The sequence below is a fragment of the Miniopterus schreibersii genome, assembly GCF_964146895.1.
Source record: "Miniopterus schreibersii genome assembly, chromosome: 7".
In the NCBI taxonomy this organism is placed as follows: domain Eukaryota; kingdom Metazoa; phylum Chordata; class Mammalia; order Chiroptera; family Miniopteridae; genus Miniopterus; species Miniopterus schreibersii.
In genome coordinates this window covers 76,030,948-76,102,080 of record NC_138108.1, presented here as the reverse complement: position 1 = coordinate 76,102,080, position 71,133 = coordinate 76,030,948, and the positions used below count along the sequence as shown (strand labels likewise).

The 71,133-nt window shown below is 41.8% G+C and overlaps 2 protein-coding genes across 23 annotated transcripts; one reads left to right on the top strand and one right to left on the bottom strand.

Moving 5' to 3' along the window:
• Positions 1-11,774: 11,774 nt before the first annotated feature.
• DBI (diazepam binding inhibitor, acyl-CoA binding protein) lies at positions 11,775-16,886 on the bottom strand. The gene is made up of 4 exons (XM_081143518.1): positions 16,723-16,886; positions 15,616-15,733; positions 13,492-13,554; positions 11,775-12,061 (listed from the first exon to the last, which is right to left on the bottom strand). Exons 1-4 carry the CDS (start codon positions 16,729-16,731, stop codon positions 11,988-11,990), a joined length of 264 nt encoding a protein of 87 aa, XP_080999644.1. The 5' UTR covers positions 16,732-16,886; the 3' UTR covers positions 11,775-11,987.
• Positions 16,887-16,934: 48 nt separating this feature from the next.
• On the top strand, positions 16,935-67,986 carry LOC308560027 (UPF0538 protein C2orf76 homolog). Of its 22 annotated transcripts, none has more exons than XM_081143515.1 (9): positions 16,935-16,996; positions 19,429-19,515; positions 23,308-23,386; positions 34,398-34,466; positions 35,565-35,709; positions 55,003-55,053; positions 58,680-58,717; positions 60,140-60,221; positions 67,723-67,986. In XM_081143515.1, exons 5-9 carry the CDS (start codon positions 35,577-35,579, stop codon positions 67,797-67,799), a joined length of 381 nt encoding a protein of 126 aa, XP_080999641.1. In that variant the 5' UTR covers positions 16,935-16,996; positions 19,429-19,515; positions 23,308-23,386; positions 34,398-34,466; positions 35,565-35,576; the 3' UTR covers positions 67,800-67,986. The 22 variants fall into 22 exon arrangements, with proteins under 22 accessions (XP_080999641.1, XP_080999633.1, XP_080999630.1 ...); XM_081143497.1 differs by lacking the exon at positions 23,308-23,386 and adding an exon at positions 28,961-29,009 and having other exon boundaries at positions 16,956-16,996; XM_081143496.1 differs by lacking the exon at positions 23,308-23,386 and adding an exon at positions 17,855-17,992 and having other exon boundaries at positions 16,982-17,191.
• The last annotated feature ends 3,147 nt before the right edge of the window (positions 67,987-71,133 follow it).

Sequence of the window (71,133 nt, the reverse complement as noted above, 5' to 3'; positions counted from 1 at the left end):
AATGTGGGATATGATGTATTTAAAGAAACTATCATAAAAGGCTTGTGTGTGGGTTCAGAAAAAGCCACCCCAAGATATGCCTCTGTGATATGCAAATTATTCTGAGCTAGAGGCAACTTAGACCCAGTGGACTCTGCCCCACTTACCTCCCTATAGAATTTATGTGCTCGTAAGAGATTATCAGGGATAACTTTACCTCTGCCTTGCTTATTGACAGGGCTGGACAAATTTCTAATTACTAAACACCTGCTCTTATGATCCTGCAATAACCCTTTGAATCCCCCAGGGCACCTTACTCCACCCCTAGCTCAGGATGTTAAATGTACCACACTTTACCTTTTGGTCTTGGAACCTCACATATATGTAGGGTCTCTAACTCTTGCATGTATGTGGGGTTTCCATACATACATATGTATTAAATTTGGTTGTTTTCTCTTCTTTGTCTGTCTCACGTCTATTTGATTATTAGAGCAGCCGAAAGAACTTGAGGGTAGAGGAAAGTTTCCCCCTCGCCAACACTTGTTTAAACTCTTAAAAATCAGTTTGAGAATTCCTTTCCTTATAATATGAAGACAGTGAGGTCCCAGTTTAGGATCTTATTGATGAAAATGTTAAGTCAATGGGTAGAAGGAACAAAGACCACAGCTAAAGAGTGGGGTTCTGTCTGCATTGGGCTGGAACCAATGTATTGCAAAATTCCCGAGAGCATAATTGCAAGCCAGGAGTATAACTGCAAGTCTGTAGGGGTAAAGGTTGCTGCTATTGCCATCTTGCAACATCGGTGGCACTCGCTACAAATTCCCACCATCCACAGGGGAAGGGAAGGGTCACTGGAAGGGAGGGAACAAGGGAAGGGGGTTTCTACTTAGTGGAGCTCCTACAGTTTGCATTGCGATGTGAATTTTGCAACACTGTCGCCCATCTAATCCTTACAGCAGGCCAGTGAGATGTGCATTATAATGCTGTTGTAGCCAGGAAGTGACAGGAACCTATGACAAACTGGGTTAATCAAAAGAGGATGTCATGGTTCAGTTATCCAGAAAGGACAGCTTGGTAGAGATCTCACGTGATAAGATGTGAACCTCTGGCAAGTTATCTTTCCCCAAAGTGTCTCATATCTCATAGGTTTTTCTTACCATGTGACTTTGATATCCGTCCCATCAACAAATGGGGCCTGTGTTCTCTCTCCTTGAATTTGAGTGGGCTTATGACTATGGCAGAAGTGATGCTATGTGAGTTGCAAAGCTAGTTATGAAAGGTGATGCAGAGCTCAGTCAGTGTGGCCCAGTGGTTGAGCGTCCACCAGGAACCAAGAGGTCACAGTTTGATTCCTGGTCAGGGCACATGCCTGGGTTGTGGGCTCGATTCCCGGAAGGGGGCCTGTAGGAGGCAGCCGATCGATGAAGTTTCTCTCTCATCGATGTTTCTGTCTATCCCTCTCTCTTCCTTTCTCTCTAGAAAAATACACACACACACACACACACACACACACACACACGTATATTTTAAAAGGTAATGCAGATTCTGCCTGGGTCTCTTGAGACACTTCGGGAACTCAACCACCGTGCTGTGTGGAAATCCAAAGCACAGGAAGAGCCAAGTGTAGGTGTTCTGGCCGACAGCCAGCATTAACCGCCAGGCAGGTGGCTAAGGAAGGTCTGAGATGACTCCATCCCGCCATCATCCAGCTGCAGCCACATGAGCCATCCTAAACAAGAGCCACCCAGCTGAGCCCAGTCAAGCTCAGACCATGAAAATGATAATGAAATTATTGTTACTTGAGGTCGCTGAAAGAAATCACCTAGCTTTGTATCATTTTCTTTTTCTATTTCTGGGACATAAAACTTTTGAGGCCCTCAGATAACTAAAATGCAGTAGTTTCTGTTCCAGAATTTGGATCTCATACAATAGAATTTTACCATATTTACTTTATATGGACACAGTCCTGACTAATCACAGGATCTGTATCACTTAAGAACTGCAATTAGGTGTGAGTGACAGTGTCCAGAAAAAGGTGGTTTAAACACAGGGGAATATTCTCTTATAGAAAGAAGTCTTCAGGTAAGCAGCCCAGGGATGACTAAATACTTCTTCAGAGTAATCAGCAATCAGGATCCTTCTATCTTTAGGTTTTCATCCTCAAGTTCTCCTCATGATTCAGAGCTCCCTTGATCATGTCTACTTCGATGTCTTTTTTCTCTCATCATTCCATGTGTATTCTTCTGAAACAAGTGACTTGGTTGGAAAGGATGACTTTCACAGACCAAGGAGAATGTCCTTTGGTCAAGGGCGTGAGTGGTGGAGCTACATTGGTGACTTAGGGCTTTCCAGCTTCCAAGCCTATTCTCTATTCTAGATTATTATTCTGTTTTTCTCTTCCTCCCTATAACAGAATTATATATTTATGTCCTTTGTCATGAAACTCTGTAATGTCTTCATTGGAGTAAGCAGAGTGAATATCTACAACCTTGTTGACTTTGGGCTTGGCCTTGAGACTTGTTTTAATTTTTAAAGTGTGAGCAGATATGGCCCAAGCAGAGTCTGTACACATCTGGGTTCAACCTCTTGAAATTTCTGCAACCTTCAAGGAGAAGAACATGCCTAGATAGTTGCTAGTTCAAGAATGAGGAGGTATGTGAAAAAGATACAGACCCAAATCTCAAGTTGGAGTCAAGCTCAGCTAATCTCAAGAAAGTCCATAAGGGTCATAGCTGAACTGCTGCAGACTCATGAGTGAGAAACACATGCTTATTTTTATATGGCAGAAATGTGGGGATTATTTGTTACAGAGCATTGTAATAGCAAGGCTCTGACTAATACACCCACAGGCTGGTCAACTCAGGACAATTAAGAATACTGTTTGTTACTTTTTTTGTTGAAAATAACAAAAAAACAAGTTTTATCACTATGAAAAGCCCAGGGTAAATCTGGCATTTTATACAGCTGAATTCAGAAGCCAGATTACATTGCAGAGCTTTGTGTTTCTACCTACCCCTTGCCTCTGCTTCTCTTTGCATATTAACATCTTTTTTTTTTTTTTTTTTGCTATGGCAGTAGCTTCTTTCATGCCACTGGGAAAATGACAACAAGCAAATCTAATTGATAATGTCCCTACAACTAGAGACTCTGGAGGATGGGTTTGGTTCAGAGATGGTCAGATAACCCAAGAAATCATTCTTCCTAGGATTTTCTTTCTTTTTAAAAAATAATTTATTTTTCAATTATAGTTGATATACAATATTATATTAGTTTCAGGTGTACACCCCAGGGATTAGACATTATATAACATACTAAATGGTCATCCCAATAAATCTCGTACCCATCTGACACCATGCTTAGTTATTAGAATATTACTGACTATATTCCCTATGCTATAGTTTAAATTCCCATGACTATCCTGTTACTACCAATTTGTACTTCTTAATCCCTTCACATTTTTCACCCAATACTTCAACCCCCGTCCCATCTGGCACCATCAAAATGTTCTCTATGAGTCTGTTTCTGTTCTGCTTCTTCATTTATTTGTTTTTTAGATTCAATTGTTGATATTTTATTATTAATATTTTTTAACCTATTTGTTCCTTCCTCGTCTTAAAGAAGACCCTTTAACATTTAATGTAATATTGGCTTGGTGTTGATGAACTCCTTTAACTTTTTCTTGTCTGGGAAGCTCTTGATCTGTCCTTTGATTCTAAATGACAGTTTTGCTGGGTAGAGTAATCTTGGTTATAGGTCCTTGCTTTTCATCACTTTGAATATTTCTTGCCACTCCCTTCTGGTCTGCAAAGTTTCTGTTGAGAAAGCAGGTGACAGTCTCATGGGAGCTTCCTTGTAGGTATCTCTCTTGCTGCTTTTAAGATTCTCTCTTTGTCTTTAACCTTTTGCATTTTAATTATGATGTGTCTTGGTATCTTGGTGTGGGCCTCTTTGGGTTCATCTTGTTTGGGACTCTGCACTTCCTGGACTTGTACATCTTTTTCTTTTACCAGGTTAGGGAAGTTTTCCATTATTACTTTTTAAAACAGGTTTTCAATTTCTTGCACTCTCTTTTCTCTTTCTGATACCTCCATGATATGAATGTTGGTACACTTAAAGTTGTCCCAGAGACTCCTTACATGATCCTTATTTTTTTGGATTCTTTATTCTTTTTGCTGTTCTGATTGGGTATTGTTGGTTTTTTGTTTTGTTTTTTGCTTCCTTGTATTACAAACCTCTGTTTTTATTCTCAGTTTCATCTACTCTACTGTTTATTCCTTGTAAATTATTCTTCATTTCAGTTAGTATATCCTTCATTTCTGACTGGTTCTTTTTTATGGTTTCCATGTAGATTTTTATGCTGTTGACATTTTCACTAAATTCGTCTACTGGTCCCCTAAGTTCATCAAGCATCCTTATAACCAATGCTTTGAACTCTGCATCTAGTAGATTGCTTTTCTCCACTTTGTTTAGCTCTCTTTCTGGAGTTTTGTTCTATTCTTTCATTTGGGACCTGTTTCTTTGTCTCTCTATTTGGCTGCCTCCCTATGTTTGTTTCTATGTATTAAGTAGAGCTGCTAAGTCTCCCGAGCTTGGCAGAGTGGCCTTATATAGTAGGTGTCCTGTAGGGTACAGTGGCACAGCCTTCCTGATCACCAGAGCTGGGCACTTCGGTAGGCCATGTGGGCTGTGTACACCCTCCTGTTGTAGTTGAGCCTTGATTGCTGTTGGCATCTCAATGGGAGGGATTTACCCCCAGGCAGATTGGCTGCAAGGGCTGGCTGAAGCCACCTTGGAGCGTCAGCTGTTTAGCCCCTCCCCCCAACAGAGCAGGACTTACTTCATTGGGGCTCTGGTGTCTGCTGAGTCTGCCCCTTGAGGATGTTGCTTGTGGAGATGGTTGGGTGGTGCTTCAACATGGTCTGAAGCTATCTACCGGGTGCACTGGCTCTGGGGCCTCCCAGGAGGTGCAGGCCAAAGTTAGCTACTACCTGTGTTCTGCCCTGGCGTGAGCTGCAGAGCAATCTGCAGGTGGCTGCTAATTGTGCTGGGCATGGAGGTGCCCAGGAGAGTCCAAGCTGTGAACCAAGACCAGCTGCCACTAGTGCTGGGCCTGGGGCCACTTAGCGAGAAGTACATGGCATGCTGAGGCCAGAATCTATATGTTTGAGAGATCTTAGGAAAGTCTCAAACATGAGCCAAGGCAGGCCATTCATATGGAAAAGGCACTGGAAACAGCTTGGGTGGTCCCACAAGTTGGTGGTGCAGAGTCTCAGGATCACCAGGGCAGGGTGAACAGTGACAGCCAGGTCAATGGAGACTCAGATATGGCACCTGCCTGTCAGGGCTCAGAAAATGAACAATGGCCTCTGCTATCACTTCTATCTGAGAGGAAGCTGCCCCTCCAGGTCTCACCCTGATGCCAGACACTTCAATTCCTCCCTGTGTGTCTCTGGTGACTTTCCAGCTGCCACCCCAGCACTGGAACTCAGAGGGAGTGAATCCTAGTAAGTCTGTGCATGGGCCCTTTAAGAGTAACTGCCTGGGACTCCAGCAGCCCTCAGTCTCCCTCAGCCCAAATCCCTGCTGGTTTTTACAGCCAGAAGTAATGGGGACTTCTCTCCCTGGCACTGGAATCCTAGGTTGGGGGGCCTGTTGTGAGGCTGGGACCCCTCGCTTTTCAGGGAGGATCTCCAAAGCCGAGATATCTATCTCGATTTTTAACAGCCACACATGGGTTTGGGAGCAGCCCATTCTGCATCTCTGCCCCTCCTGCCAGTCTCTATGTGGCTTCTTCTTTATATTCTTAATTGTAGGACTTCCATTCAGCTAGATTTCCAACAATTCTGAATGATGGTTGTTCTGTAGTTTAGTTGTCTTTTTTGTTTGTTTTTTTTAGTTGTATTTTTGATGTGGCTGTGGGTCGAGTACCAAATTTACCTATGCTGCTATCTTGACCAGAAGGCTTCCCTAGGATATTCATGCTGGAACCCTCAGTAAAAATCATCTCTACTATACAATAGGGCTGTGATGGGCTAACCCCCAAGAATAGGAGAGGGAAAATTATTCTTCAGAAGAAGGGGTGCTAGTCCAAGCATACAGTAATGAAAGTATACAATTTAAGCTTGGGGAAGTCTGGGCTACCTAACCAGCACCTTTTCAGCCTTAAAGTCCTAAAAAAATCAATTCATTCTTTATTCATTCAGACTATTTTTTTGATTAATAAGAGCCATTATGCATTCATTTTTCTTTTGTGTGTATTAGACATTCATTAAATCCTCACTCAGTTGTGCAATGTAGAGATTACCCCTACTTTATAGACAAAATATTTGATACTCAGAGAGAATAAGAAACTTGCTCAAGGTCACAAAGAACAAAAGTGGCCATGCTGTGATTCAAATTCAAATCTGTCTGCAAAGCCCAACATATCATGCTGAGGGATGAACTGATAGCATCCTCAGGCCATGCTTAGGCAAAACTGTGTTAAGGGCCCAGGTCATCTGCCCCTCCAGACCCCTTCTATTTTGCAGTCCCCTCTTTCCCTTCCTCCCTTCCTTCCTTCCTTCCTTCCTTCCTTCCTTCCTTCCTTCCTTCCTTCCTTCCTTCCTTCCTTCCTTCCTTCCTTCCTTTTTCTTTCTTTCTCTCTTTCTTTCTTCTTTCTCTCACTCAAGGATATGTTTATTGATTTTAGGGAGAGAGGAAGGCAGAGAGAGAGAGAGAGAGAGTGATTGTTTGCCTCCCATCCATGCCCCAACCGGGGATTGAACTGGCAACCGTGGTATGTGCCCTGACTAGGAATCAAACCCCAAAACTTTTTGGTGCCCAGGATGATGCTCCAACCAACTGAGCCCCCTGGCTGGGGCTGGTTCTCTCCCTCTCTCTCTCTCTCTCTCTCTCTCTCTCTCTCTCTCTCTCTTCCTTTCTCTTTCTTTCTTTAAAATTTTTTTAAAATTTTAATCTTCACCTGAGGACATGCTTTCATTGATTTTAGAGAGAGAGGAAGGGAGAGGGAGAGAGAGAGAGAAAAACATCAATGTGAGAGTGAAACATCGATTGGCTGCCACCCTCACGTGCCCAGACTAGGAATCCAACCCCGAGTCTAGGCGTATGACCTGACCAGGAATGGAACCCACGACTTTTCAGTGTACTGGATGACATTCCAATCAATTGAGCCACACCGGCCAGGGCTGCTCACCCTCTCCCTCCCTCTCCCCCCCCCCCCCCCAGCTCTACTCCAACTGGATGCTGATGCCCTGGAGCTGCTGGTTGATTTCTGAGTGTGGACACATGGGCAGCAACCCGAGCTCTAGCTTATTTATGATTTCAACCAAAGCTGTGCTAATTCCTGTACCTTTAAGGCCCCTGGTGTCCAACAGGCATGAACCTAATCAATTATGCACAACAAAGCCCTCCAGGCAATGGTGTTACATATGTAACAGGGGGCAGCAGGCATATTCCTTTCCTAGTGCTGCCACAGCAAATCACATCAACTGCGTAACTTAAAGCAACAGACATTTATTCTCCCACAATTGTGGGTGCCAGGAGTCCAGCTTCAGGGTGTCAGCAGGGTTGGTTCCTTCTGGGGACTGAGGGAGAATCCATTCTATGCCTCTCTCGTAGCTTCTGCTGTTGCCAGGAGCCCTTGGCCTTCCTTGGCCTGTTGCTGTTCAAGTCTGATCTCTGCCCCCACCTTCACCTGGCCTTTTTCTCTGTGTGTCTCTGTGTCTCAAGTCTACCCCTCCTTTCTCTGATAAGGACATACAGATTAGGGTCCATCTTAAATTCAGAATGATTTTATTTTGAGATATTTTATGTTAATTACATCAGCAAAGATCCTATTTCCAATTAAGATCACATCCACAGGCATGGTGTGTGTGGGGCCTTTGGACTCAGACATATCTTTTTGGGGGACACAACTCAACCCACTATAGCAGGGTATTTGGGGGCCTCACAAGTCACACCCTTAGGTTACTTGAGATCACTGACCCCCTCCCTTCAAGTGCAGAGTCCTGTGTTATGTTTGACATCTCACCAATTTCCCTGGAAAGGCTTTATGGGGCTATCTTTACAGCTACAGAAAAAGGAAAATATTTGCAGCGGAGACTCATGTTTATTCATTGCTTAGCAAAGATACTTACCAAAAATCAAATCACAAGAAAAAACTGTGGGTCTACCAATTCCTGGTCTTGCAAAAACTGAGCTGTATCCAAGGCAGGGAGGTGTTGCAAAGCAGGGGGTAGTGCCCAGAGGGCTCTCCAGGCACTTCCTTGCGATTTGTACCTCAGGACAAGGATAGCCCCTGAGTTATCTATCCTGAAGCGGCTTTGCTTACTTATTGGTCTGTTCTTAGTTACCCCAAGTCCTTTTGAAAGAGAGAAAGTTCTAAGCTTCTCTTCCCTGGGAGTGGCCAAGGGCAGAGGTGTTGTCTTACCCTGACCCAGGTCCCAGAGGCACAGCTTCACTACTGCCTGCCTCCCTGGACACTTCTCTTGACTCATCTCCAACTTCAAACACCTGTAACTGAATTCTAAATATCTTTAATCATCTGGCTGCTTAAACCACCCCCACATAACTTCCCAGCCTGACTTCCGCCAAGCCAGCCACCCCCAGGGCCTCCTCCCCCCATCCTGTGGCTTTCCTTATCTACACTGGACACATGACCTTCTTGTTCAGCTTTTTACACGAAGAAAGCAAGGCTTTCAGAGGTGACATAACTCGTTCCACGTCTCTGTACCCTGGGCAGTGGGCAGGGCCTCTGGCCTGCAATCAGTGGTTGTTCCATATCCCACAAGCTGACTGGTCCCTAATCTATGGAGCTGATTCCCAGGCTTTGGGACCTAGGAACTACTTTGGTGTGGGAACATCCTGGGAAAATCTCTTACTTGCACGGTTGACCCTGGAATTATTGGAGCACTGCCAAGGTGGGGAGCAGCATTTCATGCTTCAGGGCAGGACTTGTACCCACGGTGGGGAGGGAAGCAGAGCATGAGGATGCTGGGAAAGCCCCCCAGGCTGCTGGCCAGCTGCTGTTTGCTAGGTATTGTGCTAAGCACTTTACCCAACTTACCAGCCCATTGTCCACATGAAGTGTGGCTCCAAGATAGTGATTTAGCACCTGAGAGGCTGAAGTGGGCTTCACAGGTAAGTCTGTCACCAGAGCCAGACTGGCTTAAACAGTACCACGGGGATGTTGTGGGTGTCTCATACAGGAGAGGGTGAAAACTGTGCCCTACTCTGCCCCCATTGCTTCATTTGTTCCCAAATAACACCGTGTGACACACCCCTGGGCTGTGCATGGACATCTGCAGAAGCCCTGAGAGCAGGCCCAGCCCCGAGGCTGCTGGGAGTGTATTCTCAGAACACCACGCAGCATTACTTTTTGAGGAACTGGTACCACAGCTTTACAGTGAGTAGGGAGGGCCCCTCCCACGGCTTTACAGTGAGTAGGGAGGGCCCCTCCCAAAGCTGGCCAAGCCTCAGAAGCACCGTTGGTACTCAGTACAGCTTTTCTGGCCCCGCTCCAGGAAAGCAGACATGGCTTGCTTTTCCAAGTCACTCTTCACATCAGGCGAGGACTTTGCTGCATCTTACGCTAGCCCAGTGGGACGGGGTCACCCTTGTCATCTGATTGGCAGTGGTGGAACAGAATTGAGTGGCAGCCAGTGATCACTAGAGGGAACGTGATGGAAGGGGGCGAGCAAGGTCTTTCTGACCAGAAAACTCTTGAGTTTGGATCCACTCATATTACTAGACCTAGTGCCACCCCCAGGCCTCGCAGGATTAAATCGAGAACCAAATCAAAGAAACTGAGTGGGAGCCTGGCCCTTCAGATTCTCAGCAAATGATGGCCTTTAATTAGAGGCCATGTCAGAGGTGGGCAGATGGGCCCGGGATCTAAGCCCTTCCACTCCCACAGTGGTTCTCAAGTCCACAGAACTACTGAGTGGTCATGATAAGATCTTAGTAGTGTTGCTGCCAAGTACCAGACAGCACTGTCCTTACCAGGGCTTCCTTAGGCAGAAGGAAGTGTTCTTCCTGATTCTGTCCTGAAGCGAGGCAGTGACATGGTCCCTGAGCACATGTCTGCCAGGCCCCAGCTGCCTTCCACAGGCCAGAAACAGGGCAGGATGCTGGGCAGGTGCTTCTCTGTCCACACCCTCTCCAGTGTTACCAAAGGAATGATAATTTGCTCCTGGACTCGATCCTTGACTCTGATGTTGTCAGGAAAGAGTTGATTTGAAAGCTAGTGGGAGAAAAATTCCTGCTCAAGTGCCATGCACAGAACATTGGCCCTGTGCCAGGAGCTTCTCACATAACCTCATATAATGCTCATAATCTCATTTTATGCTCTACCCTCTGGGGAGGTGTGCCAGGTACCTGGAGCCAGGTCTGTTAGGACAAGAAACCTTGACTTCGACTTTATTTTAGGCTGTTTTTCCTTTGGTTCACTCCTGAAACAGCCAGTAACTGAAGAAAGATGATCCAGGTATGGTTACAGGTGAGTAGCCATGGCTCCCTTCTGCCTCTTGTGGTGCTCATAGATGCCTGTGAGGTGGAAGAAGAGGACTGTAGGCTTCCTGCCAGCCCTGAGTCACATCAGCGCCAGGAAAGACTATCTCCCTCATAAATGAAACTGCTATTTGGGAAGTCACCTCACTTGGGCCACATGTTGGGGTTTTGGATCTTGACCCTGTTGTTTTATTGGAGCAACCTTCCCGTCACCCTGGGCCAGGCTGGAAGAACCGCTGTTCTCAACAGCTGTTGACCCATACTCCCCAGTGGCGCCCCACCACCTCGGGTCAAATTCTGTGCTTTACATTTGACATGGAAGGTACACCCACTACAGCCACACGGGTTGCCTTCCTTGCCGTTTCTCCCACTACAGCCACTGGTCATGCCTGAGAGCACCTGGGGGTGCAGGCCTCCGAACCAGAGAGATCTGCACTTGAATGCTGGGTCTTAGTTTATTCACCAGCTCAGTGACCTTGAGCAAGTCACTCTAACACTCAGACCTCACTGTTCTTCTGGGATGAGGCTGAACTATGTCTAAGACAGGGCATGGGCGTTAGAGAGAACTGACTCCTGCCTGGCCACAGACAGCTTCCCCTTAATTCCTTTCATCCTCAATATCCTCACCTGCAAAATGGGAAAATTCTTATCTCCCTGCAGGACTGTGCAAGTGACTGAAGGGGAACATCTAGAAAGGAGGGTCTGACAGCTGAGCTGTCTCTTCTTCCTCCTTTTTACTTTTCCACAACCTACATCTTCCAGGGTTCAACTCTAGTCTCTCTCTGCAGCCTAACCCTTCGCCCTCCCCTCCCCCAGTCCTGATCTCCCTTCCCCTGCTCATTTCTGCCTGCCCAGCTGCCTGTGGCCAAGCTTCCATGGCCTCTGGGATGCCCACAACAGGCGCACATTTCATCCCTTGCTCATTTGCTCTGAAACTGTGGGCTGGATGGACCTGAGACAAACCTCAAACACCTGTCAACCCTGCCTTCCTCGGAGCAGGAGGCAGCGATGCTCCTGAGAGGGAGCTTAAGTACCTGCAGACTGAAGTCTCTGCCAGCCTGTCTGATGTGAGTGGCTGGAATCAGGAGGGAGAAGTGGGAAAGGCCACTCCTATAGCCCTTCCCCTCTCCACTGGAGGTGAGCGCACTCCAGGCCTGTCCACCTGCCTCACAGTCCCAGCAGAGGACAGGGGTCAGAGCTCAAACACTTCCAGATGAGGTCTTTAGAAAAAGGAAGTGAGATTGATTGGAACACAGTAAATTATTTCAAGAAACCAGATTACGAAAGACTTAAAGTACCAAATGCAGTTTTAATTGATCTATAGATAAAAACTACTCAGCAAGGTGAGTAACCATTTCCACTCCTTAATCTGTTAGAGTGGTATCCTGGACAGTGTTCAGGAAGGGGTTAACGTCATTATTTCACTTCATCTGTGGAATTAGAAAAACAAGGCATGATTATCAGCTTAGATAACATGCATGGCTGGCAGCCAAACCCAGTCCCTATATGCCATATTTTTTCTTCAGTTCTTCTACTTTGTTGATGTAAGCTTTCATGGCGTCTTCCTTGGACGTTCCTGTAAGGAATCAACAGATTGTTTGTCAGAGAGGCAGCTTGGTAGGTGAGCAGCAGCCTCAGAGCCCCAGACAGCCTTGGTTTAATGTTCTGAGGCTCAGTTTCTCACCTACACCTCGGACACCTGGTAGGGATCTGACTTGAAGAACTCGAGAAGCCTGGCCCACAGCGCTGCTCCATAAAGCGCTGAACCAACGTGTGTGTGGCTGTCCTGAGGCCTGCCAATGGCCTGCTGGTATTGAGTCCCCACTATTGTGAATGAGTGATTAGCCTCAGCCTCGGGAGAAAGGTAGGGCCCTCTAGACAGGCAGGAGAGCCCAACATGGGGAGCCACGGTGGCTTTACTGGTCCTGCTGACTTGCGACTGGCTTTGACCTATCAAGTATTCCTCTGTTGGGCTCTTAACTCCCAGAGCTGTTAAGGTGGCAGTGAAACAGCAAAGCCAGGCACCCCTTTCTCCCCAGAGAGAAGCTACGAAAAAAGTTTTGAGAACTCTGAGCAAAAGCAACTGGCTCTTGGAGGGAATGAGACCAATTTTTGCTTTCTTGCTGCTGTGTAAGAGACACTGACTTATATCCCTCAGAGACAGTAACATCTAGTTTCCTGAATTCCACAGTAAGGGAGAGATACCTGCTGGGAATCAGAGCACGTATGAAGCACTAGAGAGCGCCTGGGGCCCAACGATGGTATGGAAATGCCCAATGAAAATGGACAGTTGGATAGGCATTCCTGTTCCAGTTACTTGCAAATCCTAGGAGTGTTTTTATTGTATTCTGGCCCTTTTTGAATTCAAGTGTTTCTCTTTTGCAGGAAGACAGAGAGCTTATTCAGAAGCTAGCTGCAAGAACAAAAAAGCTGGCAGGCACTTTAGTGCCAACTTTTAGGTCTTGCTGCTGCAGGTGGCACGTGATTAAGTCGGAGCTGGGACACTTCTTGGCTGCTGTTGCTTAGCATATAATAGCTCCATTCACTGAGCTTATGAGTGCCAGAAGCTTGCCATGCATTAGCTCATTCCTTTATTTTTTGTGCCTTTCTGGCTGGAAGGAAATTGGGGAGGGCTGCTTGGGCTATGGGGTCACTGCCTGGCCTTGTGGGGGAGAGGAGGTGTGGGCAGGAAACCAGCCCTTATTCTGAATATACATAAAGTTCTCGCCAACTATATCAACTTCCAATCTGTTTCTCAGTAGCCTGGTCCCTGTCCCTCCTCTCCAGATGATACCACTGCTTGGAGATGGTGCTTTTGGAAAAGACATTAATCGCATTAGGAGAAAAAGTAGGTGGCCCAGTTTTTTTCCATTCTGACACAGGTCAAGCTGGTTTCCAGCCTGTGCCTCACCCATTTTGTTTTCTCTCCTCTCCCCCTGCACTCCATAATCAAGAGTATTTCATTACTGGGTGGCACAAATGAGGGAAAGGGATGAGAACAGTTACCTTTCAGCTCATTCCAGGCATCCCACTTGGCCTTGCCTTTGAGGTCCAACATCCCAGGCCGTTCTTCAACGAGAGAAGGAAAGACATTAGATCTGCTTCAAGTTCTAATGGAAAACTTCATCAATCTTCTTACCAAGAAAGCCAACTTTTATTACACCTATCCCTCTACACTCTGCTATGAAGTTAAACGGACCAAGAACAGTATACAGAAATCCAAACTTAAAATTTAGAGAAAATAAGAGGAAAACTGTTCTCATTAGTTGAACAGTTGTCTTCTAAGTTAAATAACTCCCAAACTTCTCCTTCTAAAATCTACTCTTAAAAACACACAACAAAAACAAAAAACAAGCACTACTATATCCCATGCACATGGCTTAAAATCCAAATGCTCTAAAGGGGAATACTATAAAGTTCCCCTCCCACACCATTTCTCTGTCTCATGCATTATTGTTTTCAGTTTTCTGTGTCCTTTTTTGTGAACTGTATGTTCATATCCTTGCCCCATTTTTCTACCAAATTGTTAGTCTATTTCTTGTTGATTTGTGGGAGATTTTCCTGAGGGCAAGATTTCTTTAAGCTGTACTATGATTTTATGCTTACAGACTTGTTATCAGTTGCACTTGGGAAACACACTCACTACTTCCCTGCTGACCTGTTCCCCTGCCATGCTGAGAACAAAGCCAAGGGGAGCAAACACAGTGCCCACAGCCTGGACCACTGTGCCAGAGGAACACATGTCTTCCTAAGTGCTTTCAGGGAAGCACTCCCAGGGATACCTGGGAGAAACTGCACTTGCAGTCATCAAACAAATCCTAGAATGGCACACCCCAACAGCCCTTTTGTGATGATGGAAATGCTGTACATTTGCACTGTCCAATTCAGGGGCTACTTGTTACTTGTGGAAACTGAGCTCCTGAATAGGGGCTTGTGCAACTGAAGACCAAAGTTTTGATTTTAGTTAATTTGAACTATTTTCGGTTTAAATTTAGATAACCACATGTGGCTAGTGGCTACTGTATTGGACGTGAATCCCTAGAGTGTGCTGATACCTTCCTGATAGGAAAGTGATTGATTCCCAAGCCAGTCTACCTATTCTCATATGAACATGGGGCAGGGCCAGTCCCTGTGAAAATACTGCTTGGCAGAGGAGTAGCTCAGCCCCTCTGGTCACCCCCACTTCATCTCTCCTTCCCCTTCCCAGGAGGATACAGAGTTTATAAACCCAGCATAAAACACATCTTCTCCACAAGACCTTTCTCAACTCAGCCCTCTGGGTGGACCCAAGTTTGATTTGGTATTGCACCACATCCTTACCTCTGGGCACTTCTGAATCCAGCTGGCTAGCAGCCAGCCCACCTGCTCTACCCATCAACTCAACTGCAGTGGAATTGGGGGCCATGCTCACCCTCCTGAACAGGGAGGGGAGGTGGTGACCTCCTTGTGTGGTGCCTGCCATGGCCACCACCTCTGAGTTCTTGCATGGACTAAATAGTGCTGTTGCGTCAGTATACACCTGAGTTTCAGGGACTTTGGGGGCAGAATGAAAACTGGTCAAGGCGGGAAAGGCAGTATTATAGAATGTGGTAGTTCAAACTATGGCCTCAAAATCTGCACCAAGATTTTTCAACAGGGTATGGTCACCAGGAAATGTTTTAGCAGCAATGTTTCTGACCTGCCCCTGGAAGCCAACTGCCTCTCTGCTCCTGATTTAGGCTTGGCCCACTGCCAAATGCTCTGAGCTTTGATCTTGCCCATCTAGGGTGGAAGCAGTGTGTTTCAACAAAGCTACTACTCAGCTGAGAGTTTGGAGCAAGTCCCTTCTAAGCTGGGGGCCTCCACTTCCTCCCAAGTGAATGGGAAATGCTCTTGATAATCAGTAAAGTCTAAGATTTGAATTCTGCTACCTGAGCTACCAAGAACAGTGCAGGGTCTGTAAACCTGATTCAGGAACAGGATCGCTGGGGAACCTCTTCCAGCTTAAACCCCAGGAACATCATGAAAAATTACCATGCCCCACCCAAAGAGTAGGACCTCGGGCGTTTTTTAGTGAGGTTCCCACAGAGTAAGAGTTCTGCTGAGTCAGCCTCGATGAACAGGGACCTGCCCAACCTCACCTCAGCATACCTGTATTTACATCACCCACAGTTGCTTGTTTGTAGCGGCTGTAGATGAACAGCATCTCATCGTCTGCTGGCTTGGTCTTGAGGTGCTTAACCTCCTCAGCAGCTTTGTCAAACTCAGCCTAAATGCCAGGGAGAGGAGAGGGCTGAATATAGCTCAGTAATGGGAAGGGAGGAGTTGCAAAGGCAGCACTCCCTCAAGTCTCCCCTCTTCTCCACAACGGGGCAGCTAGAAAGATTCAGCAAAACAAAGAAGGGATGCGCACAGGTTCACTTATTCGATCAACAACTATGTTAAGGGAGCTCTCTCTATGCCAGATGCCAGGTACTGGAAATACAGTGAGGGAGACAGGCTGCGCCAGCCTGCAGTGGGAGCGCACTCGGCAGGAAAAGCACCGTGGCCAACGGCCTGGCCACTACCGAGTCGCACTGGGGAACGGCTGGGGTCCCGGGGAAGCCCTGACCTGCGACAGGGGTAGCACAGGTGCCCGACGCAGCTGAGAAGGGGACAGGATATGAGTACGGCAGGGTCAGGGGCCTGAGTCCCTTGGCGCCCTTCCCTTGGGGTCGGGAACCTCTGTCCCAGTGCCGGACAGGAGAGCGAAGGGAGGAGCCAAAGGTCGCCCAGCACAGCTCGGCCTCGGAAGAGCGGCCACATTCAAGGGAGGGAAAGGCCTCCGGGTCACCTCTCCCCGGCGCACGCCGGACACGCGGCCCCTACTTCTCCTGACCTCCAGGCTCCCAGCCACCGCCCCCGGCTTCCCCATTCCGCACGGCGCCCTTACTCTCCCGGGCCTTCCGGGCAGGGGACTCGGTCCCCGCGCTCCTTCAATCCGTGCACCGTTCTACCTCGGACCCTGGCCTCCGACCCCTATCCCTGCTTTGCCGCCAAGTCCACTCGGGCAGCTCCCCAGCGGTGGCGGGTGGACAGCGGCGCCGGGCGCCCCAAGTCGGGAAGTTGCGCTCACGAGGCGCTCGGTCCAGAGTCAGGGCTGGGCAGGGTCCAGGAGGAGGAGCGGGCCGGGGAGAGCGCCCTTTCAGGGTTCTGCCTGCGGGATGGTGCCCCCGCTCCCCGCCCCGCGGCACTTTCGCTGCCGGGCTCGCGTCCTACCTGAGACATGCCGGCGGGGTGAGCTGCAGCGACGGCGGGGACCTGGCGGAGGCGGCGGAGCGGGGAGAAGCGGCGCCCGACTCGTCCGGCCGCGGCTTTAGGAGCTCAGTCGCGGGCGTCCCCAACTTGGCTCGTGCGAGCGAACGGCAGCCAATCGGAAGCCAGCTCTGCGCTAGGGCGTGGCCGTCCTCTGCGGCGCGGCCAGCCCCGCCCGGACGCACGCGGGTCGGCGCGCGCACGCGCAGGCGGGCGCCGAAGGGAACTCCGGGAGCAGGTGGGGACCGCGGAAGTGGGGCGCTGGCGGTGGAGAGGCGCTTCGCTTCCCGCGGGCTCGTTCCCGGCCCGCTGCAGGGAGTGGCCCGCAGGACAGAGGAGAGGGGTGGAGGTTGAAGAGCAGACGCTTAAATTTGTTTCATTAAATCCTGTGTCTGGCGGGATGGAGGAGGCCGGAAGCTGCTCCTCAGGATGGGTAGCCTCTCAGGCTTGGGGGGGCGAGTGGGCCCCGCCCGTCGCAGGAATGGGGAGGAGGTGCCCGGGGAATTCGCGCCGGTGGGCCCCTGAACTGGCCCCAGAAGGGCGAGGCCGGGGCCCTCATTCCCGCGGCTTTGCAGCCCTGCGTTGCACATTTTTGCTTGTGCTGCGGTTCTCCATCTCGTGCATTGAAGGCAGGGACAGCGTCTTATTTATTTTGACTTTAACAGACTCGACCCGGGCCTGGTGTCCAGCAAATACCTTTTAAGTGAAGGACACTTTGATTCATTTACAAATACATACTCGACTCTTGTCAGATAGCTCGCACCTTGTTGGCCTTGGGGATACAGCAGTGAACAAAAAAATTCTTGCATTCGTAGAACTTACCTTGGGAATATTAGTTAATAAAATGAGTTAAAAAGAAAGTGTGCTAGAGGATGGGGAGTTGGAAGTTTACAGTTTTACTTGGGAGGGGCGGGTGGGGGGTTAACGGAAGGTGACATTGAGAAAGACCCTCGAGGAGAGGAGAGAGAATTCCAGACAGAAAACTCCGGCAAAGGTGTGAGCAGGACGGAGGAGGAGGAGGGATTTGAACGAGCTGAGGCTGGAGAGTTAGGGAGGTGGCAGGCTGGCTAGATGATGCAGAGCTTGACCTTTATAGGAACTCGACTTTTATTCTGAGTGAGATGGAAAGTCAGAGTCTTTTGAGCAGAGGATCGATCATGAGACTGAGGGAGGCAGGTCTTTGCAGGCTTGCTGCAGAGGCTGATGTTCTCCATGGGAACTGAAAGCGGCACAGGTGAATGGGAGAGTTTGAGGGTGATGTCTAAGAGACAAAGGGAGAATTTCCTGGTGGTTACAAAGGAGTGGGTGAAGGGAGGGAATTGATGGAAAATTCTCTGGAGATCATTAAAAAGGGAGATCATTCCTTTCCCATTCCTAATACGTGACAAGAGGACTGGACTACAAATTTTCTCCCATTTACAACTGTAGTTGTTTAGAAAGAAAAGCCAGGTGGAAGCTTTCAGAAGTAACTTTCTAACTTAATGTAGGTCAGGCTTTATAAAATGGGAAGTGGAGGCCCAATAGCAAGGAACAAATCTAGAGTCTGTATGAATAATTTTGTTTGAGAAAGCAAAGTCAAGCAAATCAACAAAAGTCTCAGACTTAAATTTGAAGAAATTACATTTGAATTGCAAGAAATGTGGGTTTCTTCGAAAATGACAATTCAGAGCTGTTTTTCCCCCTCTGAGGCCCAGATAAAGCCTGGATTCATTTTTGCCCCATCATTTGGTGCTTGTAGCTTCCTTGATGGAAATTCAGATTATTGTCTGTATGGTTCAGATTTGCAGTTAACTATATCTGCTAGTCAGTAGGTTTTAACATTAGGTTATTATGTTTGGCATATTTGAAAAGATTAGGTACCTCGAATAATGTAATTTTTAAAATGTACCTCAAAAATTGGTTGGAGTTAAAAATTGTGGAAAGCAAGATTAGGGTTTTATCTTGGCAGTCTCCAATTCAAGTGGGGTTGATTGATTTAGTGGTTGCTTGTTTGAAATCTATTTCACTTTCCTAAAAGAAAAACATGTTCCACAAGGTAGTTTTGTGCCCAAGTGAGTCTACAAAAGTTGCTTAAAGCAACTGAAGTATGGAACTAGTAAGGATTGTGGAGCCCAGGGAATAGGGTGCTAAGTGATCTGGACAGGGAGGAGAAGGAGGGAGTGTCTTTCTTTACTACAGGGCCCACCCTAGGCCAAGTTTTGAAATACCTGAAGGCACACTTTTTTTTTTTTACGTAATTTCTTTTTTTTAATATGAGAGGAAAGGAGAGGGAGAGAGAGAGATAGAAACATCAATGATGAGAGAGTCATTGATTGAGCTTGCAACCCGGGCATGTGCCCTGACCAGGACTCGAACCCCGATCGCCTGGATCCCAGGTCGCCATGCTCAACCGCTGAGCCACGCCTGGCTGGGCTGAAGGCACGCTTTTTATCCTACTTCCTGCTTCCTTCCCTCACTTCTCAGTGACCCAATTTTTGTAATCTCTACCTATGGAAATGCTTCCCTAAGCCCTCCACATACCACTTCTACTCTAGGGATTTGGAATGTTATACAGTTTTTAACATAGAGATGGTAACAATCCAGCTTCTGGGATTTAATTTTTAAGAATAAATTTTAGAGTATATTTGGGGCCATTAAATTATATGAATTTTTAATTCTATATTTTGACAGTGTTGGAAAGGAAATTGCTCTACATATCTGAAGAAAGTGCAAGTTCCTCAGCTCTGTTTATATACTTGTTAGCAACTGTCACACTTTGTAAGTATTTTATTGACAATTATTTTTTATTTTAATTTGTTATTCTTTTTGAACCCCCTCTACATAAGCCAGGGAGGATAGGAGTCATTATATATTGGTCAATGCCTATCTTCAAGTGCCTGGCACTTCTTAGATACTCAACTAATGGTAATTGAATGAATGGCATGCTTTTCTGTCTATGAAATGTATTCCTTCTGATTAGCCATGAACTGGAAACCAGTAGTTTATTAGAACTGAATGTGAAGCTATGGGCTAGATTACTGTGGATGAACTCTGGTGCAAGGACCGTGTAATCCCTTTGTGGAGACTTCCCAGGCTTGGAAACAGACCGCCTGAAATGTTGAGGGAGGTTGGGGAACCGGATGAGCCAGTCAGCCTCATATACCCTTGCAGTTAGTAGAGAGGCTGTGTCATTGCAAGCTTGCCCTCGCTGTCTTGGGATACCAGCTTGGACCATGCAGAGGCTTCGCTTGCTGGGTCTCCGTGTGAAAGCTGAGGGAGGTAAGAGCTGAAGGGAATGGGTAAGAATGCAGCAAACTTTTTCCCGTCTCTCTCCCCCCTTTCTCTTTTGTGTCTTTTCCTTCCCTGATGGCTTAACTGTAGTGAGAGGAATGGTAGCTGGAGTCTTACCTACTCCTTAGGACCCCTTTGCCGTTCTCCTCGGGTGTGCACATTCAGAGGGATTGCAGCAAGTTGGGTATGAGAGAAGAGTGTGAGTGTGTGTGTGTGTGTGTGTGTGTCTCACACATATGTGTGATCTCCGTTCCCCTCTCCTGTTTCTGCCCAGAAACAGGTGGGGTGGTGGTTTGGGCTGAGGTGTGATGTTGAGACCAGGGAAGCAGGGGTTCTATTGAGGATGAGTTTTATACTGGCTGGGAGTAAGGCAGAGAAGACGACTTTCTTTAGAATTACTTGAATGTAAGTTGGTCATACATTGGTCAGGTGCTGCCTGTTTTCTGTTTAGAAATTTCTATGACTACGGGCAGGAATGATGAAGCACCTTATGATACTTGAGTCCAGTACTGCAGTTCTTGTTCAGCTTCATTAGAAAGTATAAATTCTCTACTGAATCTACACTGTCTCCTCCTTTGTCTGTTTCCTTAGCACCTAGTTACACATGACAAGCACTTGGCAGATGCTTTGGAATTAGGTTGTTAGAGGTGATTTTCCTTGTCCTGTCAACAAGAAAATTAGAAAGATTAAAATTGGATGACAAATGCTTTGGCTGATAATTTCCATGGAGAACAAATGCCATTAAAAAAACACACCCTTTAGCCCTAATGGTTTGGCTCAGTGGTTAGAACGTTGACCCTCAGACTGAAGGGTCCCAGGTTTGATTCCGGCCAAGGGCATGTACCTCAGTTGCAGGCTGGATCCCCTTGGGGCTTGTGCAGGAGGCAACCAATCAATACCTCTCTCAGATCAATGTTTCTCTCTCTCTCTCCCTCCCTTCCACTCTCTCTGACGAGCAATGGAAAAAATATCCTCTGGTGAGGATTAAAAAACCCAAAAACCCTTTATTTTTATTTTGAGATAATACCATAAAAAACCCTAATTTTTATTTTGAGATAATTGTAGATTTGCGTGCAGTTGTTAAAGAACAGGGATCCCTGTATTCTTTACCCATTTTCTCCCAATGGTAACATCTTGCAAAACTATATAATACTTACCACCATCAGTATGTTGACATGGGTATATTTAAGGTACAGAACATTTACATCATCAAGGATCCCTCATATTACCCCGTGATTGCCACACCACTTCCCTCTTGCCTTTACCCCCTCTTAGCTCTTGGTAACCAAGAGTTTGTTCTCTGTTCTATAATTTTGTCATTTCAAGAATGTTATCTAAGTGAAATCATGCTGTTTGTAACCTTTGACATTGGCTTTTTCACTCAGCATAATTCTTTGGTGATTCATCCAGGTTGTTGTGTGTACCAATAATTTGTTCCTTTTTATCACTGAGTGGTATTTTTTAAATTTATTTTTATTGAATTTATTGAGGTGACATTGCTTAATGAAATTATATAGGTTTCAGATATACAGTTCGACAAAACATCATCTATATGCTGTGTTGTATGTTCACCACCCCAAGTCAAGTCTCCTTCCATCACCATTTATCTCCTCTTTACCCTCTTCTACCTCCCCCACCCCCCTTTCCTCTGACAGTCACCATACTGTTGTCTGTGTCCACGAGTCTTCTTTTTTCTTAATCCCTTCACCCTTCTTACACAGCCCCAACCCCCTCCCCTCTGAGAGCTCTTGGTCTATTCTGTGTAACCATGGGTCTTTCTCCACTTCGTTAGTTTATTTTGTTCATTAGATTCTACATGTGCATGAAATCATATGGTACTTTTTTTCACTGACTGGCTTATTTCACTTAGCATAATACTCTCCATGTACTTTCATGCTGTCGCAAAGGGTAAGATTTCCTTCTTTTTTATGGCTGAGTAGTATTCCATGGTGTAAATGTAGCACAGCTTTTTTACCCACTTATCTACTGATGGGCACTTGGGCTGCTTCCAAATCTTGGCTATTGTAAATAACACTGCAGTGAACATATATTCTCTCAAATTAATGTCTTGGGTTTCTTTGGATATATTCCCAGAAGTGGAGTGCTGGGTCCTATGGCAGTTCCATTTTTAATTTTTTGAGGTAACTATACTGCTTTCCACAGTGGCTGCACCAATCTGCATTCCCATCAACAGTACATGAGAATTTGTTTTTCTCCATATCCTTGCCAGCACTTGTTTGTTGATTTATTGATGATAGCCATTCTGACAGGTATGAGGTGATATCTCATTGTGCTTTTAATTCCATTTCTCTAATGATTAATGACGTTGAGCATCTTTTTATGTCTATTGGCCATCTGCATGTCCTTTTTGGGGAAGTGTCTATTCAGGTCCTTTACCCATTTTTAATTGGATTGTTTGTTTTTTTGGTGTTGAGTTTTATAAGTTGTTTATAAATTTTGGATATTAATCCCTTATCAGATTTATCTGTGAATATGCTTTCCCATTTGGTTGGTTGTCTTTTCATGTTGTTGATGGTATCCTTTGCTGTGCAAAAACTTTTCAGTTTGAAATAGTCACATTTGTTTATTTTTTCTTTTATTTTCCTTGCCCAGGGCTATGTATCAGAAAAAATATTGCTGTGGGAAATGTCTGAAGTTTTCCTGCCAATGTTTTCTTCTAGGATTTTAACTGTAACTTTTAAGTCTTTAATCCATTTTGAGTTTATTTTTGTGTATGGTGTAAGAAGGTAGTCTAGTTTCTTTTTTTGCACGTATTTGTTTAATTTTCCCACCACCATTTATTGACTAGATTATGTTTACTCCATTGTATGTTCTTGCCTCCTATGCCAAATATTAATTGACCATAAAGGTGTGGGTTTATTTCTAGGCTCTCTATTCTGTTCCATTGATCTATATTTTTGTTCTTATGCTAGTCCCATGCTGTTTTGATTACTATAGCCTGTAGTATATTTTGATATCGGGTAGTGTGATTCTTCCAACTTTGTTCTTCTTTCTCAAGATTGCTATGGCTATTCAGGGTCTTTTGTGGTTCCATATAAATTTTTGGAGTATTTTTTTCTGGTTCTGTGAAATATCCCATTAGTATCTTGATAGGAATTGTGTTGAATTTATAGATTGCTTTGGGTAGTATGGACATTTAATGATATTCATTCTGCCTATCCATGAACACGGTATATGCTTCCAGTTATTTGTATTTTCTTCAGTTTCATTCTTCAGTGTCTTAATTTTTCTGAGAACAGGTGTTTTTTTTTGTTACAGGAGGGAAGGAGGAAGGGAAGGAGAGAGAGAGAAAAAGTGAAAGAGAGAGAGAAACATTGGGTTGAACCCTGCAACCCAGGTATGTGCCCTTGATCGGGAATTGAACCTGAGACCCTTCAGTGCGTAGGTGGACCCTCTAACCACTGGGCCACATTGGCCAGGGCCCAAGAACAGGTCTTTTACATCCTTGGTTAAATTTATTTCAATGTATTTTATTTTATTTTTGATGCAACTGTAAATGGGATTGTTTTATTAGTTTCTCTGATAGTTCATTATTGGTGTATAAAGATGCAACTGATTTCTGGATATTTATTTTGTATCCTGCTACTTTACTGAATTCATTTATCAGTTCTAATAGATTTTTGGTGAAGTCTTTAGGGTTCTCTATATACAGTGTCATGTCATCTGCAAATAATGCCAGTTTTACTTCCTCCTTTCCAATTTGAAATCCTTTTATTTCTTCTTCTTGTGTGATTGCTGTGGCTAGGACTTCCAGGACTATGTTGAATAAGAGTGGTGAAAGTGGACATTCCTGTCTTGTTCCCAATCTTAAGGGAAACACTTTTAGTTTTTGCCCATTGAGTATAATGTTGGCTGTGGGTTTGTCATATATGGTCCTTATTACACTGAGGTATGTTTCCTCTATTTTCACTTTGCTGCAGTTTGGAGTATCTGGGCTCAGGGAAGCCTAAGTTCTCCCAAAGGGCTTCTAACTGATGACATCAGGCCCATCCAGGAAAAGCTCCCTTTTGAGTAATTTAAGGTCAGCTGATTATGGACTTTAATTATATCAGCAGAGTGTTTGCTACAGCCAGCCTGGCCACACTGACAGTCACAGAGCCACACTACCTCCAATACCCAGTGTCTAACAACGTGCCAGGCTGACTTTTTGGTGATGGGTCTCTGAAGGGTCAGCTAGCTGTTCCTTAATGGCTAAAAGGGTTGGGCATTGTGAATCCAGCCACACCATCCCAAGAAATTTTACTTAGCAAGTAGACCCCTGGATTCTGCTGGTGGAAGTATGATACCACCAGCACAGTCAGGGACCATTGAGATGGAGGTTTCTGACTTGCCAATGAACAGGACATCTTTTATATATTGAAAACTGTGGACTTCACGGGGTAGGGACAATTCCCTGAAATCCTGACTCACCCACTCTTCCCGATGGGGGAGAATCACCTCTAGCACTATGGACACATCTTTTATACATTCAGATGTAGAAACAACAGTACTTTGAATTGGCCCAAAGTACCCCATCCACTCGGTCATGTTAGTTTCCCTTCTCCACTGTGAATCCTGTTCCCACAGAACCATAAAAGTTTGAGTCGCTTCCCTCCCAGAATTTCCCCAACATACTTGGGTGCACAAGGCCTTCAGTCTCTCTTGGGGACAGGGAGACTTTGGCTGCCCACTCCTAATCACCTTCCTTAACCCTTCCTTAGAGCATGAGGGGAGGTTTCAGGGAGTATAGAGGGAGAGGGAAGCTCTGCACCGGTAAGCAAGGCAACTCTTAGTTTCAAGTGGCCTGGTGGCTATTCATGGCTCAAGTTAATTTACTTTTCAGTTACCCAAAGCAGCACAGCCAACAACAGCATGAGCTTCATGTTTGTGGCATTTCTGCCTGCCCCATAAGTCCACAGCTGTATAACCCTCATTAGGTAATCCAAGAAAATCTGCTCAACCTTAGCCCAGAGAGAGACATTATTTTTACTATACTGGACAGTAAACAAATCTGCCCTCTACTCTGGAGGGTTAGGGTTAGGGTTTGTTACATACACATCCTTGAAGAGATAGTTCAAAACTGAAGGAAGCAGCACCTCTGCTTAGGAGACATGCAGAAGTGTGAGAGACCCATGAATTGTCTTCCAACACACTGGACAAGGATTCCCACTGATGGTTGTGAGTCAAGAAAAATAGAATTTATATTCAATATATCTTGTTTAAGAAGAAGATTGTGTGAAATACTCTTTCCAAGTGGTTAAGTCTCTATCCTTTTGGAAAACTCAACTGTCCACAACGGTTAGTTCTCTGAGAGTCTTACCTCCTTTGAGCAAAGAAAACAAGTTTTGATCTTGTGTATTTGCCCCAAGTGGAAGGTCACACAGGCAGGTGTGTGGAGGTGTAGGTGTTGATTAGTCAGTGGGTGGTATACTCAGAGTGAATAGCAATCATTGGTTTATTTGTTACAACTGATTATGACCCTTCTTCAGGAAATGCCGCTCCTAAGTCATTACACAATAGTTACAGCTTGGAGAAGCATTTGTGAGTTGTCAAATTTAGCTAGTATTTATTTTGCACCTGTGCTATTTAAACACCTAAAGTGGAAGGCTTTATTTTTTAACCTCTCTCAAAAATGGTTGAGGTTAAAGACTTTAAAATCATTCATAAGTTAATACATTGAAAATGTCTTTCTCAAAAGGTTTATGTTAGTGAAAGATGAATAAACTAAATTTTCTAATATAATAGTTCAGAAGTGTGAGAAACCCATGAATTGTCTCAACTAACTATACAACTAAACATTTTGTGGGAAACAAGGCCAAGAGTTTTCATATGTTTACTTAATCCTCACATCGTCCTACTCTACAAATGTATACTTAGTTTCATATTTTGAAAATTACACCTTTGAAAAAACTTAAAGCAAGTTCCTATTAACTTTTGTTTTTATTGTAATGACCAACTTTTGGTATTTTATTGTTACAGAGATCTATTTTTAAAGTACTTTTTGATTTCCATCTAAGCATTTTTAAAAAATTATGCTTTTGAAGTAGGCCAGAGTAAAATAAAATGAAATGAACATTGTACTTTTAGTGTTAAATGTGACTGGATTGTAATTTGTCATTCTTAAGAAGTTCAGTTAAATTGAAATTTTTTATAAAATTATTTATTTGACAAGATTAAGTTCTCTTTAAAAGGGGAACATTTGTCATGTAGTTACTTAGCCATAAACTCAGTATTTTTAAGTAGAATGATAAAGTGAATGTAGGTTCCCCCCTCCTCTCCCTCTGGCCTAAACTTTTTATTTTTAAATTTTTGGTAAAACAACATATTTGGATGTTACTTAGTAGTACATAGGATCATTTACTCAAAATCATTAAGCTGCAATTTCAGAATCATTTGTGCATTCAGTGATTTTCATCTTATACCTGATCATTTATGCCCGTTTAGTTTTCTCACATGAAAGAACAATAAACTGTGTTGCTTAGCTGCTTCTTATTGATTTGTTTCAAAAGGAAGGCGAATGGAATCTTTGCCCTGTAATATTAGTTTTTAACCCTAGAGGAAAATTAAGCATTTAGTGTGAGTGATATACAATTTTTGTATGTGGTTAGAGTATTACTTTTTGGAAAGTTTACCCACTTTTTTCATGTGGGTAAGACAAGCTTTAAAGCAAACTTGATATCCTTAAACTTAGGGAGTGGACTTCACAAAATATTTTCATTAAAATGATTCACTGGTAGGAGTCTTAAAATTCAAGTCCTGTGCACACTCCCAGGAGCCCACCACTGCAGGAAGGACAGCCAGCCTCGCATCTTCTGCTGGGGTGTAAAACTTCCTCCAGGCTACCTTCCCGCTGTGGAGCCCTCTTCTACCCTGAAAGATGCTAATACTTGGCTCACTTTGGATCCCATTCCTTACAATGGGAGGGAAACGTCTGGCCTGCCAGCCCGAGTATGCCTTGCGAAATCATTTGGCCTGGCCCTGTCAGGGAACTGCAGGTGGGACTCAAAATTCAATAAATCTAGGAGCTTTTTTCATAGCTAATTTAAAAATATATATATATATCTTTATTGATTTCAGAGAGAGGAAGGGAGAGGGGGAGAGAGAGAGAAACATCAGTGAGGAGAGAGTCATTGATCGGCTGCCTCCTGCACGCCCCCCAGCGAGGATCAAGCGCACAGCCCTGGCATGTGCCCTGACCAGGAATTGAACTTTGTTCTCCAGGAGCATAGGTCGATGCTCAACTGCTGAGCCACTCCGGCCAGGCAACATAGCTGATTTTTAAGTTGATAATTTTGTATGGCCCACAAATGATGTTATAAATATTCAAATCGCCCTTGGCAGAAAAAATGTTCCCCACCCCTGCCTTACAAGAAGGTCAAGAATATCTATCCTTCCTTAAAAAAGTACTGATGGCACATGTATTTTTTATTTTTTTGGTAATATAGTCAATCCTCATTATTTGCAGTTTCTTTGTAAATTTTCCTACTCACTAAAATTGTAATCCCAAAAGCAATACTTAGGGCACTTTCTTGGCCACTCCCTGACATGTGCAGAGGGATGAAGAATTCGAAGTTCACGTTTCCAGCTGAGGTCACACAAGGCGACTGGCTGCCTCCTTCCAGCTCACACTGTAAACAAGTGTCTGGTCTGTGCTCTTCTCAGTGCCATGCTTTTCACATTTCTGTGCTTTTTGTGGGTAATTTGGTGTTTAAAACAGCCCCCAAGCATAGTGCTGAAGTGCTGGCATGCTGTCTAGTGTTTCTAAGTGCACAGAGGCTGTGTAGGCCTTACAAAGACAATGTTTAAGATGAGCTTTGTTAGGCTTGACTTAGAATGCTGCTGCTGTGAGTTTAATGCTGGTGAAACAACAATACATGTTAAATGAACTACCTTTAATCAGAAACACATAAAACAAGGCTATGTATTGATCAGTGTTGACAGTGTTGTGAAAACCTAGGCCTGTATCTCCTCAGGAGCAGAGGTCAGTATTCGTTAGCTCGGTGTTGGGGACCACTTTATATAGATTATCTCCACTATAAATACCTAGAATCGATGGTAGTTACTTTGTGGTTTTGTGAGTATGCATGTTCTGTGCTGCACTCTTAGCTTTTACACACTGTACCTATTTTTTACCTCCGGGGCCCACCCCAGCTAGCTCTTCAGCTCAGAACTTTGCCCCGGGGAGCAGAGCCAGCTTGGGAATGGGAGCAGTTGTCCTGTCTTTCCCTGAATTTCCACCTTCCCTGTTGACACTGCTGGAGCCTGGGCGGTCCTACTGTTACCGGAAAGGGAACCTGGCCCTTGGCAGGCCTGCCCTATAGGGCCAGCCCATAGTGTGTGGGTTCTTGACTTCGTGCAGGAAAAATTTCACAGCACAAGCCTGGACGGGCGTGGCTCAGTGGTTGAGCATCGACCTAGGATCCAGGAGATCGTGGTTCGATTCCTGGTCAGGGTACATGCCTGGGTTGTGGGCTCAATCCCCAGTTGGGGGTGTGCAGGAGGCAGCTGATCAATGACTCTGTCATCATTGATGTTTCTATCTCTCCCTCCCTCTCCCTTCCTCTCTCTGAAATTAATAAAGATTTTTTTTTTTAAATTCACAAGCCCAAGTGACTGTGAGGGAATATTTATTAAAGCTGGGGACAGTAAAACAAGAAAAGGCTTAGCATAAAAGAAGCAACAGGAGAGCCTAGGCTGGACTGCTTGGGCTTTTTGGGAAGTCAGAGAAAAGGAAGCCTTGGGGTTAGGTTCACTCTGCCCATTGCTCCCTGGTTTCAAATCTCGTGGGTCCCTTAGAGTTTAGGAGATGCATGCCTGTGGGGGAAGAAGAGGGGAAAGGGAATGGTGGCGTGGGCTGGGGGGGGGTTGTTGCTCCCTAGAGGGAGAACACTTTTGAGTCCTTTGTCCTGAGGCTTTTATTTCTCACTTGCAGGCTGGAATCTCAGGGGAAGGTCTCAATAGAATATTCATCAGCTTTCCAGGTGTGCTCTTTCGGGGTGATGGTCTCCACTGACTGGTTGGTGCCAGGGCAGAGGGTCATTAGTCAGTGTATCTGGTACTGAGGCAGCCACAGCGCCACTTGTTTGGTCTTGCTGCTTATCTGGGCCTGGAGCTGAAATACAACTGAGGCCAAGATGTTATCTCAGGGGGTCTAAACTGCATGACCAGAGATAATGCTAGGGGAGGATAGGTTACCCTGGGGACAAAGTTCTTGTTTTCCCAGTTTTGCCCCTTGCTAGGCATCCAAGGCTTCCTGCCCTGGTGAGTTTCTGTACCTGGGTTTCTGTACCTGGCCCATCTAACACAAACCATTTATTCTCAAGTGTCCTTGGTTTAGGGAAGATAGGATGTACTAGGTGGCTGCAAACTGCTGTTTAACAATCTGTCTCAGTTTCCCTATTCTACTTGTCCTGGCTTACTGGCCTATCTTTCTACTGACCTGTGCTAACCAGGGAATTCTCACTCCAGAGGGTAGGGTGCTGGTCCACGCCATTCTCAGCTCTGGTGATGCAGTGGTTACCTGTTAGGGACCTGGAAGCTCCAGGTGAGGGGTTCTTACATGGTTTTGTTTGTTTCTTTGGTTATAGGTGTTGCTTTGCTTTGGATATGACTTATCCTTCATCTTAAATCAGCTGGGTAAGGTACCAGCCAGAACAGGTTTTTTAGGCAGGGAGGTTTCAAGACCTTTCTAGGCCCTAGGCACTGTTACTTTTCAAATCCCCCCCTCAATGATATACAGTGTACCCATATCCTATATTAAATCTAACATATATATTTATGAATAGAGTTGAGTTGCTATTGAAATGTTATGTGTGTATGTATTTAATTAAACGTTAATTTAAAAATTTCATATTCTGGAGCAATAAGGTACCTCCTGGAAAAAGCTCATAGACCCTGTAGTGCAGGACAGATATGTCAGTGTGTCCTTAGGAAAGGGAGGAAATCGGGTTTTCCTCAGCTCTTCGGCTGCTTTTCAGTTCTCCAGACCCTGATGGGGGCTCTGCTGTGCCTCGTTCAGCATGCATTGCTGGATACACTAAAGCAAACCATACAGCGCTCTTTCCCTCAAGGAGCTCGAAAACTTTCCTCCTTAAACAGCTGGCTTTACTAGGGCATGATCTGGCGCTGTGGGCAGACAGGGATCTTCGCAGGTCTGGTGGGGGTGGGAGCGGAGAGCCCCTGCAAAGGTGTCCTGGAGCAGATGGTCCCGGGCTGAGTTTCGAATGATGCCTTAATAGTAAAGTGGAGAGGCCAGGGGCACAGGAGTTTGGAGAAAAGCTGGGGGTGGACCGATGTGGCAGAGGCCTGAAAACAGCATGGTGTGTATGGGAAACTACAGGCTGTCATCGCTGTTGGAGTGATAAGAGAAAGGTCGCTTGTGGTGGTGACACATACCATCAGAGAGGCAGGGAGAGGCTGCGTGTTGAGGCCTTTGTGCGTCTTAGACAAGCTTAGGCTCGTTCTGGGCATGTGACCTACTTCTGGTGCCTCTCGAGGCTGAATACTTTTTGGTATTCCTCAGTGAGTATTAGTTGTATAAATAAGTTTCTAATCCTCTCTGACCTTTACAGTATTTGAGTTCTGTATTGTTTTCTTTTGTTCAGTTACCCCTTTTTAAAAGAAATGGAAATAGCCTAGTTTTAGAAAAGTGCAAATATAGGTATACAGGGAAATAGCTTAATTTTAGCCATTCTGATAGGTATGGAAATCATGATTTATAAATTCTGTCATTCTTTCAGTGCTTTTTAGCTGCAGTTCTTCTATAAAGAACTTTTCTTCATCAACTATTTGATAACCTTGAAATATAGCCTATATAAGAAAAGCAGAACATATTTCATTATTTTCCTCACTTCAGTGCCCTCCTCCCATCTTGGAAAGTCAATTTCAGTAAAACAAATAAGTACCGTTAGGCTGCAGAGTGACTGACTGACTTTTTAGAAAGTACCATTATGCACTCATGGATTTTTAAAACATTCGATGTGATTATATCTTAGGGTAAATCAGTAGAAGAGAAATCATCATATCAAAGGGTAGGCAAATTTATAATTTATAATTTTGATACAGATTACTGTACTCCCCTCCAGAAAAACTGTACCATTTTAGGTTCTTAGCAGTAGTATATAAAAATATATATTTCTCCACCTCCTTGCAATACTGCTTTGGCCAGTTTATTATTATTTTTTAAAAATTTTACAAATCTAATGGCAAAATTGATACCTTACTGTTTCTCTTTGCAGTTGTTTAGTTATTAGTAGTAAGGTTGATCATCACGATTGACTTTTTAAAAATTTAGTCAGTTGCATATTAACTACCTTTACTCATGCTTCTCCTAGGATATTGGTCTTTTCTTACACCTTTATGTTGTTAAGACTGTACTCTCAGAGATCATTTCTGTAATTTGTTGCTAGAGAAGTCTCTCTGACCGTGTAAAGCACCCGCTGCCACGAGGAGGCGGCTCGGTGTGCCCCCTGAGCATGAAGCCTGCTTTTGGTGCTGCTGCTGCAGCTGCTCTTGCCAGTGACAATCCTTCCCTTCCTTTCGGAGAGTGAGGGAGGGGACAGTCCTAGTGGTTTCTGAAAAAAAGAGAAAAAAAGAAAAAAAACAAAAGAGAAAGAAAAGAAAAAGAATGAAAACAAGAAAAAGGAAAAGAAAAATTTTTTATGTTGTTACACCTGTCAGCCTTTTTCTTGGTGTTGCTGTTTTCTTCTGCTTAGAAAGGCCTGTCCTACCTTGAGATTATAAAAACATGGACCCATTTTTCTGGTGCCTCTCTGTGACTTTACAGCTAAGTTTAAATGTTTGTTCTGTGTGTGGTTCCTTGTTGTATAAGGGATGAAGTAAGAATCCAGTGTTACTTTTTTTCCAAATGTCTGACCAGTTTTCCCGGTACCATTTGTTAAACAAACTGCTTTTTTGCTGCCAATGTGAAATGCCACTTTTAAACTAAATTCTTTAATCTTGCATCTACTTTTGAGTTTTCTGTTTGTTTCACTGGTTTGTCAGTCTAGTCCTGTTTCAGTATCACAGCTTAAATTTCTACAGTTTAATTGTCCTTTACAATTTTTGTTATTTGATTTTGTGGATGTATGAAAGTCACCCAAGCTTTTTTTTTAATGTGTTACTATTATTTCTGACTATTGCTTTATAATATGTACTAATAACTGGTACTGCTAGTCTCTTTTCTTTTATGACTTTGCTAAGTTCACAAATGTATTCTTCCTTGAAAAGAGGGAGGGGATTAAGATGTATAAATTGCCAGTTATAAAAATAGTCACAGGGATGTAATATACAGTATAGGGATATAGTCAATAATATTGTAGTAACTATGTATGGTGTCAGGTGGGTACTAGACTTATTGGGGGGATAACTTCATAAGTTATGTAAATGTCTAACCACTATGCTGTACACCTGAAACTAATATAATATTGAATGTGAACTGTAATTGAAAAAGGTTTTTAAATTAAAATAAAATGTATTCTTCTAGATGGATTTTAGAAATATTTGTGACAAGTTCCCCAAACTACCCTTTTATATTTTGATTCGGATTTTATTCAATTTATAGATTAATTTAGGGAGAATTGACCTTTTACAACTTTGAGCTTTCATAGTTAGGAACAAGGACTATCATTTCATTTCTTCAAATCTTTTTTATGTACTTGAATATATTTTTATTAATTTATCACTAAATTTATTGTTTTTGAGTTCTCTGTCACTTCATTTGAGGAATACTTCCTAAACTTCTTCAAATGCACTTTTTTTATGTAGGGCATACTTCCAGGAAAATGTCACATTTTATAGTATTAGTTTTATAAGCTGTCTTTTTGTTATATCTGCCTCCCTCAACTAACAAGCAGCATTTCCCACAATCCTTAAGGTAAATTAGATAATACTTTCTTTCCTTCTGATAATATCTCTTATTGGTTAGTTTCTAAGTGTATGTTATAACAAATTTGTGATAAAGATGCACAAGTGTTGGCCACAATTAGATATTAACGCAAATTTGGAGTTTTAAATTGAAAGCCTTGACAATTTAAAACATTTGGGCAACTTTTTATTAAGTGAAAAAAGCAAACCTACAATTATAAAACAGTTTCTTAAGGCATGCATGTGCCAGCCTGCCTGGTTTCTGCGGTTAGACCATTTACATGATTTGTTTCATTGTACCTGGGAGTCTGGTATCTTTATCTGCCACTTATATGAGCTGTCCTTGTCCCCAAACCTATTTTATCCCAAGTAAACTAACAATAAAAGCAGCTACTTTTATTGAGATCCTACTATGTGAGATCCAAGTGTGTGTTGCTGCTAAGAGGTAGAGTTGATATTTAAGCTACATCTGTCTAGCTTTAACCTCGGGGACAGGGGCTGCATTCTAGGACTTTCTAAGCCTGCATGGGTGTGTTTTGGAGGGTGTCTGTTGTTTGGGGGGTTAGGTGAGAGGGGGAAGAAGTGGTCATAATTTTAACAAACCTGTTAACACTGCTTCTGAAATACAGAAGTCTTTTATAATATCCTTTCTCAAGAAGTATTCTTTATTAAGTACATCAGTCTATTTTAAATTGTACTTTTGTGGATGTTTGCTGAACTGCTGTTATGTGGTAGATTCTAGGATCAGGATTTTGGGGAGCATTGTAAACCAGATTTAATGACAAATAGCTTAGTAGTTAATATTGGGATATCAAAAGATTTGTTAATTTAAACTCACTAAACAAGATTAGAAGGTGAATCTGTACCTTATTTTAGAGGGAAAATATTATTTCCAGTTCCTTTGGAACCATACATTTAATTATAAACAGTATGCTAATTAAATTATAAATTATTTTATGTATTAAAACAGCTTAAACTTTAATTTCCATATGTAATATGCTGTATATTCTCTCAAACCTAGTAAAATATTTGTATAAGCATTCTATGATTCAGAGAGACTTTCTAGGCCAAGTTAGTGTGACTTGATGCTATCTTTTATGAAATATTTCAGATACACTAAAAGGCATAAAATATAACATACTATCCATATACCTAATGTCTACTCAGGACGTAAATTGCTACCAAAATAATCGAAGGGCATATTTCCTCTCTAATTGTATAACCCTTCTTTTGCCTCAAGGGTAACAACTAATTATCTTTTAAACATAATAAAAGCTATGTTTTTGAACTTTGTATAAATGGTGGTATACTCTGATTCTTTGACTAGCATTTTTTCATTCACCGTAGTATTTTTGAGATTCACCTATTTCGATGTATATAGTTCTAGTCCATTCATTTGTATTGCTTGTACTATCCATAATTTACTTATCTGTCCTTCTCTTGATGGACATTTGCTCCCAGTTTTGCAATTAACAATTAATGTTGCTGTGAATGTTCTTTTGCAGTTCTCCATGTGCACTAGGTGCGAGATTCTGTGGGGTACCTGCCTGTAAATGAAATTGTTAGATTGAAAGGTATGTGTATCTTCAGCTATACTAAGTATTGCCAATCATCTAAAGTAGCACCCCTTTGGATGCCCCCCTTCACTGATTAAATTCTCATTGTTCTGTATCCTTGCCAACACTGTGTACTGTTAGACTTTCTGTCAGTTTGATGAGTGATATATCTCATTGTTATTTTGAATTCCTCTGATTTACTAGTGAGATTGGACATCTTTTCTTATGTTTATTAGTATTATAGGTAATTTTTTCTTAGGACTTGTATATTATGGCTGAAAGTTGTATGTAAAGTTAAAAGTAGCATGAAGTACTAGATAGAAATATACTGTAATTGTATCTTAAAGCATTGGCATCTTTGCAGATTTTTTTTGAGAAAATAATTGAGGGTGATTTTCTGGTAGTATATTGGAGAGAGCACGGACTTCGGAATTAAACTGATGCTTGAATCCTGGCTTTTTTGTTTATCAGCTTTATGACTTTATGAAGTTTGTACAATCTCTCTGAGTCTGCTCTGTCATCCTTAAAATGAGTGTAATAATTTGTGATTTGGTGATAGAATCAAGTGAGATAACCTTAACACCTGGCACATGGCCCTAGTACATAGTTTTAGGATGAAATAAACACTCACATTAAGCAACAGTATGAAAGATTGTTAACACTCTGGCATATAATTAAATCAACACTGAAATCTGGCAGCATTTGTGAAATTAGAACATGACCTATTGATAGTTGACTCTGATATAAACATACTTCATCTCAGGGCCAAGTGAGGAGACCACTGGCATAGCAAATCCAAGGCAGTTGTGTGTATGCCACATATCTGTCTTGGGCAACCGTGACTTGTCCCCATACCTGACCCCCTCACCATATCACTTGTGTTCATCTTCTGTGCTGTCAGTTTTCTGCCAGTCAGAACATCAGCGACTGTGACAAAGCTGTTCAGGTGACAGTGGGTAGGAGGGAGTAACCTTGAGACCCTTGTGTGTACCCCAAATCAATCTTGGTTTGGGGCCTCTGCCAGACCGTTTGGGAGTGTCTGGGTGCCAGAGAGCTGATGGCAGAAATGCAAGCCATAATTGTGAGCTGATGTTATTCTCGTGTCCCTTGCCACAGGAATTTCTTCCCATGGCTTCCAAAGAAGTGACCATCACAGTTCGCCTCATTCGTTCCTTTGAGCATCGAAATTTCAAACCTGTGGTATATCATGGAGTTAATTTGGACCAAACTGTAAAGGAATTTATAGTATTTCTGAAGCAAGGTATGAGACATCTTAGTCATTTTGTTTTATTAGTACTTTGAAAAAAATAGTTGACTATTACACTGCTAGTAATCTTTTTTTAAAAAAAATGTTTTTATTGATTTCAGAGAGAGGAAGGGAGAGGGAGAGAGAGAAACATCAATGATGAGAGAGTCATTGATCGGCTGCCTCCTGCACACCCCATACTGGGGGTGGAGCCCCAAACCCGGGCTTGTGCCCTGACTAGAATTTAACTGTGACCTCCAGGTTCATGGGTTGACGCTTAACCACTGAGCCACAACGGCTGGGCTCTGCTAGTAATCTTTTAAAAAATACTTCGAAAGGTATTAATGTAGGTGGTAAGGCTGGTGCTGGACAGGCTGGCCTGTTCTGGGCCTTGAACAGGAGCAGAGGCGTCACCCCAGGGCTCATTAGCAATGTGTACCCTTTTCAGGGAGTATTACCATCATATGTGGCTTCTCTCTCTCTCTTTAAATTAAAAAGATTTAAGGTCTAGGTTTGCTTGTAACAGGCTTATGCATCTGGAGGTTGATTAATAAGGGAGTGTAGTATAGCTCATTGTGTTACCTGGCTGAGAGCACAAAGGCCTCCCGGGAGCGTGGCAGGAAGGCGGCAGGCCTGTTTCTACAGCCAGGAGGCTATGAGATGAGAGTTGTTGGTCACTGCGATCACAGAAACGCAAGCTCCAAAGCAATGGGCGTGAAGTTAGTCTCTATTTCAATAGGTCCTTGATGGGTTTCTAACTTCTGTTTTTAATTGTTGAAGTGTTCCAATCATCAATATTTGATAAAACATCTAGAATAAGCTTTAATTATTTTAACTGAAGTGTAATTTGTAGGTGGCGTAATGTACAGATCTTAGCGTGCTGTTCAGTGAGTAGTTTTGACAGATGGATCACTTTATATCCAGCTTTTTTTTACTTTGGCGTAATTTCAGACATAGAAATGCTGTAAGAAGAGGACAGGATTCCTGAGCGCTCTTCACACAGGTTTCCAAGTGCCAGAGTGTCACTGCATCTGTTTCTTTCCCTCCTTTTTTCTTCTGGTTTTCTCTTACTCTCCGTACCACCCCTCCCATTTTTTCTTTCTGAATCACTTACAAGTATGTTGCCTTTTGTCTCTAAACATATCAGTGTTTATTTCCTAAAAACAAGGAATTCTCTTGCATAATGACAGTACAGTGATGAAAATCAGGAACTTAACGTTGAAAAAATGCTCTTGCATAATTTACAGATCTTACTGAGATTTTAATTGTTCCAATAAAATCTGTAACAAAAGAAAAGTCCATGGTGATGTTACATTCAATCCCGTTAACCTGACATTGATTTCTTTAATCTGCAGCCGTTTATGGTATTTCATCATATTGGCAAGTTCGAATGGTACAGGCCAGTTACTCTATAGAATGTCCCTCAGTTTGGTGCCTGCCAGGTTTCTGCTCTGTACATTTTAAAGTTAAGTTGTGGTGGTATATTCTGAGACTACGTATGTGAATGTTCTGTTATTTTTCAAAATTTTGTCCTGTAGGTTAGCATTCTTTAATGATTCTTGCCTGAATCAGTTATTGTGATGATGGCTGGTAAATGGTGATTTTTTTTATCCCAGCATTCCTCTTACCTGCATTAGTTCTTTTGTACAGTAAGGAAGAGCTTTCTGCCCCACCCCACCTCATTTACTTAATCAGTTGTTTATATCACTGTGGAGTCCTGGGTTCTTACTTTATTGAAGGGATTATAATTCTTAATTATCATTATTTATTTTCATGCTCTAATCATTCTTGCTTTGGCCTGTGGTAGCTCCTTAAATGTGGCTCTGTGTCCTTTTAACATGATCCCAGCATCCTTTGAGTACTTCCTTCCTTTTTGGTACAGTAAGACATTCCAGACTTGTCCTGTTCTTTCCCTGCCCCAGCCCTTGGGACCAGCCATTTCTCTGAGGAGCTCTGGTCCCATTACCAGAGAATGGCATTGGAGAACTGACACCTTGACTTCTATATATGCAATGTAAGTGTGTAGAACTAACTTTTTAAAATGTAGTGAATTCTTAACATTTTACTTCTTTACTGACTTTGTAGATTTTCGGAACTTCTCCCTCGCTTTTTTTCCTGTCTAATTTTGGGTAGTTTTACTGATCAGTATTACCTGACTAAGGAGTAGGTGAGTTGTATAGACCCATAGAGAAGACAGACTAGTCAGTCTACTTGGTGGTGACTATAAAAGATTTCATAAGAACGTAATTATTCCTTAAAGTAGCTCTAGGCTTATTAGAGTGTATATTTTTATTGCTGTGTTCTTAATTGTTAGAGGGAGATTGAGAGTTGGTACTAAGATACTGCCAACTACCAAGTGTCCTGCTTTTGAAAGGATATCACCAAAAGCATGCTCAGGCTTAGAAATAAAAACAAATCCCTACATTTTTTATTTTAAAATCTGTGTGTGTTATGGGTTACAGTGTTTCAGTGTTGATACAGTAAGTGTTCTGATGTTCTTGGTCCAGGGAAGAATAGCTTCTTGAAGTCCTCAAGCATAAAGTGTAACCTTCAAGCTCTTAGAGGGCAGAGGAAGAGGTGTTCTTCCCAGGATCACTGTGTCCTTTTCTTCCAGGTACCGTAGAAGGCCTGCCCATTAGAACAGTGGCTTGGATCACAGCCAGAGGCTCAGCTCTGCCTGCTCACATCTTTCATATGTGCTAGCAATGATTTAACCCCTGCTTGCTTTGGTTGGCATGTGGGAAATGTGTTCCACTGACTAAAAGTGGAACTTTTGGGGTGCAGACATTTTTGAGTTGTGGGAACTGTGCCCAGGCCTATCTTGTCATCTGGTTGGGGTGCTGTGGATCTCTGAAAGGCTGCTGGGCCACATATGTATCTTTTGTGCATTGGGCGCATATGAAGACCAAGTAATTTTGTACTGAGGAATTTTTGAAGTAAAAATAATTGTTAAATTACTATTATCAGGTACTGTGCTGAGGACTAGATTATCTCGTTTTATCCTCACACATCCCTCTAAATCAGGAACTGTTATTCCCCATTTCGCAGATGAAGACACTAAGGAATGGAGAGGTTAAGAAACGTGCCTGGGCCTGGCAGGCGTGGCTCAGTCATTGAGTGCTGACCTGGGATCCAGGAGATCAGGGTTTGATTCCCAGTTGGGGCACATGCCTGGGTTGTGGGCTGATTGATACCCAGTGTGGGGCTTGCAGGAGGCAGCCGATCAGTGATTCTCCTCATTGAAGTTTCTATCTCTCTTCTCCTTCCTCTCTCTGAAATCAATAAAAAGATATTAAAAAAAAAGAAAAGAAACTTGCCTGAGATGCAGGCTAATCAAGGCAGGGCTGCAGCACGCCTGTGGTTTTACCACACAGCACGGACCCTGAAACATGTACCCATTATTCTTCCGTACTGCCTTGCTCGCTTACGTAGGATCCTTGAAGCAGGTGGATTCACCCGGTGTCAGGGGGCCTTCAGTTTAGTTCACCTTGCTCTAGTATTTGAACTCTGAAAGCTAGAAGGGTGGTTTTACATTGTGGCATGGGGAATTTTGCCACAGACACAGTGGTCACTGTGATGAATGATCCTTTGGGGTTATTTTAGATACCTTCTTGCCTTTCTAACTATTCTTTTCTTTTTTAAAAAAATATTTTTTATTAATTTCAGAGAGAGGAAGGGAGAAGGGAAGAGAGACAGAAACATCAATGATGAAAGAGAGTCATTAATCAGCTGCCTCTTGCACGCCACCCCCCTGGGGATTGAGCCCACAACCCAGGCATGTGCCCTGACCGGGAATTGAACTGCAATCTCCTGGATCCTAGGTTGATGCTCAACCACTGAGCCATGCTGGGTGGGCCTATTATTTTCTTATAGTCACTTTTTGCTGTCCATCGCTTAACCTTGTTACCTGCCATGATTGTATTTCTCCTTCAGCCAAGAAACTTTGGTTAATTCCATCCATGCTCCATTGAGCATCACTGTACCACATCATGCCATTAAAACATGGGGAATGGCTGTTAACCAGATATTTTGATCAGAGAGGTACCTTATATATTACCTTATGTAGTTTTTTTCCAGACTCAGAATAGTATTCAAACTAATTATCTAAATAGTTTTAGATGTCAGTTCTTTAATTTGGAAGCATTTCAATACTTAATAATACTTCAGATCTTGCTTCTGAATGTTAAGTCATTTCACCTATGAAAGAGAAGCGAGCTGTGGAGATTTTGTCCAGCCTTCTAGTTCACAGCTCCTCCTTTATACGCTGCTACTCCTGGAGATCAGTCACTTTGTAAAGCAGTCTGTTCTGTTGGGCGAATACTGTAATGGTCAGGAAATTTTTCTTTGTATCTTTTTGTTTTATATATTTCTTCATATCTAATGCTTCTCTCCAGTTTTCCCTGTTATTAATATATTAGTATGCTGCTTTTGTTGTAATTAAAGAACCAATATCGATGCATTATTCACTAAATTCCATAGTTTATTCAGATAGCCTTAGTTTTTACCTAATGTCTTTTTTTCTGTTCCAGGATCACTTCTAGGATACCATGTTACATTTAGTTGTCATGTCTCCTTATGCTGCTCTGGCTGTGATGATTTCTCAGATTTTCTCTGTTTGATAACTTTGACAGTTTTGAGGTGTACTGGTCAGGCCTGTCGTAGGATGCCCCTCTATTGGAATTTGCCTGAGGATTCAACTGGATTATGGACTTTTGAGAGGAAGATAAACAAAGATAAAGTGTCACTTTTATCACATCATAGCAAGAGTACATACTTTCTACATGGTTTATGATTGTTGATGTTAACCTTGGTCACGTGGTCAAAGTAGTGTTTGGTTTCGCTACTCTTTTTTGTCTCCCTTTTCACACTGTACTCTTTTTTTTTTTTTTTTAAGATTCTACATGTGAGTGAAACCATATGGTATTTGTCTTTCTCTTTCTGACTTATTTCACTTAGCATTATACCCTCAAGGCCCATCCACGTTGTTGTAAATGGAAAGATTTTATTCTTTTTATGGCTGAATAATATTCTGCTGTGTATATGAACCACATTCTTTATTCATTCATCCATCAATGGGCACTTAGGTTGTATCCATATCTTAGCTATTGAAAATAATGCTACAATGAACATAGGGCACATATTTCTTTTTTAATTAGTGTTTTTGTATTCTTTGGATAAATACCCAGAAATGGAATAGCTGGATCATATGGTAGTTTTATATTCTTAATTATTTTAGGAATCTCCATACTGTTTTCCATAGTGGCTGCACCAATTTACAATTCCACCGACAGTGTACAAGGGTTCCCCTTTCTCCACATCCTCTCCAACACTGGCAATGTCTTTTCTTTTTTATAATAGCCATTCTAGCAAGTGTGAGGTCATATCTCATTGTGGTTTTGGTTTGCATTTCCCTAATAATTAGTGATGTTAAACACCTTTTCATGTGCCTGTTGGCCATCTGTATGTCTTCTGTGGAAAAATATTTATTTAGATCCTCTGCTCACTTTTTAAATCAGGTTGTTGAGTTGTATGAGTTCTTTTATATTTTGGATTTTAACCCTTTACTGGATATATGATTTGCAAATATCTTCATTCATTAGGTTGCCTTTTCATTTTGATGATGGTTTCCATTGCTCTGCAGAAGCTTTTGTTTTTTGTAGTCCCATTTGTTTATTTTTGCTTTTGTTTTCCTTGCTTTTGGAGCCAGATCCACAAACACATCACTAAGACTGATGTCAGGGAGCTTTCTACCTATGTTTTCTTTGAGGAATTTTAGGTTTCAGGTCTTACATTTTAGTCTTTAATCCATTTTGAGTTAATGTTTGTGTATGATTTAAGATAGTGGTCTAGTTTCATTTTTTTTGCATTTGGCTATCCAGTTTTCCCAACACCATTTATTGACAAGATTGCCCTTTCTCCATTGTATGTTCTTGGCTCTTTTACCATTTGGTAATTGTCCATGTATATATGGGTTTATTTCTGGGCTCTCAATTCTGTTTCATTGGTCTGTTTTTGTTTTAATACCATACTAGGTTTTTTTGGTGTGTGTGTGTGTGTTTTTAAATGCTTACCTGATGATATTTTTCCCATTGCTTTTCCGAGAGAGTGGAAGGGAGAGAGAGAGAGAGAATGAGAAATGTCAGTGTGAGAGACATACACACATGCCCTGACTGGGGCTGGGGTTCAAGCCTGCAACTGAGGTATATGCCCTTGACCAGAATTGAACCCAGATACTTCAGTCCAAATGCTGACACTCTAACCACTGAGCCAAACCAGCTAGGACCATACGTTTTGATTATTATAGCTTTGTAGTATAGTTTAAAATTAGAAGTGTGATACCCCCAGCTTTGTTCTTTCTCAAGATTGCTTTGGCTATTCTCGATATTCTGTGGTTCTGTACAAATTCTAGGATTATTTGTTCTAGTTCTATGAAATATGCTATTGAGATTTTGGTAGGGATTGCATTGAATCTATAGATTTCTTTGGGTAGTATGGACATTTTAACAATATTAATTTTTTCAATTCATGAGCCTGGACTATCTTTCCATTTATTTGTATCTTTAATTTCTTTCATCAGTATTTTATATTGTTCAGTATATAGATCTTTCACCTCCTTTGTTAAATTTATTCCTAGGTATTTTATTCTTTTTGATGGAATTGTAATTGGGTTTGTTTTATCAGTTTTTCTTTCTGATATTTTGTTATTAGTATACAGAAACACCATAGGTTTATGTATTCTGAAACTTTACTGAATTTGTTTATTAGTTCTAGCAGTTTTTTGATGGCATCTTTACGGTTTTCTAAAGATAGTTTTTCTTATTTCTTACTGATTTGGATGCCTTTTATTTCTTTTTTTTTAATGTATTTTTATTGATTGATTTTTAGAGAGAGAAGAAGGGAGAGGGGGAGAGAGAGAGAGAAACATTGAAGTGAGAGCAAAACATTGATCATTTGCCTCCTGCACGCCCCCTACCAGGGATTGAGCCCGTATTCCGGGCATGTGCCCTCACTGGGAATCAAACCAGCAACCTTTTGGTGCATGGGATCACACCCAACCATCTAAGCTACACCGGCCAGGGTGCCTTTTATTTCTTTTACTTGCCTAATTGCTGTGGCTAGGACTTCCAGTACTATGTTGAGCAAAAGTGGTGAAAGGTAGCATCCTTGTCTTGTTTCTGATCTTAGAGAAAAAACTTTCAGCTTTTCACCATTGATGTTAGCTGTGGTTTTTGTCATTTGTGGCCTTTATTGTATTGAGGTATGTTTCCTCTGTGCCTACTTTGTTGAAAGCTTTAACTTAAATGGATGTTGAATTTTATCAAATGCTTTTTCTGCTTCTATTGAGATGATCATAATGGTTTTTATCCTTCATTCTGTTAATGTGATATATCATGTTGATTGATTTGCAGATGTTGAACCATCCTTGCATTTATGAAATAAATTCCACTTGACTGTCACTGTATGATCCTTTCAATATATTGGTGAATTCATTTTTGCTAATATTTTGTTGAGAATTTTTGCATCTGTGTTTATCAAAAATATTGGCCTGTAGTTGTTTTTGTGTGTGTGTGTGTGATGTTCTTGTTTGGTTTTGTTATCAGGGTAATGCTGAACTCTTATAATTGTTTGGGAGTATTCCTTCTGTGGAGGAGGTGCTGTTCCATGACATGACTGCTGTCTGTCCCCCAAACTGGACCCAGGCCAGAATGGAGGTTGCTTTCTGCACCACCCCCCCCAGCTTAGAGACTGTCTGATTGTACTTGATGTTCATTTTGACATAAATCAGGAAATCAGCAACCCTCCCTTGCCTCCTGCTCCGTGCTGGCTCCTGGAACAGGTTGTTGTCCTGACCTGGTCAAGCATGCAGTTTCCTTCCCATACCTGATAGTATTCATGTACTAGTACTCATGACTATTTTCTTCTCCCTTTACCCTAATTAATTATTTGGTACCTGCCAAGTGGTGCAGGGATACATTTCATCCTGCAGCTGTCAAGACATACCTTATATGTAAGTTTCCCTTAATAAATTCTATTAATTACCAAACTGGAGTGGCCAACTTATTTTTTTTGTCTTTCCCTGCCCACCACTTAGGTAATTTTGTCTCAGGGCCTTTCCCTGGATTTGCATGCACTAACACCTTCTTCAATTTTTTTAGGAAGAGTTGGAGATAGATGGGGCTTAATTCTTCTTTGAATGTTTAGAAGAACTCACCACTGAAGCTGTCTGGTCCTAGACTTTTGTTTGCTGGGAGGATTTGATTACTGATTCAATCTTTTTACTAGTAATATGTCTATTCAGGTTTTCTTTTTCTTTATGATTCAGTCTTAGAAGAGTGCATGTTTTTAGGAATTTATCCACTTCTTCTAGGTTGTCCAATTTATTGGCATATAATTGTTCATAGTAGTATTTTATAATCCTTTGTGTTTCTGTGGTATCAGTTGTAAATTCTTTTTCATTTCTGATTTTATTTATTTGAGACCTTTCCCTTTTTTAATTGGTTAATCTAGGTAAAGTTTTATCAATTTTGTTTATCTTTCATAGAACCAGCTCTTAGTTTCATTGATCTTTTCTATTGTCCTTTTAGACTCTGTTGTATTTATTTCCACTCTGATCTTTATTATTTCCTTTCTTCTCCTAACTTTGGCTTTGCATGTTCTTCAAGGTAGATGATTTATTTGAGATTTTTCTTATTTTTTGAAGTAGGCTGTATCGCTGTGAACTTCCCTCTTATACTGTATCGCATAGATTTTGGTATGCCGTATTTCTGTTTTCATTTGCCTCCAGATATTTTTTGAATTCCATCTTGATTTCTTCAGTGACCCATTGGTTGTTCAGTAGCATGTTGTTTATCCACATTTTTGTGGTTTTTAAGGTTTTCTTATAACTGATTTCTAGTTTTATACCACTGTGTTTGGAAAAGGTGCTTGATTTGATTTCAGTCATCTTGAATTTATTGAGACTTGCTTTGTGGCCTAACATTTTTCTATCCTGGAGAATGTTCCATGGGCACTTGAGACTAATGTATATTCTACTGCTTTTAGATGGCATGTTCTGTAAATATCTATTAAGTCAATCTGGACTTAAGTGTTATTTACGGCAGATGTTTCCCTGTAGATTTTCTGTTGGGATGATCTATCCATTGCTCTGAATGGGGTGTTAAAGTTTCCTGCTATCATTGTATTGCTTTCAGTTTCTCCCTTTAAGTTTCTTTTTTTTTTTTTTAATTGATTTTTGGAGAGAGAGGAAGGGAGAGAGAGAGAAAAACATCGATGTGAGAGTAGAACATCGATTGGTTGTCTCCTGTGTGCCCCCTACTGGGAATGGAGCCCACAACCCAGGCATGTGCCCTGACTGGGAATTGAACCAGCAACCCTTTGGTGCATGGGACAGCGCCCAACCAACCAAGCCACACTGGCCAGGGTCTTTTAGGTTTTTTAATATTTACTTTATGTATGTTGGGTATGTAGATATTTATGGATATTATATCCTCTTGTTGGATTGACCTTTCTGTCATTATATAATGCCTTTTTTTGTCCACTTGATGTTGTCCCAGAGGTCCCTTAGGGAACCCTCACTTTTTAAAATTCTTCTTTTCTTTATCTGTTCTGTCTTATTGTGCCATTGTTTTTGTCTTCTAGCTCACTGATTCATACATCTACTTCCTCCAGTCTTCTGGTGAACCCCTCTAGCATATTTTTTTAGTGCAGTTATAACTTCTGTTTAGTACTTTTTTTATATTTTCTGTCTCTCTGTTGAAGGTCTCACTGTGCTCATTCATTTTTCTCCTGACTTCAGTGAGCATCTTTATGACCATTACTTTGAACTCTTTATCAGAGAGGGTGCTTGTCTTCATTTCACAAAGGTCTTTTCCTGGGGATTTGTTTTTTCTTTGTTTTGGAACATATTCCTTTATCTCCTCATTATGTCTGACTCTTTTGGTTTGTCTATATGTATTAGGCTAATCTGCTACATTTCCCAGTCCTGAGGGAATAGTCTTTTTAAAAATTAATGAATTAATTAAATTTTTATTGATCGATTTAATTTTATTATTATTTTTAAATGTTTTTATTGATTTTAGAGAGAGTGGAAGAGAGAGGGATAGAGAGATAGAAACAACATCATCTGCTTCCTCCTGCATGCCCCCAACTGGGGGTCGAGCCCACAACCAGGTTTGTGCCTTGACCAGGAATTGAACCGTGACCTCCAGGTTCATGGGTTGACACTCAACAAGTGAGCAACACCAGCTAGGCTTTACTGATTGGTTTTAGAGAGAGAAGAAGGGAGAGGGGGGGAGAGAGAGAGAGAGAGAGAGCAAGAGAAACACTGATGCATTTTTCCACTTATTTATGTATTCATTGGTTGATTCTTGTATGTGCCCTGACTGGGGATTGAAGGATGGTGCGCTTAACCAACTGAGCTACCCAGCTAGGTCCTGAGGGAATGGTCTTGTGAAAGAAATGATCTGTGGGGCACAGAAGCACAGTGTTTTCTGACTACCAGAGCCGGCGTTCAAAGGGTGTCCCTAGTGTGGGCTGTGTGGGTCCACTGTCTGTGTTGGGGCAATGGCTATGGTGAGGCTGTGGTGGGTGCAGTGTCCTCGAATAGTCAATTGTGGCACAGATGCTGTGCATGGTGGGAAGGGTTGGGGGAACTCACCTGTTTCGATTGCAGTGTGACTGGTTCGCAGAAAGGGTCGGGCACAGAGTGTTTGCCTGGCTTGGTTATAGGGTGGCTGGTGTGAGGGGTGGGTGGGGCTCAGTGCTTTCCTGGCCTAGTTTTGGTGTGACTGCTATGCAGGGTGGTTGGGGCGTGGGCCACTCCCCCAGCTCAGTTGTGATTCAGGGTGGGCAGACCATACCCATTGGTGCTAGCAAGCTAATAAGGAGGGCACCAAAATGGTGCCCACCAGCTTCATCACCAGCAAGTTAGAATGAGATTGCAAAAATGGTATCTACCAGCGCTTCCATCCCTGGCGAAAGACCCAGCAGGGTCCTGCCTCTCCTGCAGCTGCTCTAAGTTTAGTAAGTGGGTCTTCTCACTTATGGTCTAGGTGCTTTTTAAACTGCTGATTTTGTACTTGATCACCGGGCAGTGGGTCTGCACCTGAGATCTTTTGGAGCAGCTTCTCCCTTCCTTACAGTTCTGTGATTCCCCTGAACTTAATCTCTTTTGATTTTCAAAACCAGATATTTGGGGGTTTATCTTTCTGGTGCCAGATCCAAGGGTTGGGGTGCCTGATGTGAGGCACAAACTCTTCACTCCTCAAGGAAGAGTTCCATAATTTTTTGCATCTCTCCTGGCTATGGGACACTGTGGCTGGGGTGGGGTCCCTGGTGAGACTGTGTCTCTGCCTGTCCTACCTGTCTTGATAATGTCTCTTTTATCTTTTGTTCTGGAGGCGTTGTCTGCCTGGCTTTCAGGTCCTTTTCAGAGTAAAATTATTACATATGTACCTGTGAATTTGTTGTATCCATGAGAGGAGGTGAATTTAGGGTGTACATATGCCACTGTCTTGGACCAGAACCTATGCTATACTCTTTGGAAAGAAGTCACTGGGTGTATTCCACAGTTAAGGAGCAGGGAGTTATGAGTGGAATACTTACATAATTTATTTGGAATTCTTCTGCATGGAAGATTTTATTTATTTTGTTGCTCAACTTGTTCTAGCTTTCGTCATTGGAAACTCAGTTGGCTTCTGTGCCTCTTTGACGTGTGTGTGTGTGTGTGTGTGTGTGTGTATGTTTTGAGTACTTTTATATTTTCTGGTACTATAAGATGCTCCAGGCTCACCTTGTATATTTCCTGTCTCAGTCCTAGAACCAGCCATTCCTCCAAGGAGTCTTGGTTTCTTTTATTGGAGACTGGTATTAGAAACTAAGATCTGGGTGCCAGGTGTGCTCATTGCTACAGGGGTGTCGTTTCTTTTAGGCTTCTCAGCTGACAGAGAAAATAAATATATCAACCTATCAATCTGTGTATCTAGACATAACTATAAATATTCTCATGTTGCCACCTGTACCTATATGTTAAACATGAGTTCTTACTGATGTTTCCAACTCTAATCCATTATCACATGGATCATTCTAGTTTCCTCCCTTGCTTATCTGCACATTCTCACTCAGTGAGAAACCTGGCTCCCATCATCTCCCATCCATTTACTTAATTGTTTAATTTCTTGTACGTTATAGCAGTATCAGAATTGTTCATCTGGAACCTGTGGGAAGCAACTTGATATTAACTAGAGTACAGAGTTTTGGGGCAGTTCCTTTGGCCTTAATCTTACAAAACCTATTTATTGCCAAAGTTATTTAGGTCAACATCTTTTCTTCCATTCCCTCCAGTAAGGTTGTTTCATGTATTTATAATACAGCTAGATTCTTTTGTCACCATTTGCATTCTTTCCTGGGGTCTCCTGACCTGCTAAATGTTTTTTTGCTTTTTACTTTGCATACATTAAGGCTCATTCGGTGCTGTAAAGTTCTATATGTTTTGACAAATGAATAATGCCATGTAGCCACCATTGCAGTTGTTTCTGTGCCCTAAAATCCCCTGTGCTTCACCTACTCATCCTCCCTACCAAGCTCCTGGCAACCACTGAGCTTTTTACCATCTCTATAGTTTTACCTTTTTTCAGAATATCATATAATTGGAATCATTCAGTATGTAGCCTTTTCAGACTGACTTCTTTCAGGTAGAAACATGTATTTAAGGTTTCTCTAAGTCTTTTCATGGCAAATCATGTCATTTAGTCTCCTTTAATCTGCAATAGTTCCCCACCTTATTTTGTCTCATATTGATTTTTTTTAAAAAGAAACATCTAGGTCAGAGTTTTATAGAATGTCCCACAATCTGGATTTGTCTGATCGCTTTCTCATGATTCGATTCAGGTTAAACATCTTCAGGAGAATTACTATATAATTTGCAGGTCGAGAAGCTACGACCTGTAGTCTGATTGGACCTGCCTCCTGTTTTTATAAATAAGGTTTATAAACACACCCACACCCATGTGTTCACACATGATGTGTGCTTCTGTGGTCTTTACCGGCAGAGTTATGTGGTTGTGACTGTGTGGCTCACAAAGCCCAATTATTTACTAGCAGCCATTACAGAAATAGTTTGCTGACCCCTGATGTGTGTGGTTCCTCCTCGCTGAATCACGTCAGGAGGCACTGTATATCACTGTGTCCCATTATTGGTTATATAGATGGAAAGCACTTGGTTAAGACACTGTTCACCAGATTTCTCTGTGGTAAAAGTATCTTTCTAATTAATGAGTAGTGTATGGAGTGATAAATATAAGGACTATTTGCATATCTTGTTTCCAATAATTTTAGCAGCTATTGATGCATCATTGCTGTTGTAAAATTGGGATTTTTTTTTTCTTACTCTGTGATTCCTGGCATTATTCTGTAAAGAAGCACTTCCCTGGCCCGGCTGGCATGGCTTGGTGGTTGAGCATCGACCCATGAACCAGGAAGTCACAGTTTGATTCCTAGTCAAGGCATCTGCCTGGGTTGCTGTCTCAGTCCCCAGTGGGGGGCTGCAGGCAGCCGATCAATGACTCTCTCATCATTGATGTTTCTATCTCTCTCTCCCTCTCCCTTCATCTCTCTGAAATCAATAAAAACATATTAATAAAAAAGAAAAGAAGCACTTCCTTGATGCCTCTCTATCTTAGAAAGGAATGGGTTAATTTTGCAGTAGCAAAGTCATAGTGCATTTTTACCTTATCACAAAGGGCCTGTTTCTTCCAACACAGTGTGGAGGTGATGCTCTTTTGTTTGTAGCACACAGTGTACTCTAGGTTCTTTAGTTAAACTTTACTCTATAAATTTAAAACACAAAATAATACTCTGTTTTCTGTGGCTGTGACTTATTGAATGAGAGTATAACAACAAAGAGAGAGTGCTAACTTAATAATAGTTAGTGGTTAACTCTAGGAAGGGAAGGGTAGTGGGATTAAGGAAGGACATAAAGAAGGTTTCAACTGTTCATGTCATATTTAACAGAAAAAGTAAAGGATCTGGGGAGATTAAAGATGGCGGCAGACTAAGTGGAAGCTATACTAACACTCTCTCAGGACCAAACTGGAATTGCAACTAAAATATAGTTGTAAACTATCCTGAATAATCAACTGCAACTGAAGACAAACTGGAGAGCACCCTCATAACCAAGTAGGAAAACTGGAGACCACATAGAGACTGGTAGGGAGTGCGGAGGCAAGAGTGCTGGCTGGGCCCCCACAGGCAGCAGCTAAAGGTCTGGAGGGATATCTCAGTTTTGGGAGGTTTCCAATGAGGAATCTGGGGCCTAATCCCCAGGCTGGGCTTCCTAGCAAAGAGTACCAGAACTGAGAAAGGTGCCCACACAACATCTGGCTGTGAAAAGCAGCCAGGTTTTTGTTTGCTAGGGAGAGATGGCTGGAAATGCAGGCACCCTCTTAAGGACCCAATGCACAAAGTTTTGTGTGCAGCCACTCACCTTGGGCTCCAGCAGAGGGAGGGCAGAGTGGACTGGACCATTGTGAGGAGAATCTAAGGTTGTGGGCTCTGGAGATAGAGCTCAGAGGGCACCCCACTGTATTCCTGTGCCAAGCCATTCCCCCATATTGCAGAGGCAGACATTTACCTTCCAAGGAGCTTTTGTCTGAGGGGGAAGGAATTGCCCCACCCTGCTGGAAAACCTCTCACCTTACCTGGTGGAGTTTCTACAGCCTGAAGCTCATTAAAAGAATCAGATTAATCAGCCTGCAGGCAGAGGCAGACCTCAGAGTGCTTTGAGTCTTTGCCTGATCTGCTTCTGGACCTGGGCCTTGGAAAAACAGACTTTGGTGTGCATCTTGGTTCTGTCCAAAGGCACCTGGCCCCAACCAAGGGGACCTCAAGCTGTGGGTTGTTAATAGCTCCAAACAGGGTACTCAAGGCCAGTCACAAACAGTGTCTGACATTGGCCTGCACCAGAGACCATCCAAAAAGACTGAGAGCCCTAGCAGGGCTACCTAATACATAGACACAAACCCAAATAGGCAACCAAAATGGGGAGACAAAAAACAAGTCCTGAATGAAAGAACAAGAGAAATCTCCAGAAAAAGAGCTAAATGAAATGGAGATAAGCAGTCTATCAGATATAGAGTTGAATGATATAACAGAAATAAAGAATACATTGGAAAGAATAAACCGCAGATTAGAGGAAGCTGAGGATTGGATCAGCGGATTAGAAGACAGGGTAGAAAAAAATCACTCAATCAGAGATCCAAAAAGAAAAAACAATTAAAAAACAGGAGGACAGTTTAAGGGAGCTGTGGGACAACATGAAACATAACAATATTCGCATCATAGGAGTGCCAGAAGAGGTCGAAAGTAAGCAAGGGTTAGAGAACCTGTTTGAAGAAATAATGGCAGAAAACTTCCCTAACCTGATAAAGGAAAAAGTCACATAAGTTCAGGAGGCACAGAGAATACCAAGCAAGAAGAATCCAAAGAGGCCTATGCTGAGACACATCATAATTAAAATGCCAAGAATTCAAGGCAAAGAGACAATATTAAAGGCAGCAAGAGTAAAGCAACCTGTTACCTACAAAGGAGCGCCCATAAGGCTGTCAGCTGACTTCTCATTAGAAACTCTACAGGCCATAAGGGAATGGCGTGAAGTATTCAAGGTAATGCAAAACAAGGATCTGATACCAAGACTACTCTATCCTGCAAGGCTATCATTCAAAATAGATGGTGAAATAAAGAGCTTCCCAGACAAAAAAGGGCTAAAGGAGTTTATCGCCACCAAACCAGGATTGCAGGAAATGTTAAAGGGACTGCTGTAATTAGAAGTAGAAATAGAAGCATTGCAAGAAATATTAAAGGACTGCTGTAATAATAAGTTCACGTGGAGCCTGGAGAATGCACAGGGCAAAGCACTGGAATAGAGAGTTGCACAGAGTGAGCTCTGAATATTCATAGCATCTTAGATGAATTGGAGAGTATAAGTCATCAGTTAAATATGATTAACACAAGTGTGTAAGGAAACTGCCAGAAGCCACATGGAGAATTGCATCACTATTGCAGGAGGCAAAATACTCAGAGCTCAGAAAGGGCTGGGAATAGTTTTTATTTACACCAGTCAGAGTGGAAAACCAAGTATTGGATGGAGCATCTAGAAAGGTATTTCTGCAATAGTAGGGCAAAATTAGCACCAGACTAAATTCTGCTTTGGTCTCATCTAACAAAGCTCAAAAGCAAGACTCAAAAGGATCTGATGCCAAGTAATTTCACTGTGCTCCAGAGCAAAGTGCAGGTCCTCTTTTAGGTATTAGCAACACAGTGAAGAAAGGCTGTGGTCCCTGCCCTCAGGGAACCAGTATTTGTTAACTTGTTACATGCCAGCCACTGTGCTGGGTTTGGGGAAGACTGGCCTTAGTGTCTTATCTCAAGGACTTTATGATTAATTAGGAAAGAAAGACCAAAATGAGTAAATGGACAAAACTATGATAGTGAAAATTGTTAGGGGGGAAACAGTATGAGAAGAGACCCATCTTTTAGCAGGGCTGTCAGGGGAGAGGCCCCTTCGTGGAGGAGACACTTGCCCCGAGGTCTAGATTAAGCGTAACACAGTGATCCGATTTCTTCGGTTTTAGACATCTTTAAATGATGGGTTTTCATTGTCTCATTCATGAAATATAAATGGCAATAAATGAAACAGATTTAATTATCCTTTTTGATGTTTGATCAATACTTCTTTGCCCCATACTTCATAGTGAATGGAAAACAGGATAAAACGAAGCATCTGCTCTTGTCGGCCAAATGGGGGCTGGGCAGGAGAATCCGGACCTAGAGGACTCCTTCAGCCTGTAGTGTTCTGAGTCAGAGAATTTCCACCTAACCCCGACTTTCAGCTTTTCCATTTAAATCTTTAGGTAACCAGTTAGAACTGAATGGCAGCAGCCCTCTTTAATAGGGTATGTTCACCAACGGTTTTTGGCACCAATTCAGCACCAACAGGAATCCCCAGTTTGGGGTGTGGTGAAGAAGGAAATTGTTCAGTGCAGACAGCTCAGTTGTGACACAGCAGAGCTGTGAGAACAGCAGGGCTGTGGACCAGCTCAACAGTGCTACAGCTCAGTTATGAACCAGCACGGCTGTGGAGCAGCTGTGAGGTGGTCTTGGGGAGATGCAGCCCTGGTCTGCTCCTGTCTGCTCCACCTGCTCCTGTCCACTCTGCTCTGCCCTGCGCGGTCTGTGCCTGCCTTCTCTGCACGGGTCTGCTGCACTGTGCCTGCTCTGCTCTGCTGCACTGTGGTCTAGTGACACAGCTTTGGTGTTTCATCTCTGGTGTTTCTGCTCCAGCAGGGGAAATGCAGTCTTCAGTGGAGAATGGGCTCCTAGCCAGAGGGGAGCCAGTTTATGGAGAAAGAAGTTCCCACCCCAGTCCCTGATTAGTTCATCCTCATGCAAATGAGGACTCTAAATTCTCACCATTTGGCTCAAAAGGCACTGTCCTGACTGGTCAGAATGGAGCTGCCCTGCTTGATTGGTGGGGATGCTGATGGGGGATATAGTTGTGCAGCTCTGATTGGATGGGGAAAGCTTCAGTCCTACTGGTTGAAATAGGACTCCAGGAGCTCCTTTATAAGGCTGGCTCAGAGGCAGGAACACAGTGCAGGCAGGCAGGTGAGTGTGGGAGGCAGGCAGTTGAGGGCAGGCTTCTCCCTGAAGCCTGGTCTGCATTTGAGTGACAGGTCCCTGTTTAGAAATGGCTGCTAGGCTCTGCTTTTAAATTTGAGACCAGTTAGCCACCAGGAGCCCTTCTTGGTATCTTCTTTCTCAGGGTTCACAGGTGCATGCACTCAGATCTCATTGCCACCTTCTGTTTGACCTGCTTCACTCTCTTATGTCCTCTGGCTGGCCCCCTGCCAGTTTGTCTCAGAATCATCTCAGGAAATTTTTATTTTATATTTTAAACATTTATGCTTGGAACCAGCCTGCTGAAGGTCTGATCTATAGTGCTGGGCTGGGTGGTTCTAATGTGCAGCAGGTGAGGATCACACTCTTAAGACAGCCCTGGCTGTGAACATACCTCCGTTATAGGATTTACATGGGAACAAGTGCTTTCAAGAGTGGGGACTGGTTTTGGTAACTTCTTATTTACCCTATCCCTGAAATATCTGGTAGTAGGTACTTTAAATGCTTGTAACATAAGTGAATATATTATGTTTTAATTTCAGTATGTGTTTGACCTCTATAAGGCAAATGTATTTAATAAAACACATTTCCTAATTTAGATGTGTGGGTTTTTGGAGTTGAATAGATAATACAGTCATGTGGTTTTAAGATTAAAATACAAAAGGGAATACAGTGGAAAGTTTTCCCACTTCTGTTCTCTACCTGACCAGTACAGCATGCTCCCTGCTATGAAAGTATAAGCAAATGCAAACATATATTCTTCTTTTTCTCCTTTTCACTCTGAAGGTGCCTTACTGAAAGTAATGTTTGGCCTATGTCTTCTTTGCTTTCAGCATATCTCGAAGATCTTATCATATTAGCAGGAAGCTTCCCCTCTTCTTCGGTGGTTTTACAGTTGAAAAGTGTTTCATTGTTTGGGCATATTATAATTTCTTTACCAAATACATTTGGATTTTTCTAAGCATTTACTATTTTAAACAAGCTGAAGTTTGTACATATGTATGTATGTATGTCATTTCACACACACAGAAAAGTGTGCAGAGTCTATATGATAAATTCTCCAAGCAGATTGATGCACCTGTTATATTGATGTATATTACCAAATTGCCCTCTGTAGGGACTGTAGCATCAGATGTTATTAACACTAATGTTGATATTTGGAACACCATTTAAAAAAGAATGTTTGCTCTGTTTTTATTTTCTTTGCCCAGTTATCTGAATTTTGGTAAGAGAATTAAGGTTGTTCTAGATCATTGGTTTCCACTATGGGCCAAAGACTCTCAAGGGGTTCCCAGATTCACATGCTAAATGAACATCAACTATATAAAAAATAATGTCTCACACGTTTACTCTATATTTCAAATGTACATAGGTGAGATTGTGTTTAATAAAATACCAGCTCGTTTAGTAGTGTTACTGAATTCTTGGTTCAGTTAGTAGCAGCTCAGCATCTTATCAGTGGTTCCCTTGTTTTAGATGACCTTGTACTTTGCCAGCATGTCAGCTTTGTTTTGTGTCCCATCAGTTTTTTCAAAGTAGCTTAGACTGGAGGTTTAGGAGTACAGAACCAAAAGACTGCATATACAATGAGTATCTATTGAATATTTTATAATAAAAATAATATTTTTCTTATAGATATTCCTTTAAGGACCAGCCTGCCACCACCATTCAGAAATTATAAATACGGTAACCAATTTTTCTTATCCTTTTAAAACATATATTAATGGAGCATCACATTAGTTTTACATTGATATGAATTTAAATTTGGTTTTCAAAGATGAGTTTACTCTCTGTAAGTAAAAACCAATATGGAAGTTTATTTAAAAATACAGGAATTCTGGTAGTATGATGTTAAAGTAAATTGTGATCATGCAGGGAAGTGGCCCATTTGTGAGGAATAGCATGTTTGGCAAACTATGTCTAAAATTAATTTCTTTGCTGGGTAATCAGAAAAGGAGAAATGATTAAAGACCAGGGATTAAAAGAAGAGATTTAAGATTTTAAATGCCAGTAACTTGAGCATGTTATATAGTCATTTTTATGTTGCAATAACTAATTTTAAAGTGTAGTAATAAGGCAGTAAGCTGGGCTTCACTGTTTGTTATAAAGATGGTACACTTAGTTATTAACCTTCAGCATAGTGATACTCACCACACCGAGACTTCTCTTGAGAATTATGAGACACCTAATAAATATTTCTGTTAATTGGTGCAGACATTTTAAAGTATAAATATTTTATTACCTTAGATCATTTTTTAGAGTAGCTTTTAATTCTGTTCCCATTTGGTAGAGCAACTTATGACCTAAAATTCTTTGAAATCACAGTCTTCCCCGTGTGTATGCATTTTAATATCCAGAAACTAATTGTGAGGTCACAAGGGGTAGTCAGGCAGAAGCTGAAGGCACTGAGTGGAAAGTACTTTGATTTATCAGACTTAAAGAATTTACATACTAAATATTGAATAAGAGAAAGGAATAGAAAGCATGATTAAGTAAATACGGAACTTCTCAGTTCTGGCCTTCATGGCTTTCAAAGTGTAACGCCTTGAAATATCAACTGAAGCTTGAATCAGCCTACAGACACCATTTCATTAGAGTAACTATATATGACTTCCCTCTTTTGCATCATCTGTATGTATATTCAAATTTGTGTTTCGTGTAAGTTATTTTGAAAGATAAGTTTTAGATAATGAAAGCATCAGAATATCTGACTGCCAGTCATCATGGTAGATAATGTCCCTTTTATATGATTTTTACCGTATTAACTTCCTTTCGCCCTAGTATTCCTGTACAATTCAGAGGAATTGGCAGAAAAACCGAATACTCTTATCTGTGGAGAAACGAGAGAAGTATTGGGATTTAGATAGACTTCAGGTGATTCTGTCCAAGTTTGGCTCGTCAACAGTCTGCTGCTTTGTGTTCAACAAGGAAGGCCAAAGTGTTACTTTCTCATCTGCCACTGTCCTCCAGCACTGCTACATACCCTGTGGGAACAGAACCCTTTTGAGTGTTGGCTAGTGGAAAGGGCACAGAGGTGAATTTCAGTTTGGTTAGTTGCTGTCGCCGTGCCCTTGGACAAAGGATTGGTTCTCTCAGCCAGGTCAGGCTAGGCCACCAAGAGTCTAAGATTTCTCAGAGCCCTTCATTCATTTATAAATGTATTCCTCCCTTTTAATTGGCATCTACACGTATTATGATTTACCTTGACCAGACTGTGGGTTTCTATAGCACAGGAGATGTTGTCTTTCTTTAAATCCTTATAGTCCAGGCACGTCAGTTGTGCAGTGCGGGGCTGCTGATCCTATTTGTTTTATAAGGCTATGTGAGATTAAACAATGCACATGCAAACATGCTATATACTCCACAAATAGCCCCAGTGGCATGGCTCAATGGTTGAGTGTCCACCCATGAACCAAGAGGTCACTGGTTTGATTGCCGGTCAGGGCAGGTTTGATTCCTGGTCAGGGCACATGCCCGGGTTGTGGGCCCGATCCCCAGTAGAGGTTGTGCAGGAGGCAGCCAGTTGATGATGTTTCTCTCTTATTGATGTTTCTATCTCTCTGTCCCTCTCCCTTCTCGCTCTAAAAAATCAATAAAAACATATTTTTAAAAAATACTCCACAAATTAAAACATTATTTTTGTTTTTATGAGGTTACTTTCCTAAAGGAATTTGCATTAAGGAGGCAATACCCACAGATATTGTTTCTGTTAATAATGAAGTTTTTTTAAAGAAGTAAAAACAAGTGAAGAGATTATTTAACAAAGAAAGGGCCTAGCTTGTCACTTCTCCTTTCTTACTCTCTTCCCAATCCTTACCAATTTCTGTTGGAGAGAAAAATCTTTGAAAATTTCTGTTCAAACCATTTATTTTCTACTAAAAAATGTGACCTTATTGTGGGTTGCAGAACTTATTAGAGCAAGGATATTTCTAATTTAAAAGCTCATTAGCAAAATACACAGAACATGATGAATATTTGGTAAGGTGAAAGCTCCAGTTTTGCAGGTTGATTGTAGCAGACTTTAAGCGAAGTCTTTTTATTCAACAATAAACCACTATTGGGTTCTCTAACTTGTCTCTAGTAATAAACTGATATTTATCTATATTGAGAAAAAGAGCGTAAGAGGTAACTCAATAATAGATCATCCAAAAGCCACATTTGTTTATTTTCTTGTGTACTTTATAAGCTAATTTTTAGCATTTGTGGCATATTTACATTTCTAATGTTCATATTTTACTTAGATTAGATTTCTTTTTATTTCTTAACAATACATAGGATTAGGCTGACCTTGCATTAAGAATTAAAATAGATAATCGAAATTTGACTATTTAAAATAATGGGTAATTCAGAGTGCTAGCTCTTAACTGGATAGGTACTCCTTTTATATTATTAGAACATAGTTAAATCAAGGTCTGTTTTTTAAATAGATGCTTTCATTTCATTTCATTGTTGGAATCCCTCGTTGACTCAAGCAGCATGATAGATAGAAATGAATTTCAGTTTAAGGTTAAGAGTTTATTCAGATATAATAATACATACATGTAATCATAATGCATTAATTAAGTGGTTAAATAAAATGAGTGAAGAATTGGAAAATTTCTGAATTTAAACCTGTGGAATGCTATGCCTATTATATAATTAAGAGCTGATTGTTGGCAGAGTTAGAATTTTACCCAATGCGGAGAAATTACTTATTGGAAAAGCACAATGTAGCCTGACTTTAGGATAAGCAGATTAAGGAGCGAAGGAGTGATTGACTAAAGCAGGTTGGACGGTGGGAGCCTGTGAAATAGCTGGAAACCAGGAGGCAGATGTTGGTATTCTCTGTGCATTAGCAGCCTGTTCAGATTACCAGTGGTCTCTGATGGTGTTTCAGTTCTTGGTGTGGTAATGACTTGTCACTGTGATCATTTGGCCTCCTGTCGCTGTATCCTGAGAGATTAGTAGATATTTTGGAACTGTTTTGTTAATGTCTGTCTTAATTTAAGATAATTTTTTTATATTGTTTGCTAATTTAGCAACTTCAAAACCCAGGATAGAGTAATGTAGTTCACTTGTCTTCTGTTCTAAGGAAATGTGCTGAGCTGACTTCAGGTTATGGCATGAATACCATTACAGTGATCTTTAATGTTAATGATATGCAAAAGTAATTTTTCTTTTACTGTGTAGTAGGTTTTTAAGAGAACCTAGTCATAAGATAAGAACTTAAATTTCTTAATTTCATAGCCACCTCTCCCTCATGTCTCTTTAGTAATTTGAAATGAAGTTTTAGAATACTCTTTGTAAAAAGACAACTTGTTTTTTTCTTTCAGATAAATTAAAGATTATTCATCAGGCACATAAATCAAAGGTACGTTTCCTATGTACAGTACCTAGTACATAGCAAGTAATCAGTGTTGGTTGACTTAGTGAATAAATGAATGAAGACATATACTTCTAAAATACTTTCATCATAATAGCAGTTTTTATTTTGTAAATTCCCTTTCTTCAGCTTTACTTCTCCATTAAAGAAAAAAAAATTCCAAGTCATGTCCCTGTTCATGGTAGATCCTTTAAATTGTGTTCATTTTTTAAAAAGGATGCATGTTATATATCAAGCAAATATTTAACATAATTAAGTAAATATTTAACATAAGTATAAAACTTTGTAAATTCAGGTTACATATAAAGGAAGCCACTTATTATCTGGCAAACCAATCTCTTTGATTTTTTTCAATCCTGTAAGGGAAGAAAGGAGCCAAAAGCAGATAAAAATAATCTGCTTTTTCTGACTTGACTCTCTCGCTGTGTAAGAAAGGGCCCAGGACTGTGGCTCTGGGGAGCAAACCTGCAATCCCAACATTGTCTTACCTACCCCAAACAGAACTGCTTATTTACATGTTGTTGTGGGTTTACATTTCTGTTTCATTACTTTTTTAGAGTAATTTTTTATGAAGCTGCAGTCAAAGGTTTGCATCTTCTACACACAGACTAGAGTGATCCTTTTTGTTGAGTCTCAGTGAGCCTACTCTGCTATACAAACTGCTCAAGGACCAGGGAGCATGTCTTCTTTGTAGCTCCTGTACCTAGCACAGTGTCTCATTCAGAGGCATTTTCCATAGCAATTTGAATGAAGTATTTACTTATGAATTCATCTCAATCCCTTCTCTGGTCATAGATGCCCTACATAAACTCACTCAGCTTTCAAATAAATGGCATAAGGGTATGTATGTGGACTATGAATTAATAACTTAAATTTTTTTTCCTGTAGTTTAAAACAAGATATTTATTCTCTTATGGTTTTGGAGGCCAGAAGTCTGAAATCAGTTCCACTGGGCTACACTCAAGGCAATGGCAGGGCTGGTTCTCTCCAGTAACTTTTTTTTTTATGTATATACCAAGGATTGCATATAGAAATTTAACGGTGTCCATTGTCAGATGCTTTAAAACTTAGTGCTCACATGTCTAGGGCTATGGTTTGGAATCTGCACTTTGTATGGCTACTAGAATTTCTCTTCACTGCATCTCCATCCATTTTCTCCTCTCTGGGCCTGAATCTTATACCAGATGGAGCTCCGAAGATCTGTGCTGTAGCACTGTCTCCCTAGTGCCTCCCACTGTGTGCTCACTTAGTAGGTTCTCACTGTCCGTTCACTTCTCCCTTTACAATAATGGGAGTAGAATGTGACGGGTTATTGCTGTGACCTGAAGTAACAATTCTGTGTCTTTGAGAACTCTTCCCACAGATGAAGCCCAGAAGGACTGCTAAAGTGGAGCTTTTCTCTCTTTCTAGACAAATGAGCTTGTGCTGAGTTTGGAAGATGATGACAGCCTCCTGTTGAAAGAAGACCACACTCTGAAAGCAGCTGGAATTGGTGAGCAAGGGCATGTGCAGTGCTAGCAGGAGTCCCAGCCTGTGTGGTGATGCTGGGCTGGTTATATTTGGATAACTCAATGCAAAGTAAATGCTACCCTTGGTGCTCTTGACACTGCCTGATAATTATTCAGAGAGGAAGGCGAGAATGATGTACATTCAGATCATTTCATTGAGGGCAGTGGATATCTGCTCTCTAAATGTTCCAAATGCAAATAGTTCTTTTCAGAAGGTGTGCTCAGAATTCTGCTGAGAGTTATTTTAAGTGATTGACAGGTTATTACTCAATAACCTGCTTACTCTTCTGAGCCTCATTTGAATGGACAGTTTGAGAGAAATGGACCTGGTAGAATTAATGTGGATTAATAAAGCGAGATGTTATTTGTAGAACATGCAGCATGGTTTCCAATAGTTGTCCACATCACTCAGGACCAACGAAGTCATGGAATCTCAAATAGCAGCCCAAGGAGTGCAGCTGAAAAATTGCCCAGTTTAGCCTTTCAGCCTGGAAAAGGCAGGCAGTTCTAATTTAAAGACATGCTGTTACGTATTCTGTGGCCATTAGGTGTCACTCTAATTCTACTTATATGTACACCTGAAGATTATCTGGCAGGAGGAGTGAAGATTGTAAGAGAGCTGGGAGCAGTTGAAGGCATGATGCCTCTGACACACCTTTGTGTCGAGGACTAATGAAACAGCATGAGTCACACTGTGCAGTTATTTACATGCACTGGTTATGGAGCACGCTCAGTAAGGTCCATGTTAGGAAGCCTTACAATTTTTTGACAGGTGTTTTGTTGAGTTACTTTAGTCATAAATGTCAAGAATTCACTTTTGAGTGATACATGTGGCTAAAGTAAGTTCCGAACATATTTTCCAATTTTAATAGGATTTTTAAGTAACATGTTATGAAATATTACATTTGTTTTCTGTGTTTTTCTATGCTATTTGCTAGTTAGTTTCTTTTCATATTATAATACATAAAATTGACCATGTTATTATACATAAGATTGATTGCTATTATTTGAAAGTACTTTTTATTTTGGCATCTGTTTCTTCAAATGCTATTATGTTATTATATCAGGTGGCACCTGTGTTATTGAGGCACATGGCCACTAGCAGCTAGACCTGCATAGCTCTAATGAATATAACAGACTGGTGTTGATGTAGGAATTGACAGGTCTGTGGAAAAGACTGGAAAATCTAAAAACAAACTAAAAAAGTAAGATTTCACAATTTGATTAGTTCTTGACATCTCAAATAAGGGGGGAAAGAATGAATTAGCCAGAAAATGATGTTGGGCTCATTGCTAAAGCATTTGGGGAAAATAAAATTTAAATTTTTATCACAGTCTTTATTGCAAAATAAATTCTAGATGGATTAAGTGTTGTAATGTAAAATTAAAAAAACAAAACAAAATGTAGCTCACTAGTTTTATAATCTTGGGGAGGAAAAGAACTGTCTAAGTGCGACCATGAAGGCAGAGCCTTAAGGTGGGAAGCATTGACCTGTGAACCAAGAGGTGATGGTTTGATTCCTGGTCAGGGCACATGCCCGAGTTGTGGGCTCGATCCCCAGCAGGGGGCGTGCAGGAGGCAGCCGATCAGTGATTCTCTCTCATCATTGATGTTATCCCTCCCCTTCTCCCTTCCTCTCTCTGAACTCAATAAAAGCATATTAAATATATATACATATAAACAGAGTTAAAGGAGAAGCAATAACTATGAAAACGTATTTGCATCATGAATGACAAATAAAATGTCACTAGCCTGACTTTATAAGAAGCTCCTATAATTAGTATGAAAAAGATAAATAAGAAATTCTACTATAGAAGAGATGGCTAACATATGAAAAATAGTTCAGCCTTCTTAGCCATGAGAGAAATGCACGTGAAAATAGATGCTATTGTATGTTGTGTACTAGTCTAGTGGTTAGGAATTAGAGCCTGGAGTCAGGGTACTTGGGTTCACAACCTGCTCTGCCACCCAGTTGCCTGGGTGACCTTGGGCCAGTGGTAATGATAAGCTGAGGAGACATGAAGAAAGTGGAAATGTTGGGAAGTGGATACTCTTCTGAACTGTTCGGAGTCCATTACCTGTAACTTTCTGATGGTCAATTTGACCCATAGGACTTTCTCAGACTTAACGTGGTGTCATATCTATCACCAAGCTAACAGGAGCATGCTTCCTCAGCTCCGTGACTCCTGCAAGGCTGTGATATATTTTCAGGGAGGTAGCTGTGCTCTCTCTCACCTTCCCCGTTTGTGAATCACTGGTGTAGAGCTTTATTTATTGACTGGAAATAGAATATATTGTGTGATTCCTTTATTGTTTAAAAATGTACATATTTACAAGTCTGTATGTGTATATGGAGAAAAGATAATTTGCTAAAATTACAGAAATGGTTTCTCTGGGAAGTGACATTGCCAAAATAGATTTTTTCTTTCTTTTCCATATTATCTAGTTGTTCCTGTAATTTAAAATTTTTCTACAGTTTACATATAAATTACACCTATTACTTATAAAGAATAAAGTCCTAAAGGAGAAAATTGATTTGAATGAAGGCTGTTACTTGCTTTGTGACCTTCTGTAAGCCATTCAGCCTCTCTGAACTTCTATTTCAATTTCTGTAAAACAAAACAGCAGTAATTAACCTATTTCAGAGGGTCGTCCTAGAGATGAGTAAAAGCATATCTACGAAAGCATCTGGAGAAATGCATGCAAAGTCCTCAAAAATACTAATTTTATGTAGGAGCCATTTTGGAGAAGGCAATTGGCAAATGTTTTGAATTTATTAAACTATTGAGTTGTTGGTTTAATAGTCATTAATTTCAGACTTATGTACTGAACCACCTGTAAAGGTGAGAGTCAAGTCCATCTTTTTTGTTTTTTTCGTTTTCAGGCCATGGGCCTTTGATCAGAATCAGATCCTTTTCATGAGTTCTCACTAGTTTAAGTGGGACAAGAATTCCCACTGCCCTCCTGCCCTGGCCAGCCCGCAGCCCTGATCGGGTGACTTCAGTCACTGCCGGGAGCATTTTCTCTTCTGCACACTCCTCTCTGTCGCCTAGAGCAGTGTTGGTGTGCTGGGAGAGCAGGCCACAGTTATGCAGGGCAGGGAGGTCCCTGGAGCTACAGTGTAAAAGTGATCCTTGAAGTGTGTGATTATCCTAGGGAACTTTCCTCCCTCGGTGCCCGTCTGGTTAGGTTTCTAAGATGTTTAAGAGAAAAAATCCAAGTCCTCACTCTCTCCCGTTTTCTGCTTGATCTTGCTGTGGAGCTGTCACTCTGCTATCACAGCCAGTTGCCATGGGAATAATGCCAATGTAACAAATTTATCATTATGACTTTTCTGCAGAATTCATGAAAGGAAAAAGAGACTGTGAGGAGGAAATTAGGGGAACAAAGTTGTTTGAAGATTTCTTTTCTCACAGAGAAATTCTCCAGTTCCTACTCTGGTCTTTTATCTGCATTGCAGATCCCAGTTGTATGTTCCACCTGACATCAGGGAAGTTTGTGTTTGTGGTCTGGTGCTAAAATACATAAGTGGAAAGGTTTGCTTTGTGGCAAGAAGAAGAAGGCCTCACCTAGGATTGTTACTTACAATTTAAAGAAGTTTACCTTGTTTTTAACAATTGTAGTTTTATGCACCAATTCCCCTAAGCGATAAATTTGCATGTAAGGGGGGTTTTTTGGTAATATTTTATCTTTCTTTTTGCTACATTCTATAGCTATTACACCTTTTGAATCCTTTCTGGTTTAGTAAAGAAATTGTGTCAGGGAAACTCTTCTAAAGCCGGTTGTGTACTATTGAAAAAGTTTTACAAATACAGTGGACCATGCATGGTGCTGACCTGGGGGAAGAGTTCACGTCAAGCCAGATCCTGTAATAATTCCAAAACTCCTCTGTACTGTGGCTGCATTTTGCCTGTCACTTCTGTCATGTGCCCACAGTCAGAACCCCGTCTTTGTGTCTGGTACCCTTTGGTTATCTCCCAGTGCGGCTAATATTGTAGGTCGCCTTGCCTCCCTCTTCATCAGGATCATGTTCGATCTGTGTTCCAGGTGGCTGTTCTATACCTTAGCATCGTGACAGCCGTAGTCTGGGACCGGGTAGAGGAGGTGGTGGGCCTGGGGAATTCAGGCTTCCAGAGCAGGGGCCAGAGCGAGCCTCCCACAATGATTCTTTTTTTACCCTCCCCCCACCATTGTGGAAATGACAGGCATGGGTCCTGTTTGTCAAAGGTCAGATTTCTTTCACTTCTTGTTTTCTTTACACTGTAGTTTGAACGCTTCTCTGCCAGCCCATCTGAAGCAGACAGTGGGAGCAACTAGGAAATTAAAAGCACAGTAGTTGGGCCGTCTTCGCTGGGTTGCTGACCTCCTTCGGTGAAAACTGCGAAATACAACTCAGCTGCCAGCACAGTTGAATGATTTGTGGATTAGGATTGTATGAAACTTGGAAGGATAGGATATTTTCCTGGAGCAGGAGAGAGGGTGAACTTTGTCCTTTGGGTCTCAAATTGCTGCAGAAACCACACCTAGCTCTTCCTGTATTTTTGTGTGTGCCAGTAATCTGCAATTATTATCACATTACAGCCTGCCCTGATCATTCATTTTCTGGACCACAAAGTCAGTGTCCATGTGTCCGTTTCTCTTAGACAGCAGTGGCTGCACCTCCCCCGGACTGGCATGAGGCTCCCACTAGAAACTAAGCAGTGAACCCTCCTCACTAGGCCAGTTCGTTGAGATGTTATTTGTGTTTGAGTACATTGTATTTCATTTTCCTTGAGATTTTACATTTAAAATTGTTTTTTCTTATATTCTTTTATATAAAGTCATCATTATTACTTTCCTGTTAAAGGTGTGTGTGTGTTTGTTTGTGTGTGTGTGTGTGTGTGAGATCTGTTTGGAAACATAAAATTACTGATTTTATTGCCAAAGTTTGAATGTTCTGGCCTGTGTTCATGTCATTAAAATTGAAAATCATTATTAAAATGCTCCACACATGTATTTGGAGGACTCTTGATATCATTTGATAGTAAGACAAAGGGAGGAACTGGTGGTGTATTTATTGGAATTTAGCTTGCTCGTTCATTTCAGATTCACACACCAAGGCATCTTGTGCCTGAGCTCACTGCCGCCTGCAGCACTTTTAATTTACAGTCAGGTGCCCTAGAGGACTGGGGCACACAGGCTTCCTGAGGGTTCTTCCCGAGCTATTTAAATAGAACCTGGGAAGCAAGAATTTAAGGGATGATGGTGGAAAGGGTGATTATGTAGAGGTCTTGAAAATCCTTCATATTCATTTTTACTTTAATTGGGAACTAAATTTGCATTATAAGCACTTGAAATAATTTTCTCAAACAGTCTCAACAGATTACAGGTTTTTAAAAACATCGTATTTCTGTTTGAGGACCATATTCCGAAAGTTTAAAATTCATTTTATGTCTTACTTTTGAGTGTTCAGAGTAACCAGCTTTGAATTTGTGTTGTTTTCCAGTTTGTTAAGGGTGAAAATTTTTATCAAACTGATGAATTTGGGTTTAACTGATTTGTCAACCTAGTTATCCTGAAAAAATGCATTCATCTGAAAATAAAATCTTTATCTTAGGTGATCTCATTTTGCGCCTGTATTATGAGAGGTGGCATAAATACTTTATATGAATAATGGATTGATCTATAAGTTAATTAGACCCAAGAGAACCTACTGTTGAAACAAAAATGCTTTGTCAGCCCTTTCTGTACATCAGCTTATTCTGAGCCTATCATTACTGTATTGAAGAGCTGCATGATGTATTAGCTTCTCTAAAGGGGTGCAGGTAAATGTCAGCCTCGGGACGTGAATATTGCTGTTACAGTTAGCGTGACTGAGCGCGTGACCTGAGCACTGTGTGAAGTTCTGTATGTAAATAGCACATGGTAGATAAAGTCTTCATCGCAAGTGTGAAGAGCAGGGCACCTTTGCCCATTTTCTATCAGAAGATGATGAGAATCACTTGCAAATGATGTAAGCCTGCTTTTGGGTTTGCTTCCCTCCAAGAGGAAGCCCTGGGAGCTTTTTATATAAAGGATAGATCTCAAGATATCTTACCTTCGAATATTGGATTTTTGAAGCCCCTTTTCAACATTTTACTGATTCCAAGTGTGGAGCCTTTTACCCATTCTTTTAAATGCTTTTTGGGTACGGTTTAACTGCACGTTAACTAAATGCACCATCCTCACTGATTCCCAGTTCCTCTCTGCTGTTCCCTCCCCACGCCCTCGAGGCTCACTGTGATGAGAGTTTGCAGCCTGACTCAGAGTGAGGATCTGAGACTATGGGTCACTTTATAACATTTCTGTATTTGCTGTAATGAACATGGGTAACTTACAGTTGAGAAACATTAAATTTCATATCCTTAAAACCAGAAAAAAATTTTAATGAAATGTTGTGCTCAGTCTTCAATTTCCTTCTTCTGTGACGTATTGGAATGAGGAGCTGAGAGCCATAAAGGAAGTGGTAATCCTTGGCGTCCCTCCTATCTTCCTGTTTACTTGGCTTGGGGAGTTTTACTTGTCTGTTTTTAGAGGATATGTTAATTGACTGATCAGTATTCATTACAAATAATCTTGTCTGTTTTCTTGTCGAGATTCTGAAGGCCCCTTTGCTCTTTCTGTAAAAGCTAAGCAGACTGTATTAACTTCTGGTTTAATTTTAAAAGAATGAATGTGGGACTTGGCGCAACACCTTAAAGAATTGCATGTTTAATAATTGGAAGGCTTTCCATCAGATTTGTCTCCAGTCTGAATTAATAATGTTGCTGACTTATTGTTTTAGAAGACAGAGTCCTTGACCCGCTAGGTTGAAAGAATTGTGACTGCTCTGAACCTCTGTGGGTCCTTTAGCTGTGCCTTATCCCCTGTGAATAATTAGAGGTATTTGAAGGTGTTGAGGTAGAAGCCAATTTGTGTCTTTCACTTTGCATATTGTTGAAGCCTCATGAATTAATCATAAGCAGGCAAAAAAATTAACTTCTTCAGACACATATTTTGATGGGTCATGAGGGAGAATGTAAAGTGATCTGTAAAATATTCTACTGATCCTCTGAGTATTAAATTATTATACCTACAGGCTAATTTTGGAGGAAAAAAGAGTTTTTCCTCCTTCAGTAATTGAGTAGCAAATTTGAAAAATAAAGGTTTATTATTTTCTAGGACTGTTAAGAGGACTGTAAATGAGCAACTTTATAATTTCCTGAAAATTAGATTCTCGTGTTAATTATTGTTTTAAATTATTTTGTTTATTTTTCTTTTTGCTTTTAAATTACTTGAATTCTAGATTCTTATACAGTAGCTCCAATTTATACTTCTTGTTGATTTAGTGAACTGTGAAACCAAACAAATAACTCATCTTTCTCACTTTGGCATCTAAATCACTAAATCAAAGTAATATGGATTTCCATACTGGTTTAAAATCTAATTTTACATTAACATTATTTCCCATTTCTGGCTTTCTTTCAGCCAATGAAACAGAAATTGCCTTCTTCTGTGAAGAGGATTATGAGAACTACAGAGCTCATCCCATCTCCACGTGGTGAAGCCTCCCGGGCTTCCTGTTTTGCATGCCTATGCTAAACTCTCTATTCCACTTGGGGGTTTTGAAATTGACAAATAAACTTTAAAAATTAATCCCAGGCTCTGCTCTTTGAGTTAAAATTTGTGGTGCTTTCTCTCTCTGCAGGCTTCATTTTTGTTGTTGATGTAAGATAATATATTATTTGTGAGAAAAACTTTTGAGTTATTTATTTATTTTAATTTAATTTTTTTTTTCTGGAAAAACTATTTGAAATGGCTTGGGTGGGTCTGGAAGTTGGGTGAGGCGGTCTCAGGGAATCACCATGGTGGGCGAACGGTGTTGAGCCAGGTTGATGGAGCCTCAGATATGACTCCTGCCTGCCTGCTCTATGGGAGGAGGGCCCAGCAAAGGAACAGTGGCCTCTGCCAGCACTTTTGTCTGGGAGAAAGCTGCCCCCCCCCACCCCTCCCAGCCCTTACTGGACAATTCAGTTCCTCCCTGTATGTCCCTGGAGCCTTTCGAGCCGCTGCCCCAGAGCTGAGCTCAGAGCCAGTGAGTCTGAGTAAGTCCGTGCATGGGCTCTTAAGGGGACACCCGGGACCCCAAGCAGCCTCCATCTCCCTCAGTTACAGCCTCTGCTTCCAGGGACTGGAACCCTGGCCCAGGAGCCTGGTATGGGACTGGGACTCCTTGCTCCTCAGTGGGTATCTCCACACCCAAGATATCCCTCCCAACTTAATCACCACACGAGGTTGTGGGACAGCCCATCTCCACATGGCTTCTGTATACCCTTAGTTATGAGGCTTTTGTTCAGCTAGACTTCAGGTAGTTCTCAATGATGTTGTTCTCTAGTTTAGATCTAATTTTGATGTGGTTGTGGGAGGAGGTTCCAGCCTAGAATTTCCAAGTTTGATTTTTTAAAATGAAGAAATAGTTTTTCAGAAATCATCAGGAATATTGGTTCTTTAGAACCAATAGAATTTGTTTTTCTGAAATTAGGGGTTACTTTGGTGACGTGCGTGTTGAGTTCTTTAAAAATATTCTGAGACTAAGGTAATTCTGTTCATTTGTGTTTTTTCCATAGTTTCTAATTAGAGCCACTGTTACTGTCTTTGGCTAGCAGAGATGATAAGTCTCCTGTGACTATTGTGCCATCCTTTAGCTCGTGGTGATACACGCCACCTCACACGAAATTGAATTGTGTATATTTTAGGGAGGTTTTCTGATGTAAAAGGATTTCTTCTTGTAATATTTCAGCCTACACAAATAACATTGCTGAGATATTTTTTATGTGAGCTCTGTTTCCTGACTTAAGAAGCAAACTACAATAAAACCAAGCTCATTTATTTGTAGAAAGAAAGTAACAGGATGTTTGTACTTCGTTGAGAACAAGGCTAAGTCATGGGAGACACATTCTTTCAAAATAATACGTCCAGTTCCTAATAATGGCTGAATACCAGGACCTGGGGAGGAGGAGTGTAAAGGGGGCTCCTCGGCCAGCATGCGTCTCATTGGAATTCCTAGCGAGGTTGGGTGGCTCTAGAATTACTCCACGAAACCTTAAAATTGCCATGAGGTCAAATTGTTTTCATGGTGGTAGAGGCTAACTTGAGAAAACCCCTTCCTTTTAAAAGCTCAACATTGAAAGTCTGGTTAACATAATCAGAAGATGCCATCTTTATTGAAAGACTTAATAGAGCCTATTTCAAAAAGAAATTTTATTTATTTGTTGTTTCAGTCGTTAAACAAACTGCTGAATGCACACTTGATCTATGCTTCTGGGGAGCTAAGAAAGAATAGAGTAAGATGCAGATTTGCCTCAGTGAGTGGGGAAAGATATACAAGCAGGTAATTTTAATAGCAGTGAAAACTGTGGAACCATTGATGATGGGGTAATTCTGTGTGGCATTAATTTTCATTTTAAAAGAGGTACGAGTTGAGCTTTGTCTTTTTAAAAAATTTATCTTTATTGTTGAAAGTATTACAGATGTCCCTTTTTCCCCTCACCTATTGACCCCCTCCACCCTGCTCCTACCAAATCCCCAGGCCTTCACTGCACTATTGTCTGTGGAGCTTTGTCTTAAAAGGTTGAATAGGAATTTTTGCTTAGTAGGAAATAAAGAAAAGGCCTTCAAGAAGAAGGAACAGCATATGTAAAGGCAAAGCACTGTGAATGAGCTTGGGGCGTTCAGTAGAAAGTACAGATTTCAGTGTACTTGAATGTAAAGCACTTGGAATAGAGCATAAGTGGAGGAGATAAAACCAGAAGGTGAGTTGAGCCTTATAAGTCAGCTAAGGAGTTGGAACTTTGTCTAGTTGGTAGTTGGGAGGCAATGGAGAGATGTGGACAGGTAAATTACCTGATTAGACTTGTAATTTAGGAAGCGAGCTTTTCGGCATTTTCCAGATGGCAGAAAGACTAGAAGACATTTGTCACAGACCAGTTGAAGACTGGAAGGCCTTGGCCTACCACCCAACAGAGGAGGAGAGGAGAGGAGACCTTCCTGAGGTAGTGTTAACTTTTGGTCTTGCATTAGTAGCATTGTGTTAGGTATTTTACGTGTATTATTTCATTTAATTTTTACTACAACTCTTCAGTCGTGATAGTATCATACCTATTTACAGAAGAGGAAATTGGAGCCCAGAAAGGTAAAGTATTTTACCGCAGGCAGTGCAGTGATGTGCGTTGGGATTGGAAGCAGGTCTGCCTGAAAGTCCTGACCTGGCCTCCCAGTGGAGGAATGAGGTAGAATTGCTTAACTGCAGGAGGGCCGGGCAGGGCAGGTCTGCTGCACAGTCTGGAAATGGGATTCTTCGGCAGTGTCTCAGAAAAAGAATTTTGGGGACACACATGTAGGAGGATTTTAAATGATAGTGGCAAGATCTATTAGAGTGAAAAGAGAGAGCACCCTCGGAGAGGCAGAGAGTGGGCAGGCTATAGCGGTGGCCGCCCCGCTGAGCCTCCGCGTGTTTTCTTGAGTTGGGAAAAGCGCAGGCTTTCTTTCGCACTGTCCAGCTCTGTCCTGGCTTTTCCTGCGGGCCGTGCCTGTGCCCTCCATCACCCAGTTCCTTTCCTGGATCTTCTAGGGTGTCCTGCCCTCATCCTATCCGATCGCTTTCCCAGATTTTCCCAGGCTAGTCCCCTCCCCTTTATGATCACCGCTGTGGCTCCTGCTGCGCATGCCCCATGGTACTGCTTCATCATTTGGCTTCTACTGCACATGCTCAGTGAAAGGAATTTCCCTTCCTGTTAACCCCACCCCCAGTTAATCTGGCGGAACAGTGCTGGTTGCTCCTTGGGGTGACTGAAAAGTATCTTTCCTGCCTCCTCAGATGCCCCGAGTAACCTTGAGACT

What these genes read in the sequence shown, in the direction of transcription:
- DBI (XM_081143518.1), bottom strand. An exon ending in TGTGGGTGATGTAAATACAG is followed by an intron (nt 13,555 to 15,615) that starts GTATGCTGAGGT and finishes CTCTCGTTGAAG; the next exon opens with AACGGCCTGGGATGTTGGAC. An exon ending in TGCCTGGAATGAGCTGAAAG is followed by an intron (nt 12,062 to 13,491) that starts GTAACTGTTCTC and finishes GATTCCTTACAG; the next exon opens with GAACGTCCAAGGAAGACGCC.
- LOC308560027 (XM_081143515.1), top strand. Translation starts at nt 35,577, where the DNA reads ATGGCTTCCAAAGAAGTGACCATCACAGTTCGCCTCATTCGTTCCTTT. An exon ending in TATAGTATTTCTGAAGCAAG is followed by an intron (nt 35,710 to 55,002) that starts GTATGAGACATC and finishes TTTTTCTTATAG; the next exon opens with ATATTCCTTTAAGGACCAGC. An exon ending in TCTGAAAGCAGCTGGAATTG is followed by an intron (nt 60,222 to 67,722) that starts GTGAGCAAGGGC and finishes GCTTTCTTTCAG; the next exon opens with CCAATGAAACAGAAATTGCC.